We start from the raw sequence: 72089 nt of genomic DNA on the forward strand, positions 1-72089 counted from the left end.
CCTACCAGCAGCATGTTCATTCTACTAGTGTGGTGAGAATGTGAGACCCTGGGCCCCAGTGCCAGTTGGTATGCTGCCGTGGAAGAGCTTTATGTAGAGCTGCAGCAGCTGTCTGCTCTCTCCCTCCTTCTCTGATCTCTGCTGTGCAGTTCACACCTGATCAACGACTGCACTTCACACAGGAATTTTCCATTTTCTATTTTCTGTCACCCTATGGAGCCCATCCCCTCCCCCAACCCCATCAAACAACAGCCACCAGACCAATGGCAAGACAAGTACCCTTCCAAATTGGCGGCTGGTGACAGCAACACCCATACTAGCCACTGACACAATAGCACGCCTGGTATTTCCATCCAGCTTCCATGACTCTGTTGCTGCCTGTCACTGATGAAAGAAAAGCAGCTAAAGGATACTGTTAAAGGTACTATGTTTAGGCATTTGTCATAACTACATTATTGTCAAATTCATTCTGGAAATAAGGATACTTACCTTAAACGAATAGGCACATCTTAAAGGATATTGTTATGTGGTTTGGGCTTATACCCCACAAAGAAGTGGACATTATGATTTTATCTGTTGGCATGAGCATCAGGACATCACAGACTTCAGAGTCTCTGGTTTACCCAGTTTGTGAGGAAAAATAAACAAACCCTTATGAAGGAGACATCTAACCATAAAAGTGTAATCTTCACAATGAAACCACAAAACACTACGCTAGAGTAAATCACAGTTAATCATCATCACTGCCTAAGAAGAACAGCAAGCTGCCCATACCTGAGGCCTTAGAAACTGGCATGCAAAGACTCACAGCCTTGGCCAGCCACTTACAGAGGTATACCAGAGACCTAGAAAAGCAGGAAAATAAACAAGCTGATCTCCACTGAACCATCTAAGGTGTACTCTCAGGGGCAGGGGAACAGCCCCACCAAGGCTGAAGATGAAGCAATACTAGAAGAGCACATGGGAGAAGGACGCATCACATAACAACAATTCTCAGTGGCTAATGGAGCTACGTGCAGACCATATAAGGAGCCGGATCCAGTAGGCATCACAGTGACAGATATCCAAGAAAGCGTCTCCAATATGAAGAGTTGGACAGCACCAGGCCCTGACATGATTCACACCTACTGGCCAAAGAAGCTGACTGCACTCCATGAACGTCTGGCAGCATAAATGCAGGAGACACACCTGGAAAGGCTAACTTTAGGTTGAGCATTCCAGATACCCAAGGATCCCCAGAATAGACTCAGCAATAACCTGCTTCAGTACCCTATAGAAGCTCCTGTCAGGCATTATAATGGCTAAGATAACCAGGCAGATGGCTCCATACATGAGTGGGGTATAGAAAGGAATTGGTGGAAACACCAAAGGGGCAAAAAAAATCAGCTTTTTGTAGAGAGAGCAGTCGGTTGAGACTGCAAGACCAGACTGACTAATTTGTGCACCGCCTTGAAAGACTACAACAAAGCCTATGACTCAGTGCCTTTCACATGGACCCTGGAATGCCTACAACTGTACAAGATCAACAGGACCCTAAGAGCCTTCATCAGGAATTAAATCAAGATGTAGCAAACAACACTAGAGACCAACCTCAAGCCAAATGCACAAGTTACCATCATGTGCTCTACCAAGGAGATGCTCTGTCCCCACAGTTGTTCTGCTGGTCATCTACTGATTGGGAGGTTGGTGGTTCAATCCCTGGCTCCCCCAGTCTGCATTCCAAATATCCTTGGACAAGACACTAACCCCAGGTTATTCTCCAATACATCCACCAGAGTATGAATGTGTGTGAATGTTAGCTAGAAAGCACTTAACAAGCATAGGAGAAAGTGCTTGTGTGAATGGCTGAATGTGGCATGTTGTATAAAGTGCTTTGAGTGCTCCAGGAGAGAATAAAAGCACAGTATTAGAATCAGTCCGTTTATCATTTGCACCTCAGCCATATAATTAACAAGACTGGTTAAATGTAAGATCCATACCAGGGAGGTGACTGCTTCTGAGGAGTTTCTGTCTGAGGCTTCCGTGTATTTCCTTTAAAAAGTAAACGCACCCAGACCAGATAACATCCCAGGTCATGCTCTCAAAGCATGCGTTAAAAAACAGGGAGATGTCTTCAACCTCTCTCTGTGTTTTTTTCTGTCGTCCCCTGATGCTTTAAGAGGACTGCCATCATCCCTGTCCCGAAGAAACCTAATAAAGCTGTCTCGATGACTATCACCCACTAGCACTCACTTCCACTGTTATGAAGTGCTTTGAGCGTATAGTCAGGACTCAAATCACATCTTCACTTCTAGCCTACAGACTAAACAGATTCACAGATGATGCAACAATGCTAGCTCTGCACACTGTCGTTTCCCACCTGAACCATAAGTTCATTGACTAAAGCTCCCCTTTCAGCACCATAATTGTCAGGATCCTGAGTCTCCAGACCCAGCGTTTTTAGTTCTTTGTGATTTTTGTATTTTGTACTCGTGTGATTTATTCTATGGTTTCTAGTTTTGATTCATTGCCCTTCATGTTTCCCCGTGCCCCCTCTGTTCTGTAAGTCTGTGTTTCGTGGTCTGTGTCTTTGCATGTTTTGAGTTTCTTGTGTTTTCTGTCACTCTGTATAGAGATCGACAGACCACGGGACTTTTGCGCATTGCGGGGACGAGTGGCAGCAAAATCAAAACACTGCATCAAGCACTAGTATTTCCAGCACCGGTAATCATTAATTCTGCAGTTTTAATCCCTACTTGGATTTTATTTGCCCCAAAAACAGTTCTGTACAAAACGACGGAGAACATGGCAGCTCCGCACAAAGACAGACGTGACGAGGAGGCAAAACAAAAAGTACGAGGAAAAAATCAAAGGAGTGAACAGGAGTTTAGAGTTTAGTTTGTGATGGTCCAGTTTAGTTTAGTTTGCTTTTGTATGCTTTTTCCCTGCCAGCAAATTAAGCTGAGTTCCTTGTGTTTAAACCTCGTGCCTGCCACACAGCGCTGCCTGACAATAATTTCATTCAGGCTTATCACCAAGCTTTGAAATCAGCTAATCAGTGTCTTCTTATGCAACTGGATCCTGGACTTGCTGACGGACAGACCACAGGTGTCTGTCACGTCATCTACACTGACGCTCCACACTGGTGTCCCTCTGGGATGTGTGCTCAGTTCCCCTATTGTCCACCCTGTTCAGCTACGACTGTGAGGCCACACACAGCTCCAAGACCATTGTTACATTTGCAGACGAACCCAGCATCATTAATTGCATTTTGAATGGAGAGGAGTCTGCTTACAGAGCAGAGGGGAGAGCCCTGGTGTTGGGACAACCTGCTGATCAAAATCACCAAGACCAAGGAGCTCATTGTGGAGTACAGGAGACTGCAGGGTGGAGGGCACACCCCTGCTGACATCGAGGGGACAGAGGTGGAGATGCTTCAGGTTTCTAGAAATTAACATCAGTGAGGATAAGAGCTGGTCACAACACGTGGATGTGATCACAAAAGCAGTGAAACAGTGGCTCTTTTCTCTGAGGATGTTTGGCATGGACTCTCAACTTCTATCGGTGCATCATTGAGATTATTCTGTCTTGCTGTGTCATGACCTGGTAGGACCTCAGCTCTGTGGAGGAAGGTCAAATCAGCACAATGTATCACAAAGTCTACACTGCCAGCCATTCAGAACCTCTACAGACAGCACTGTATGAGGTTGGCCCTCCAGATGCTCTCTGATCCCAGCAATACACTCTTAATGCTTCTGCTTGATGGCAGCAGGTATGAGAGCATCCACACCCACACCAGCAGATTCAGGGACAGTTTCTACCCACAAGCCATAAGGGTACTGAACTGCTGAAATATCTGACAGCTGCTTTTGCTGTATCACTGTACAAGTGTATACAATTACCTCTGCACAACAGCCACTACAGTATTTTGTCATATCCATCCATCCATCCATCCATTCACTTCCGCTTATCCTTTTCAGGGTCGCGGGGGGCGCTGGAGCCTATCCCAGCTAGGGCGAGAGGCGGGGTACACCCTGGACAGGTCGCCAGTCTGTCGCAAGGCTAACACACAGGGACAGACAACCATTCACACTCACATTCACTCGCACATTCACACCTAGTGACAATTTGGGTTATCCAATTAACCTATCCCCACAAGCTGCATGTCTTTGGACGGTGGGAGGAAGCCGGAGTACCCGGAGGGAACCCACGCAAACACGGGGAGAACATGCAAACTCCACACAGAAAGACCCCGGCCTGATATTGGAATTGAACTCAGGACCTTCTTGCTGTGCGGCAACAGTGCTAACCACCGTGCCACCGTGCTGCCCATATTTTGTCATAATCTGTATTTATTTATTCAACGCTTGTTGTTGTTGTTGTTGATGAATCTATTACTTTATGTGCAAATTTTGCTTTTCTTGGTGCAATACTGAGGGGGCTCTGAGCCTAAGAAATACATTGCTGGTAGTGATGTGCCATTATCACCTGAATATGACAAATAAAACTTGAACTACTCCAATTTTTCGTTCAGGCCCTGGTATGTCTCTGTTTCCTTTCTGATGTTGCTGTCTGGGACATCTATCACAACTATGGTCTTCTGATTCTTGCTAAGTAGAAGTACAGGTACTTGTGTTAAAATACTCTGAAAGTTGAAGTACTGATTCAATTTCCTTACTCTAAAAGTTCTGAAAAAGTTCTGAAATGTACTCAAAGTAAGAAAATAAAAAGTAGATACTTTTAGGACCTTTTACCAGCATGTTTGTGCCGACCTAAATGAACCTTTTCTGCCTACATTTAATGAGAATCAGAATACTTTATTGATCCGTAGGGGAAATATTTGAATAAGAAAGAGGAGCATGTGCAAAAAGGGTGTAGCTACTGCAGTAAACAGTGTGTTAAGTGGATGAGCTGTACAGGGAGATGGCCACAGACAGGAATGATTTCCTGTGTCGTTCAGTGGTGCTTTTTGGTAATCTCAGTCTCTCACTAAACGTGCTCCTGTGACTGACCAGTGTGTCATGGAGTGGGTGGGAGGTGTTATCCAACATCGTCTTTATCTTGGACAACATTTAAAGGCCAATTTTGCTTTTGGTTAGTGCTGTTGCCTCACAGCAAGTTCGACTGAGTTCGACTCCACCATCTGTGTTGAGTTTGCAGAGTTTGCCTCTGGATGTCTGGAGCCTGGATCTCCTCTGTGCCTGCTTCATGCCCTGGTGGACAGGGCTGTGGCCCCCCCACACCCTCTAGCAGATCATTACATGAAGGAACCTTTTAAATACAAGCGCGTTCATGCTCACAGGTGTACACACGGGTGCTCACACACACAAACTACACCCTTTTTGGCTCCTACCTCAAAGCACACTGTGTGCTGTTGATCTTACGTGCTGCACAATAATGTTTAATATTTAGTATTTACTGTTATATTCACATAGATCATCGCGATGATGTTGTTTATTATATTGCTCTTTTTTTTGCTTGTTTTCTCTTTTTTCTTTCTCAACAGGTGATCCAGGTGATTGATAGATGTATTTTTTTGTTTTGTTGGTTTTTGGTTTTTGCCCTTTATCACCGTCCCTCTTCCCCGCTCTTTTTCTTTCCCTCTTTCTTTTTCCCAGTCAAGTCTGTCCCATGTTCAGCAAATGAAAATAAAATAAACAATAAAAGCGAAGGTGAATCAAATAGACCAATATGGCAAGGCTGGGATGGTCCATTTGGTAAAGTAATTCCGTTGGGCATCTTTCTTTACCTTTAGACAATAATTCTGATGCAAAAGAACCAAACGGGACAAAAAAAAGAGTTTGCATGTTTTACCCGTGTTTGAGCGGGTTGTCTCCACGTGGATTGTGGAATCCATCAGTCTCCGGCTACAGCTTATGTAGCAAATCATGACTGTAGACAGTCTCACTACCAGTGTTGGTCAAGTTACTTGAAAAAAGTAATCAGTAACTAATTACTGATTACTTCCCCAAAAAGCAATCCCGTTACTTTACTCATTACTTATTTTCAATAGTAATTAATTACTTAGTTACTTTTTAAAAACACGATTTACAACCTGAGTAGGTGATAAAGCGATAGATCTTTCAGCCCAATTCTACTTTTTCTACATAATCCATCATATAAAATGTAATCAAATGGAAAAGTCTCTTTTTAAAACTTGTTTTATTAGTTTTAATCTTTTAACTTTATGCATCAAGCAAACATTAAATTATCTGCAACATTCTCTGACTGGAAGAAATTAGTTTAACATTGAAACCTATTTTCTGCACATTCCAGCACATAAAATGTTTGGTTTTTTTCGTGTTTACACTCAGTCTTTCAAATAGATGCAAGTAAAACACAGCAGAAAATAAATCACATCAAAGACTCAGCGGTCCTGTTGCTCTATTTTCACCTGTAAAGCAGGAGTGGAGCAGGCGGAGGTTTACCCTGGTGCAGGTGTGCCGCAGCGGTCAGTGGAAGGATCTGCGAGTTTCTCTGTGAGTTTCCCATCATGTCGTAGCTACTCGGTGCTTGTTGGAAGTTTAGGGGTTTTTTTCGCTGTAAAAAGAAGTTTTCTTCCCACGCACAGCGGACACTAATGTTTTTGTCACTTTTTATGGAATCAAACTCAAAGTAAGGTCAGTACTTCCACGCTTTAAACGCTGCACGCTCATACTCTCTCTGCACTCGATATGTGATCCATTGTTGATCTGCACACAGCTGTTGTCACGAACGTCGCACTCGCTTACGTCACTGTCATGAGACATTCTCGCAAAAAAATCACGGTTTTAGTAACGCAGTAACGCAGCGTTCCTACGGGAAAGTAACGGTAATCTAATTACCGTTTTTGCAATAGTAATCCCTTACTTTACTCCCTGCTCACTACTGCAGGGGCACGTACTTGTTTTCTTTTACCTCTGGCTTGGTTGCTGGTCTCCTGTCAGTGGCTGTTTCCCCCAGAAGAAAACAAAGGACTTAAATACACGTGGAATGAGGACGAAACAGGAAACACATGGGGAACACAGCTGGGGCTAACAACACAACGAGACAGAGAATGCAAAGCTGAACATAACACATCAGATGAGGAACCTTGAAAGTAAGTGAACCAAAACAGAACATGGTGCAGGAGACAGGAGACTACCAACGTAAAACAGGAAGTAACGGAAACACACAGACCAAACCCAGACAGACCCGACACAGACGACACCGGAAAATAACAGACATGAAATCATAACTGAGGCAACGAGACACAAGAGCACAGGAAAGGCAAAGTAACAAAACCAAAACTGAGTCAAAAGAACTCAGGTTGCCAGTGATGAGTCCAGAAAAATCAAAAGCCCAGCAGCAGGAGTCCAGAACAAACCAGAGGAGCTGGGTCAACCATGAGACAAAACAGAAAGTCCAAAGCAGTTCTGGGGGTCAACCCGGGGATCGAGAGCACCATAGTCCAAAAATGGAGCTGGTCCGGAGGCCGACCGTGTTGAAGACGGTGGCTGAGGAGCAGACGTGGCTGTCACCGACATCCCTCGGGTGCTGGGCCACTGGACGTGGCTTGGTAGGCGCAGGATGAACCTAGGCAGGACGAGCCAAGGCAGGAAGAGACGAGGCAGGACCAGATGAGAGTGTGGAAGCCTGAGGCAACGGCGCAGCCAGCAGTGGCATGGAAGCCACAGGCGGTGCAGGTGGTGGCTGAACGGACCTACCAGAGCCACCAGCAAACATGAGAAGGTGTTGGAAGGGTTCTCCCAAGCCTCCAGAAGGAACAGCCGGTGACTGTACACCAGGTGACTGACTCTTAACTGCTCTCCTCCAGTGAACAGGAACGGGTGCTGGGCCTGTCTGAACATCAGCCATCCCCACCCAAGGAACATATTCAGGTGCAGGGACGAACTGGGTTCTGGCTACCCTTACCCTGGGACCGGCATAGGTGCAGGAGCTAGCTAGACCTCTGCTTCTCCCACCTAAGGAACTGAAAAGGGTGCAGGAGTTGGCAGGGTCACAGTTGCCCTCACCCGGAGAACAGGGACAGGCACTGGCAATGACTGGGCGTCCGCCATCCCCACCAGAGAAGTAGATGTGGGTGCAGAGACAAAAGGAGCCTCCCCCAGCCTGGATACTGAAGCAGGGACCAGCTGGGCCACAGCCACCCTCACCTGAGGAACAGCCCTGGGAGCAGGAAAGGGAGGAGGAGAGAGAAGTCCAGGAGCAGTCACAGGTGCAGGAGTATTAACACAGGTTGTGTCTGAATAAACTGGGAAGGGAACAACTGTGTCCGGGGGTGAAGCAACAAAACTGACAGGCTGTGGAGTGAAACAGATGTCGAAATTCTGTTTGACATGTAAACACAAGAGTCCCTAGGAGAATAGTCACTGGAAAAATCAATACACTCGGGCCTCAGCTGGCTGGGAAACTAGAGAGGCTGACCTGCTAACAGAGTTACTCACAGTGAGTGAGGTGTCAGAGGGTCTGGGGTCCGAATGCTCGAACAGGCCAGGCTGAAAATCCTCCGGTGAGCCGGGCTGAAAATTCTCTGGCGGGCTGTACAGCGAGAACGCCAGCGCGCAGATCAGCAGCATCAAGTCGGGGGAGAGCTGAACAGAAGGAGGTGAAGAGTGTGTGCCCAGCTTAGTGTCTGTAAAGAACTGAGTTAACCGTGGGTTACTCAGAATGACAGCGTGTACCACGCTCAGCCCAACAAGAGTCTTCAGTGGGAACTGCACAGTCCTGGCCACAAGTGTTCGTCAATGGGTCCTGTGCAGTCCTGGTCATCAGGGCCTTCAGAGGGTCCTATGGCAACATAACCTAAACTCGAGGGTCTCGAGCCACCTGAAAATGAGCAGCCAGAATGAGGGTCCCAAGTTACCTGAACTTGTGTATGGATGTCCCAAGCTGGCTGAAAACAAGCTTGTGGGTCCTAAGCACCCCCACAGGTTTTTCCATTCATGCCACTGGCTGCCTCACCATCTTTGGCCCTTTCTTGGCCTCCTTCAAAGCCGTACTCCATAGAAGCTGTACCTCTGTTGCTGGTCTAACCTCCTTGGTCCTATATCCTGCAATACCATGACACAATTCCCTTTTAAGTGGCTATGACCTCCATGTAGACTGCCATCGATCTCTGTCTGTCCTGCTGCTTCACTGCTGGCATTCTATCTGGCCTCCTGGTGGGCTCTGTCTTCACTGCTGCCAGCCTCCTGAGGGTTCCCGTTTTCTCCTCCACTGACAGTGGTTGCTGGACACGCCTCTGGAAAGACCTCATTAAATAAATAAATAAATAAATAAAGTTTTATTTATACAGCACCTTTCTAGACAGAGTCACAAAGTGCTGCACACAAGATAACAAATAATAAAAGGTCAAACAGACAATATAAAACAGGCAAAAATTAATCAAAAGCAGTTTTTAAAAGGTGAGTTTTGAGTTGTTTTTTTACAAACAACTACTGAGTCCACAGTTCTTAAGGTTTGGGGAAGAGAGTTCCACAGTCTCGGGGCCACAGTGGCAAAGGCTCTATCACCCTTAGTTCTCATCTTAGTCTGTTTTATAGCAAGTAAGCCCTGATCAGATGACCTCAGGGACCTGCTAGGGACATAAGGCTGTAGCAGATCGGAGATGTAGGCTGGTGCCAGTCCATGCAAGGCTCTAAACGTCAAGACCAGGATCTTAAAATTGGCTCTAAATTCAACAGGAAGCCAGTGTAGCTGAGATAGCAATGGTGTCACATGTGAATACTTAGAGGATTTTGTCAAAAGCCTAGCTGCAGCGTTTTGCACAACCTGCAGACGATCCAGAGAACCTTTGCTTAGACACATAAACAGTGAGTTACAATAGTCCAAGTGTGAGGAAATACCTCATTATACCTCTTCTACCCTCCTATCCAAGGCATCATAGAGCCTACTTTTTTGAGCCTATTTTTAGCTCAAATAAAGGTTTGTTTTTTGTTTCTTTAGTTCATCTCCGTGTCTGCAGTTGGGTCCTCTATACTGTAACAGAATGACACACTTTTCCCTGACTGTAGCCTCCATGAGGTCTGTCATCAACCTTTGTTAATCTCTCCTCACATCTGGCTTCTACAGGCTGTATTTTACCCTCCATGACAACTTCAGAGCCAACGAGAGCCTATGCAGACTCTGCAGCCCTGTTATCTTTGCTCTTGCAGACAAAATGCATAGGCTCTCTCAGAATGCCATCAGTCACGAGTTCTATACATATATGACTTCAGCAAACAAGGTCTTGTGTTACTTCAGTCAAGAGGTGAGAGAACTGCTAATGCAGGGTAGTAGCAGTGATATGAGGCTCAAGTACCATAACCACAACTTAAGGACATCTGTACTTGTTCTGGGCCACTTCAGAGTTGGCCCCAGAGTGTAAGCTATGGATGAACCTAAATGTAATAAGCCTGTTTTGTCGTGTGTGCTGTGTACTTAAATGCAGGGCTCAACACACTAGAGGAAGTAAACTTAAAACGGCAGCTTTATTTGCTGGAAAAAACTCCACAATGAAAACATGAGAACTAAACCAGAAACATGAAAACTAGGGAACTAAACTCGGAGAGAGAACTAGAAAATACAAAGAGCATGGAAGAAACACACAGCACGGAGAGGGTACGATGCAAAAACTATTGAAGAGAAACACAGGACTTAAATACACAAGCAGGACAACGAGAGGATGGGAACAGTAACACAGCTGGGACAAATCAGACCTAACAAGACAAGAGAAGCAAAATCAGACACACTGCACACAGGACAGAGACTATCAAAATAAAACAGGAAACACGACAGGCACAGAGGCTTGGACTTGACACTGAACAGAGGGAACTTGGAGCACAGAGATAGGAGACACGACTGACTGGGGAACAAGAAAATAAACATGAAGACAGAACTAAACCTACACTAAACATGAGGGGCAAAGGAACAAAACCCAAGAACTAGAAACAAAGAAGAACCAGAGAGCCAGAAATACAGAACCATAAACCAAGATGAATAAAAACACAAAACACTGGGTCACCAACCCAGGACCACAACAGCTTTAAAAATGTTGAAAGTATGAATATTTGAGTGAAACGTAAAAGAGAAAAAGTAAAAAGAATTCAGAAAAATCAAAACTCAATTAAAAAACAGCTACCTGAAAACTTTACTTCGATACAGTAACAAAGTATTTGTACTTCCAGCCTCATGAAACAAATGTCTAGGACTTTCTTTGTTTACATTTTTATTATCTTTCTGTCTATATTGTCAACAATAGAAATATCTATGCATTGTCCTTAAGCTGTACTACTGTAATTCTTTATGACTCGATTGCCCTAAAACTCTCAGTCCCAACAGCCTTTGTCAAGGTTCACAGTGTGGCAGGCTGAGAAAGGAGCCAAATGCAGGACACTGACATGAACGTAGCGAAAATAGCTTTAATGCTGAACTTGACAGACTTAGAGCAAGATACAAAATAAAGGCAAAGCTGGGAATGAGGGACAAGGGAAAAAAAGAGCACACAGCGTGAAGGAAAAGACAGTGAGACGTAACAAAAACAAAGGAAACGGAGGACTTAACAGACATGAGGTAATTAGGGAGATGGTACATAGCTGGGGAAAACAAGGCACAGGTGAACTAGGTCAGACTAAAAACAGAGGAAGCAAAACTAAACATAACAAACACAACACAAGGGGATTTCAAAATAAAACAGGAAGTAACTAGCATGCTGGGCCACAGACCGAGGACCAGAGGCTACAGCTATCAGCCTTCTCTCCTGTTGAGAATCAGTATTAATCAGTAATTAATACTGATTTAAACTTCAATTAATTGTGCCACATATTATGATTTGAAACGGCCTTTTTCAATTATTATAAAATAGTTATTATTATACATTTTTTTAGTTTTACAATAACTGTTTAGGAATTGCAGCAGCTTTTATACATGGTCGCCCAATTTCAAGAAGTTAATCAATTAACTGGCAAACAGTTTCATGCCATAGCTGAACAACATGTGTGAATGACGATAAAACTGTTTGCACAGTTAAGAAAACAACTTCACCAAGTTGGGTTAGGTTAGGCACATACCATAACAGGAACACTGGTGTTTATTGATGATGTAATTGCCGACTGAGGTAGCAGAGTTAACACTAAAGCATAAAGGCTTATACTCGCTGACACTGATCAAGCAATGCTTCACAGTGCAAATGACCAAATGAGTGCAAAACAAAAAAAATGAGTTTGTTTCTATCTGCAAAGAGGTGGGTTATTTTTCTAAGGTCAATTCAGTCACCTGTCAACTCAAAAAGCACGCTTGTCAACTAATGAATGCAAAACTAAATAGAGTTTAGTATCTGGTAGAGTATCTCAAGGGAACATATGATGGTGTCCATAGGTTCCAGACTTCAAGTAGTCATTGACTGCAAAGGATTTTCATCCAAGTATTAAATACCATCATTATCATTAAAATTATGTTAATTTCTCCAGTTAATTTTGTACCTCTAAGGCACTAAAAAACAGCTGTTAATGCAAAAGTTTAATAAGCCCCTTGAGTTAAAGCTGAAAGTCTGCACTCCAATCATATATTTATTGTTTGATTTAAAATTTAGTGTGGTGCAGAGAATTAAACTGTGCAACACATTATTGACGCATTTGTTTATAGCTTGTACATTAAGACATATTTACACTGAAGAAAATGAGTCTTAAGTTATTTTTCATATCTTTTTCACACATTTAGGAATTACATTGCTTTTCTGCAGGTCTGACAGAATTAAAAAGGAGAGAGATCATAATATTTAACGTCAGGGTAACCCCGTCTAAACTATGCTCAGTGAAATGTCTAAAATGCTCAGAAAACTAGCTTAGTAACACCAGTGAGTATCAATAAGCATGTCATTATGCAGGAGGGGATACGGTCAGGTGGTCTTGGAGGGATCTCTCTAAGAGAACAGCACTTAAACACTTCAAAAAAACCCACACAAGTGTGTCTCTTTTTTCTTCTCCTGGATCAAGCCCTAAGCAAGTCCCTACAGGATCTATCAGTGTGGCTGCAATTGTGAGTGTTAACCTCCCATATCAGCTATTAATTGTCTCCATTAAGCCCTAACTTAGTGGCATTACTGCAATCAGAAGCTGGATCTCACTTGCTGATGGCCAAGTGGTCTTATTCAAAGGGTGCTCTGATAACAACGTTTGATCTTGTTTGGTTGAGTGGAAGGTAAACGACTGTGGGGGTCAAAGACGTTTGCAGTAATTCCATTAGCACATTCAGTTGGGTCATGGGTGCATGACCTAATTGGATGATGGTTGTGAACCCTCAAACGGGTATTAGCATAGTATTATGAAATAAACAACAGCTTTCTAATTACTCTGTACTAGAGCTCTTTTTTTAGGTAAACATTAAATGTTTCCACTTAAACAACTAAAAAAATTAAAATGTTCAGGAAGAAATATTATATTACCCAGATTTATTAAGTACTGAAAGACCATTAGCACAAACGAAATCTACTATTTTTCAATCGAATTCTTTTTTTTTTCTTTTTGTACTTAAGAACAGTGGTGCTTTCTAATGCCTGATTTACGCTTCAGTTGGAAATCCATATGTAACCTGCAGGGTAACTGCAAACCCCTCTGAACCCTGCTTCGTACCATACGATGTAAGCTGGTGTGCACCTCCTGAGGAATGTATTTCACATCAGGTCAACATAGCCCACAATTATTGCTATGCCTTCTTCTTGTGTATTTCTGGCTACTTTTTTTGTTGGAGTTTTTAAAATTTAACAGTAAGATAATATTAATCATCACCCCAGCATAAAGAATAATAATTATTGCCTTAACATAACAACTCATGAATATCAGGAGATTCCTGGAGGGAGATTGCTGACATTTTTGAAATGGACATAAGGGAATGTACAAAGTAGTGGAAAAACCTGAGGGACAAATATGTTTGCCTCTGAAAAAAATCTAAAACAACTCACCACAGCAAAAGCAGGGAAAAGGCCCAACATTTGATTTATTTCTATCACTGGCACCGACACATCTGTCCCCAAACACACAGTAATTCACACCTAAGCATGAAACAACTTCTCCATAGTCAATGTACAGAACATGGACCTAAGTTTATGTGACTTCACTGTTTTAAAGGGCGTTTTGCACCCAAACAGAAATGTTAAACAGCAAAACTGTGAAATGGTAAACCAGCACTATGCAGATGATCAGTTAGCTGTTGTACGACTACTCTTTCAAGACTTTTTGATAAGAAAGGAAGGTTGGAGATGAAGATGAAGCACACAATGCTACATAATGTTACGTCTGTGAGATTATTTTTTTTCTAATGCTTTCAATTTTAAACATTTAAAGCCGCCATGTTCACCACCTCACCCCTGTATTTCCTTCTTCCTCAGTGTCTCCAAACGTGCCTTCCCCCTTTGCTCTTCCTTTATTTTCAGCCAACAGTAGCACAGTTTCCACCGGCAACCTGTTGCCCAACAGCACCATAGGTGGTTGGCAAACAGGTTAATATGGTTGTTAACCTGTGCCCCAACCAAACATCGTTCTTTACGACCTGCACATTTGCTCTGACAGAGTTTTTATGCCTGATACTCTTCCTGATGCAAACCTCCCTATTTATCTTAGCTTGGGACCAGCACTAAGAGTACACTGGTTTACTCCTAGTGTGCTCCAACTGCACTAACCCCTCGTGGCTGGGTTAGGTATTTCTCCTTTTATATATGGGGAATTTGTCTTTGGGTTTTGTATTGCAAGCATTCTTTATTTTTGTCATTTGTCAAATATATTTTAACATTTCTGATATTTTAAATCAGCAATTAGCTTATTAGGAAACATTTCACTCTTTGGCCTGATTCTGACTTTTAACCCTTGCACCATAACTATCTGAGTAAGCTGAGGTGCACCTCTCCAGAAATGTAACTACATGTCAGGTCAATGCAGCAAAGACTGACTGGCGCAGAAGGTAATGGCACAGGATTAAAAGGGGCTTCTGGTTAAATCACAAATTACGACATAGAAGTCTAAATCACGCTTTAATGAGACTTCCAGTGAATACCTCTAAATATCTCCAGAGACAAAATAATGAAGCTACAGGGATACTTACAAGTTTTTATTCACCTAGTCCTGATCAAAACGTTCCTGGAGAGATGGAAGGAGGAAGGTCAGCTCCCATGCAAGGCTCTCAGGTTCTGACAGGATACATCAGCATACTGAAGGAGCAGTCAACAGCAGAGCAAAGATAAAGTCTGAGATCTGACAGGGGATATGGTTACATGTCACTTCTGATAGCTCCCAGCATTCCTGAGAAAATGTCTGCCTATACCTTACTTCAGCACTCCAGTCCCCTCTCCCTCCTTCCCGTCTCTCAGGTTGACAGGCTGGGCAGCAGACACAGGGGTCCACAGCAGGGAGTGTGTGTCTGTGTGTGTATGTGTGGGGGGCATTGATGGACAAGCATCACCCTCCTACAGCCTCCCTCCCCCACAGCTCCCTGTATATTTCCAGTCACACTCCAATTAAAACAGAAGCAGCTCCCTGCTCTCGGGGCTGGTTAGGTGCAGACAGAAGGTCAGTCAAAGACAAAAAGAGTTAGACACCCACTCCTCACAATGTTTTTCTTTTACACCAAAGAAGAAGATGTGCAAGCACGACTTCTAATCTCTCATGGCTGTTGGGAAAGAGAGTGTAAGCTTTCATTCTACCTGAAAGCATAGCAGTAAAATGTTCAAGAGGTTTATTGCCTTTTATTATTTGAACAAAGATGAGAAGCAGCACACGGGCCACACTCATTAAGCCACTTATTTGCCTGTTTCTGTAAATCTATTGTTTCGTTTTTTGTGTATTTTTTATATTGGCAGCTGTGGCTCACCACTCCTACTTTGTGAAATATTTGCGTGATTATCAACTGATAATATCAAAAAGTTTTTTCTCTTGTGGTGCTTCTTTAAAAGGGAAAACATTGTGCAAATGTTTGAGGTCTAATGGCCAGCCGATTCTCTGGCTGTCAAAAGAAGTTTCGTTGTGTAATTTAGTTTAATTTCATTTTTGTAGCACATTTTCACATCTGTGTCAGTGAATACACACATGTAATAGTAGCATTTACACACATAGGGGAGAGAGGGGAGTGAAGGAGAAGTTCCTGGTGCATCATGGGAAGTCGCCCAGCATCCTGAAGGCCTGAGCATCATTCTCCATTTGCAGTGTGAGGACAGACCATCGGGAACTGCAGACAGTCCGTCTACTATGACTATGGGCTACTCTTGCTTGTTCTTTTGTTGGTCTTCTCGGCCAACTGTCGAGAAGAGCAACGTTATAACACACAAAGAGTGGAAATAAAAATGAGTGTGAAAAACAATGAAGCTGCTATCTGCACTTTTCATCTTTATTTCTTTACCTTTGATGTTTCTTTTATGCTTCTCCTCTTCCTTGTGAACTCCACTGTCCCTCCCTTCTCTGTGCTAGCCCACTTGTCGACCATTCATCCATGTCGAGCGCTGCTTGCTACCAGGTAAAGCAGACAGCTGCTTAGGGCCGCAGTGGGGGGCTGGGAGGTTCGACAAACTTTGAACTACAGCAGTGGCAGTGTGATCTGTATAATCTGGGAATCTCTGATCTGAATAAAAACCAACACGATTGTACATTCCTGTCTTTAACCCAGCTTTGTAGACAGCAGAGATGGAAGTAACGCGTTACTGTAATCCGATTAGTTTTTTCAAGTAATGTCAAAGCAAAGTCCTCTGCTTTTGTTCAATGCACACAGTAATACTTTGTGTGTGGGTACAAGTTGGGGTTCGGTATCTTGCCCAAGACTAAAATCACTGGGGAGTGGTAGATGGACTGGTTCTTGCATTGCACTTTACGACTCTGAGCACTCAAAGCACTTTAAACTTGCCTCATTCAAACAAGCACCTTTTTCTTATGCTGTTTTACATGCATTCATTGCAGGCTGGGACCAAACCACCAAACTTCCAGATAGTAGGTGACCTGCTCTACCACCTGAGCTACCTATTGGTCATCTCAGGTGGCTGAGTCGACCACCGACCTTCTAACTGGTCCATCTCTACCTCCTGGATCACTGTGTTGGTTTCAGTTTTCAGCCTGCTGACTGCTGCTAGACACTAGCAGACAAATATTTGCAAGCATTTTTATCCTAAAACAAAGCGACAGTGTTATATGCGTGTGTTGGCTGCTGCCCCCAAGTGGCTAAAATTCTCATTAGAAATCTGAATGTATTTCCAGTTCCAATAAATACCTTTTATGGTGCTTAACATTACATGCCATAGCAGCGGCTTTTGAGTGTAGAAAACCCCAACACCTGTAAGAACAAAGCCAAAGTGAATGAAGCTGCTCTACGATTAGATCTAACAGCTACACTTTCAAAAGTAATGCATTTCATGTCCTGATAGTCGTTTTAGCCCTCACTCTCAAAAAAATTGCAGAATAGAAGAAAAATGCTGGACCCTCACACATGCTCTCTTTTAAAGACATTCCAGAAGCTACCAATAATTGATGTCCTGCAGGGTACTGTATCCATCAGACTAACCCACCCACTGCAAATTCTGACCATCTCAATGCTCAAGTGCACCTGAACCGTGAAAGGAGGGTAAAAATTAAGTCTATTTTGGGGCATTAAAAAAAGCCTGCGGCTTATCTCCTGGCTGGAGCATTGCCCTCCCCTATCTGACACACAAGGAGGCAGGGAAGCTGTCTTGAATGGGAAACAACATGACACTTTACAAAGGCATGTTAGAAACAATTAGCCCTGAGTGCCAGGGTTTTGATTTGACCGTCTAATTGCCGGTTCAGTATGTGAGGTGAGGCTGGGAAGGATGGGGAGCTGTGAGAGCCCTGGGGGAGAGCCAGTGTCACACAATAGCTGCCTTTATTTCACATCCAGCTTCTGCAAAGTGGGTATGCTCAAAAGATTTAATCCCACATTCAGTCCTGACAAGAGAAGTCATTCATATTGAAAAGGTGGGTACAACACTGTTTCAGGTGCCTCCAGTCTACCTCTTATCCCTACCCACCCTCAAAAGTCTGAGAACATGAAAAAAATCAGTATTATAGTAGGTTTTTTCATCTTTGACTTTTTTCTTCTTCAGGTGAACAAGGTAGAGATCCTGATCCTCAACAGACTCGCCTCTGAATCCTTCACTGCAGCTCTTCTCAACGCACTTGCTTTTTCACAGAGGCCAGATTGTCCAGGATACTCTTCCTGACTGTAGTATTTGTGAGTGATGACTAACACAAATAACAGTAGGCCGTGCATGTGAAAGGATGGAACTAAGCTATAGAATTACAGTGGTTTGAGCCTCATACTTTCACCTCCTAACATGGCTGAGATTTCACCCCTCCACCCCTCTTTTCCCTCTGTTTCAAGAAGTCCATCCTCACATACCACATCCCCTCCCAAACCCCCACTCTTAAATATCACCTGCTTTCTGCTCTTTAATCACCTCAATAGGCATTCCTTCATGCAGTTTACAGCAGTCTGTCATGCACAGGTAAGAAGCGAAAAAATTCTCAAAGCAAGAGTGAAGCAATCCATGCAAGCTACAACGACAACAAAGTCCTTGGAGCGCTGCACAAGAAGAAAACACACGAGGAACACGCCTGTAAAAACCACGAATATCTAAATGTGACAAAGAATTCCTACACACACAAACACAAATTCAGGGTTCATACAATTTGTGCCCAATGTTTAATAATAATAACCAGTTAGTTGAACTGGGATTAGAGGATTGTTCTGTAATTTTAGCAGCAGTTACTGTAGTTGAGAACAGATCGCAGTAGGAATATCTAAGAGAGCATCATTTTGCTTCTATCACAGCACACACTTTAACGGGTAGACCAGGATTTCTGTGGGGTTTGGTCATTTAATGTGCAATGTTAAGATTGTATTCATTGCTTTTTCACAAAATGTTGTGACACTGTAAAAACAAACAAATGTAAGAAAGTAACGGATTTAAAGAAACAGAAAGCAAGCACTATGTTTACATTTATATCGAAAAGGGTCTGAGACATGTCTTCTCATCTCATCTGAGAACAACACGGATCTTCACTGTTTTCAAAAGGTGATAAGCAGCAATACAGCAGCAATGGAATATGTGCTGCAGGTAACTTGGCTTTATCTTGGTGAATGTTTTTTTGTCCATACTGTGTGCCTTGAGGTCCTGGAAATCACAACCATTTATCATATTATTTGATATGAGCTGATTTAAAAAAAAATTTTTATCAGTTAAATGAAGATAATTGTGTCCTATTTTTATTTTCATTTTTACTTCTGACATTTTGCCAATCGAGGTTATGCATTTCGATGTACAAGAATGTTTTGAACTCATGATAGACTGGCTTGTCTCGAAGGACATTCTCACTAAGCCTAGTTTGTAGAGTGTTTTCCAACAAGCCATATAAACCCAAAGGTGTGTTCACACTGATTAGAGAAGACCCTAAATTTCTCCATCACCTAGGTTGACATAGAAGGTCACTTCAGGCAGACACCAAGTCATAGGGGCAATAGATCCTGGGACCAACAAATGCACAAGTTGTAAAACTTAACAAGGTGTGAATGCCCTTTGTGTGCCCTGGCCCTGCAGTATGCAGGACAGCCTACGATAGTTCTCAGGACCTTTGATACACTGCAAAAGATGTTGAGTCTGAAGCTATGTAGTCTTTAGAGCTCAGCTGAATTACTTTTGACAAGATGCACAGAAAGCGTGTTCGCCTATCTAACATAGTAATACCATAGATGCAGTCCATTTTCATCTTTAGAGTCACTTCCATCGAGCCGAGCTTCTGAAATGTATTCAATTTAAGCTTGGACGGTAAATGATCAGTTGTCAGGAACTGTCAGTGGCTTGCATTAAATGATCAATTCACAGGAATTAAACACTAGTTAAATATATTCTGAAGTGTTCTGTTAGGTTACAGGAGGGATTTGGGAAAGCTGCTAATGTAGATAATGAAAGGAAGTTAATTAAAGCTATTAAAAGCAACTCTTCATTGATAGATACTGTCAGTGTTGTCATAGTTACAGTGCTGTGAAAACATATTTCACAATAACAGGAGTAAATACAAAATGCAGATTTTACCAGACCTGTTGAATCAAGAAAGCATTTAAAGAAAACTTGTCTGAGTGAAGTACGCTAAATGATGAATAAGCAACACTTCATGCTACGATCTGAAGAAATTCACGACTAGATGAGAAACTAAGTCAGTGACATCTGGCATGATGCTGTTTCTAAGACTCCAGTGAACCATGATGAAAGACATTATCCACAAATGGAGAAAACCTACTTCAAATGTGTGTCAATAACTCCTCCAGGAGGCCACAAAAGAACAAAATTTAAAGAACTGCAGGCCACACTTACCTCAGTTAAGGTCAGTGTTCAACAGTAAGAAAAAGAGTGGGCAAAAGTAGCATCCATGGGAGGGTTCCAAGGTGAAAACCGCTGCGGACCAAAAAAAAAAGAAAACCCACAAAGGAGGCAATTACTTTTCCACATCGGAGGACGGAGGTATAAGTAAGTATGACAAATATGCAAAAAAACATAAATCGGGAAGGGGAAAAATACTTCTTATTGGCACTGTAGACAATAAGAGTAGTCTCTGTATCAGAGAAACAAAGAAGTCAAAGGTCATCATCTGTTTGTCTAGCTTCACTTCTGTTTATTTAGTCATTTATTTAAGTTACTGTTCACAGTGTGGATGAACCAAACTGCTCATGTGGAACTTGTCAGCCTATTTCATGTGTCCTGTTTGCCTCAGGACCAAAGCAACAGAACGTATACAAACTTTGATGACTTTTAATTTACACACAGATGATGCAAACTGAACATAATGTAACATCACAGTTCTAGTGGGGTGATAAGAAAAACAGAAGAATTGCTCTTTGTAATAAATGTTTTTAAATTACATATAGATGTTAATAATTGCTGTATGTGTCGTGATGTCTGTGCAAAGATTTGATCTGGTTGACTCGCCCATTACAGAGGACATAGGGTACATATTTGTTTATGTATGCTTAAATATACTTTTAGTTACTATAGTGAACAAAAATAGTCTTTTCATTTATGTCACTAAATGGTTTAACACAGTTTAAATGACACAAAAGCTGTAATTAAATTTTCTCTGAGACAGCTAAAATGTCCCTCGTAAGAACCGGCGACTTCATTCTTGAGAAGTTTGATGGATGTTTGCAATCACCACCTCTCACCTGCAGCAGTAGCGCAACAGCTGCAGCTGTAGTTACAAGTAAGAGCTGCAGGTGAGCACTACTGAAACAAAAACCATATGATTAGCACAGGTCAGGAAATATACAATTAAACCACCAATAACAACAAAAGATAACAGAGGAAGAAGCTTGCAGCAAAATTAAGGCTTGTTTTTGTGTGTGTGTGTGTGTGTGTGTGTGTGGGGGGGGGGGGGTTATTCCTGAATACTAGAAGAATTTCTTCTTCCGCTGCTCTTGCATGTGGCAGTCATGTGTGCAGCCTTGAAGCAGTACGTTTTTTACAGTGTAGCAGCTCTGTTGGGGGAGGAGTGGGTGTTTGGAAAGGAAACATCAGGTGGCTGGTTGGACGCCGTGCCTGGACACTTCTGATTTATCTGTGCATTTCAGAATTATGTTGCTGACCTCTTCACCTCATGGCCATTTGTGTCACCCCTTGAAGTTCTGTTCATGTAATCATCCCCACCACTACCACACACACCCCTACCAACCACAGAGACAAAACAAACTGCCGTGTCATCTACAGTTCAGTACAGACACATTTGGTAGATGTGACAGTCCAGCTTTAATTTACTTAAATCTACTTCTTGAGCAGCTGAGGAAAGGCTCCTTAAAGATGTCTTAAATTAATTCTGAAAAACATTTTACAATTATAAATGATGCCAAGGTGTTGCCAAGATATTTTCCCGGGAATGTTGACATATTATCAAGTGTATTGTATGTTGTGTGATGGTATTTTAAATGTTTATTGTTGTTGTTACTGTCAGTGAAACTAAATGTTGTCAGGTGACTCATGAAAAGGTCACCAACTATCAATAAACGCACTATTGCATATCATGCAACTACAACTCGTACTTAAGTATACATGTATGGTTTTTCTCATATTACCATGAGCCCTTGAAACTGATTAACTAACGGAAGAGTTGTAATATTCTGGAATCTGTATCTAAAGAAATTCCTGCACATAAGTCGAATCACACTAAATGCTATAAGAAGTCTCATCAAAGGTGCCTTTCAGGTATTAGACTGTGCCTCCCTCTGGTGGATGTCAAGAGTTAAGTTCTCCCTATTTATCTTCCAATGGGCCTGATCAAATCAGTTACACTTTTACATTACCTGACATTTAAGCCCATCATGATCTTGGGTCTTTGATGAAACGTTTTTGCGCTGCTTTTCCACAGAATGAACCTTTTGGGATTTCCTTACCTGCATAACTGAGCATGCATCAAGACTGTTTGAGCTTAGTTTTTCCCTCAGTTTAACTTTTCTCATGCTTTTGTGTCAATTCCTCTGTTTATGTCATTCTTTCCCCATTTAGTTATTGCTTTTCTATTTCATGAAGCTGTTGCAGAATGAGGAACCATCAACCTGACCTGTATATATGATGGTCTTATCAACAACATCCAGTGGTACCGACAATACCAGAGATCCAGACCTGCGTTCCTGCTCTACATCATGGAGGGAGGATCAGTTCATCAAACTGTGTCGGGTTTCTCGGCTCACATTGACCAAACTAAGAAAGGTGTAGATCTGGAGAGCTCTGGATTTAATGACTCTGCTGTGTACTGCTGTGCTGTCAAGCCCACAGTGACAGGGAACACCAGAACTGTATAAAAACCTTTGGAGCAAAGACAACACAATACTCCACAACATCCACCAGAGGGAGCTACACACCTTTGTTAGGATACAAACTAGAGTCATAACACACAGCTCTGATGAAAAAAAAAGAAATCAAAAGATTAGATTCTTTAAGTTTCAAAGAGATTTAGTTTATATATTTTATATTATACAGTAAATGTATACGAGTGACCGGCAATAGTTCAGTCAAATTATCCTTGAAACTAGCTACTCTTTTGTAGTTGCTGGCTCTCTGAAGTTTCTCCAAGGGACGGGAATTTCACATCCCAGTTCATGCATCCATAAGTGTCTTGGATAGCTGCTCCCTGTTCTGTGTTTTTCACATTTATTTATTATAGTTTAAGCCTGAAGACTCGTGCTGACAGATTTCCACCAGCTCCTTTGTTTTGGCCACATTTAGCTGTAGGTGGTTCACCTCAAACCACCTCACAAAGCAACCAATCCACACTTCCAATAATGGCTGTGTCATCAGAGAATTTCTGAAGGAGACAAATTTCTGTGATGTAAACTGAAAACAGGCTGCAGTTGCACATGGGCAGGTGACATAAGTTGACCTGCTGTCACCCGGATCTGGAGCTGTACTGTAAACAAACACTGAATATACTTAACAAACTAAAATAATTAAGTACATCAGTTCCATGGCTGGAAACTCTCGATATCCGAGCAGAGTATGGATCAGTAGGTTAAAGTTAGCTAATAATCTCTGGTGATTTAAGCTACGCTGCCTAATGTTTCTGACGACATATAGAGAACAAATAAAATAAGCACACACTATAAGTCACAGCAACATTATCAGAATAGTTTGAACATGTGCTTTATTCAAGTTAAAGTGTGTTTGAAACTGCATCACATCTCTGCATCTGTTCTCTGCTGCAGCAACAAAGTCTAATTATTAATGAGAAACCAGCCTGTGTGTGTGAGACCGTAACCTGAGGACATCAACAACACTGGACATAACACCTGTTTTCATTCTATCAACAGAAAAGTTACAGAAATATTAAATTTGAAGACAAATTCAGAAAATAATACTAAAATGCGCTATATGTAAAATTTGGGGGTGCTCGAGCGCCCGGGATAAGGCTGTAAACTCCCCTATGAAGCATTTGTCTTGTGCTTCCCATGAATGAAGCTCATATTCTATACACAGTGTTTCAACCACGTCTGAGTGCCCGTGTGGGCACAAGTTAGAGGAAGCGGGACTCCGTAACATGCGCGTAACACGCCAGGAGCTCACGCGAAAGCCATGGTTATTTAATGCGCCTTTACGCGGAACTATTGGCGGCAAACATAAGCAGCAGCGTTCAGCATGGGTCTCCGGTGCTCCCAAACCGTACCGGCGGTTGTGCTAATCGTCGTGGCAGTTGTGGGGATTCTGTTGCTGGTCCTTCCAGCTAAAGAGATGGCGCTGCCTCCAGAAAACATGGTAAATATTATTGTAGACGCATATATTCATAGAGGCGCAGAACACCGTTTCAAATCTAGGTCAGGATTTTGGTAATGTGTGCATCAGAAATGCACATTAGAAGTTAAATTTGGGTACACAGCTAAGCCAGATTTTAATATTAGTTTGAAAAATGTCAGATTTTCATTTTAGAAGGCTCTGCGCAAAGGTGTGACTGAAAGTACAAGAAATCTAAACATGCACAGTTCATCCCATACTACGTTTTCTGCCATCATCATGTATCAGTCCAAGTAAGGAAATACAGAAGATCTTTATTTTAATACTTTATGTAAATTATACCACGGAGTTTACACTATGTGTAGAAAAAAATAGGATCCTAAAAGCCTGTCTCTGCTTTTGATACCTTTCAAAAATTTACTTTAGCTTGTATATGTTGTCAACTGTAGTTCTTAGAGCAACAGCTTTGTATGATAGGCCAAACTAGGCCAAAAGGTATTGAAACTGCTAGATGTTTGTGGGATGTGTGTTGGTATACTGACAGGGAGCGAGTCTTTGCACAGTGAAAAATGAGCTCATTTAAAACTGCTCAGTGCTTGTCTACATCTGAGCTAAATGCTCGTAATTTCACATCCAGCTCTGAATGCATTTCCTGACAATGGTTTGCAAGAGGAAGTGACACAGAATACCCTGAACGAGTCAAGACAAAGAGTGTGACATAAAATAAGTAGTTTGTTTTATTTGATAGTTATTCTGTGCTAATTGCTTGTGGGCTTTTCATTTTGTTCATCTCACAGACAATTTGAAATCTTTTAAAGGGCACCACAGAATAGGTATTTAGAAATAAGTCTCATGAAACAAGTCTGCTTTGATTTGGTCACTTCAAAGAGTACACATACATGAGAAGAAACCTAAGATGTATCGTTAAAAAAGAAGCAGTAAATCTGCACAAAAATAGCGACTGTTGCAAACTTGCTATGTTATAGGTTTTAACCACATCCTGTCAAGACCTCACTTAAAGTTCAGTAAGTGGAAAATAATACCACCTTCGCACATTGGAGTGGTTGCAACTATCAAAATGAGTAGGTTAGTGTACAAAAAAGTTGCAATTTGCAGCAGTATCAACTCAATATCATGCAAAGCATGCAACAGACACACCGGTCCACTGTGTAAATAAGAAATGGACTGGGTCTTACAGTGCTTTTCTACTCTGAGCTTTCAAAACACTTAACACAACTTGCCTCATTTACCCATTCACACAAGCACCTGCTCCACCTCATGAGCTACCACAATTCATGCTTTGCCTCTCCAAAGTGTGAAATGGCTATGCTTGCAGACGTTGAGAATACAGACCATACACGCATTAGGCCACTAATTCTTAAGCTACTGCACAACTGAAAAATTAGACACCTCAAGGAGAATTGCTCTTCATGAGACAACAATGTATCGTTTCAATTAGAAATGACCACAATTTTAAATGACATGTAATAAGTCATATTTATGCTGTTATATATCTACAAATAATGCTAATAAAAAATTACACACTAAAGATAAAGAAATATTTAAGAAAAGGTCAACAAAAAATCCATCCATCCATCCGACGGGCAATTTAGTGTTTCCAATTGACCCAACTCTATAAACAAAACAAAAAACAACAACAACAAAATGTTTGTAAAAAAAAAAAAACAAAGATAGAAATAAACTGTCTTGATGCTCGATCAATCATCCAGGTAAGTAAATGCCAAAGGTTGATTCTGTTCATCTAGGTGAAGCATCTTCAATGGGAGAAACGTTTTGTTACTCATCCCAGTGACATTGAAAACGCTACGTTTTTAAATAATAATTAAAAATATATTTAATTGTACTAATCGAGTGTAACATTAAAATGTTACATTGTTTTGTGCTTGTACTGTAATTGTTTTGTTCCTTTTTTCCTTTTCTGTTTATATTTTTCCTTGTATTTCCGTTTTTTTCCCTTAATTTATTATTTCTGAAAAAAACATTTCTTGACTGTGTAATCCACTCACTGCACCACGGTTATTGACCAATAACAAACCAAAGTTGGGCGATATGAGAGGAGACACTTGTCTTCAGGGAAGAGTGTCTGTAGTTCAATACAAATTTATTCTGGGTGATCATGTTTATTGTTTGATCAAATATTTTATCCTAATGAGATTCGTCTATTCCCAGGACACAAGGGCTTACTGAGTGATTTCATGAGGATATAAATAATGTGAATTATGCTGTTACCTTCACAGTCACCAGATCTCAACCTCGCTTAACACACATTAAGATTTAGGACGTATGCATTATGCAGTTTTCTGTGCAATATGTTCTATCCCATCAGAAGCTGTTATTGACAAACGTCATGGTCTAAAACTTTAGAGCATTATATATATATTTATGATATATGTATAATTGTGATATATCTGTGGTTCATGTGTATATTGGAAGAGCAGATGGATGATTGTTAAGTCATTAGAGGGTCACAGAGATAGCTTACAAATACCTGATGAAGTTGGGAGGCTTACCTCTGCCTGTGGTCACCTACTATACTGTATATCTGTCTCTTTTAGTATGGAATCGTTCTGGATGCAGGCTCATCCCACACCTCCATGTATATCTACAAATGGCCGGCTGACAAGCAAAACAATACCGGCATCGTTACCCAGCACGATGAGTGTAATGTAAAAGGTGAGTTCATTTGCATTGTTCAAGACAAAGTTGATCAAAAGAGAACTCAATCATTACTTTATCTCGTGGTTTGAGTGGTAAATGTGGGCAACAGCATATACTCAGAATCAGAAGCGGTTTTTGATACGGGCGGTTGCCCGGGGCAGCATCGTGGTGGGGAGCGGCATCACGGGCATCGGCAAAAAATAAAAATAAAAATAGTTGCTCGTACTCATGCTGCCCCGGCGTCATGCCAGCGCATACTGGGAATGGTACAGGCACCGATCGGTTTTCTATCGCCCATTTGCTGGGAGTAAGGGCGCCCTCCGTTTGCGAGGTGCGCCTGCTGCTTGCTGCACAGGGAGGAGAGGGCGGGGCGGCGGGGGATTCTCTGGCTGGCTGGAGCAGCGTCTAATAACCAACTCGCAAAATAAAACAAAATAAAAACAAACCAAAAAACACAAAACACCAGACATCATGATACAGACTTATAATTTGCACCGACGTTTTTCTCAAATCTATACGCGAAAAGTGAGCGCGAGAGCCCTCGGTGCGCATGCTCACTGCTGAAGTCAAAGTAAACTTTATTGTCATCTCCGCAACATGCAGTCCAGCATATAGAGACGAGACGACGAGGCTCCAGTTACAGCAGTGCAAGTAAACAAACAATAAATATAAGAAGAGTAAGAAAATAAATATACACTTTAGGACCAGGAGTAAAGGGATCAATAACAATTTATAATTTACAGTTTGATGATTTAAAGTCTCACACACAACCCGTTGAAAGGGGAGGGGGCCGGCTGCTTCCAAATAGAGCACATGCTAGCACTAGAGGGAGTGTTCGCCCAGGGCGCCAAACAGGCTAGGACCGCCACTGCTCAGAATGAAATCTAACTTTTAGTTTCTAAAAGTATAATGTCAGCAGAGCCTTCAGCTATCAGGCCTCTCTCATACGTACGGTTACATTGTAACCTTGGTTCACTGAGTGAGAAACTATCTCTCCGTAACTCCGTTACACATTCCATATGTATGGGGTAACTCTTAAAGACACCCCGCAAGGAGACAGCGCAGCCGAAAACCCAGAAAGTGTACCAAAAGAACAATTTTCAAATGTACATATATACATGCCACCCCAGTCAAGGCCACGCCAGACGCAAAGGCCGAGCCAGGGGCCAGAGGCTTCAGTCTGCCAGATGCAAGACTTACCTGAGCGAGTCCTGCAAGACGCAAGGATCGCAACTGAGCAGCCACTCATGGTCAGCCCTCAAGTTGCTAGGCTAACCAAGGACCTAGGCTACTGCTGATGGGCACCCAGCACCCAAAAGACAGGCTGGCTGCCACGTTCAAGCGATAAAACTGCATAAAGGTGGTAGCTGAGGACCATGCTGCTGCCGCACATGACCTAAGAGGTGGCCACCCCATGGGCCAAGTGGGCCCACACAACCGAGGGAAGGGGAGCTTCCACCCCCTTCCCATCCGGGAATCACCTGCAACACTCACTGTGGACCGATAGTGCCTGGAGTTCACTAACTCTTTTGGCAGATTTTATGGAGGGAGGTTTTTAAGTGATAGCCAATTGATCTCAGTGTTCTCCAGAGGCTCAAAGGGAGGGCACTCAAAACTCAATCACCAGTTTCACATCTGCACACCTGTTTTATACTTAAGCTGTGGGGCATGGCCGGGTTAGCCAGAGTGTCGCCACAACATAGAGGGGGTCATACCCTTACATATGGAATATGTAACGGATCACAAATATTTCTCAAATTATTGCTAAGAAATACCAAAACTATTTATAGAAATGTTGCTGGTGTTAAGTGGAAAATGTTTGCAAGCCTCCAGAACTGACCATTTAACCCCAGAAGGTTCCACTGGTGAGGACACTCTCACTTTCACTTCCACAATTTCACCCTATAGAAAAATATCCAGTGCCGTTAAGAATATTCAAATTGTATGTGTTGTGTAAGACTTAAGTGGTCCACTTCCTCGCCAGACATTCTTTGCTAACTTAGTAAGTACCAGCTGTTCCCCTTTTATTGGCCTTGTTATCAATGTTTCCTTAGAAACACCAGTGGATGACTCCAAGACAAGAAAGTGCAGCCTTAGATCAGGTTCTTAAACAATTAGAGTTACTTTTTCTTCTTGTCCAGGTGGTGGGATATCAAGCTATGCCGACAACCCTAGTGGAGCAGCAAAGAGTCTCGAGAAGTGCTTGGAACAAGCTTTGACGCATATCCCCAAATTCAGACACCATCAAACTCCACTCTGTTTGGGAGCGACTGCAGGCATGAGGCTGCTGAGGTTAGTAGTAGTGGTTAATAATTCACCACAAACTCCATCAGTGATTAATATCTGTATTGAAATGAATTCAGAAAGTCTTTTAACCAAGCTTCATTTAACCAATGTATTGATAGCATCACCAATGCCTCAAAGTCGCAGCGTGTAATGAAGGAAGTGGAAAACAAACTCCAGTCCTACCCTTTCAAATTCAAAGAGTCAATAATTCTGAGCGGGCAGGCAGAAGGGGTATTTGGCTGGGTCACTGTTAACTACTTACTGGAAAACTTTGTCAAGGTAAGTGTTGTCTCTTTGATGAATTTCTGCTTTTTCTGTTAACATGCAAGGCAGCTGGATAGCAGAGTGCACTGCCTCACAACCTCATGAAACATGAAAGGTTTTGTTTTTTTAGGATATGACTAGAACTGAAAGGGTCAGTGTCTTTAAACATAAACTTAAATAGTAGCTTCTGATTAAAATATTAATTTATAATCACATAGATGTTTTTATTGTTACTGTTATTATTTGTTTTGGACATAGCCCATATCTGTACATACACTGAACAAAAATATAAACGCAACACTTTTGATTTTTCTCCCATTTTCCATGAGCTGAACTTAAAGATCTGAAACGTTTTCTACATACACAAATGACCCATGACTGTCAAATATTGTTCACAAATCTGTCTAAATCTGTGTTAGTGAGAACTTCTCCATCCCACCTCACAGGTGTGGCATGTCAAGGTGCTGATTAGATAGCATGAATAAATAAATGTTGGAGACTGTGTGGAGAAACAGAAGCTGATTACCCACATATATTTTGGAAGTGCATAAAAATCAAAAAGTATTGGGAAGACCTTAAAATGACCATGGATAATATTCTGGGTTATGCACTCCCAAACACCAGTCAAGTGATGTACCTTGGAAACATAAAGGAACTGGTATAAAAGGAGGACATGTATCTAGTAAAAATAATCCTAGCCGCAACAAAGAAAGCAATCACAAAGAACTGGTTACACCCAGACCCTCCCACTCAACAAGATTGGATTAGGTTTGTAGAAGGTATCTCAGAAATTACTTTCAATATTAGACTGATGGGGTGTAAGTATGACAGACAATGGAGGAAGTGGAAAACATTTTTAAGTGGCACCACAAACACGACATAAAAAGAGATTTGCATGTGATAGAAGGTGGAAAAAGAAATGTAAACTCCAGACTGTTTGTAATTTTCTTTACTGTATAACTAAAGCTAATAAAAATTAAAGTTGCAAAAAAGAAATACAAAGCCATTACAAGCCATTCTTAAAGAAGGGTAACGGGGAAAAAAGATGAGGTGTGTCACATTGCACAAGATCTGCAATGAAAAATAGGGGCAACAGGTCTGATGGAGTACGCAATCAAAATTGAAATTTCTAGAAAGGGACTAATAACAGCGATCACCTAAAGAAGAGTTTTTATATTGTCCTTTTGTCCTTTTATTGTTTTATTGTCTATTGTCCTATTCCTGAAGACTACTTACAGAAATTACAAAAAAGCTCTCCTAAGAGATTTCAGGCTGATGATTAAAGACAGTCATCCTGAGTATTCATGATCAAGCCTGTTAGAATTGCTTGTTTTAACCTGAATATGTTTCAGTAAATCGCTTCACCTATTTTCCAAGTTAGATATTTATTAGTTAAACTGACTTATTAACTAATAATTTTACTTGTACTTAGCTGAGTATCTTGTTTGTGGTTGTTAACTTACTTACAGTGAGTATTATTAACAACATAATGAAAACTGAGTTCAGGATCTAGTTAACATTTTTAATTAAGCACTGTGTTAGAAATGTGATGGACTGACTGGTGTACATGAAGATGCCAAGTGCTGGAAGCGTCCCAGTTGAAAATTACATGGAGGTATTTTATGATGCATGAGTTGCATGTTTAGGTGGGGGTGTGGCCTCTTTTCCATTTACAAGTGAAGCCAAACAGCTATTTTAGATCTAAATTTCTCTTACAGTTTTAGAGCATTCGAGTGCTTTGGTCATTTTTCCCTAAACGTTTTCATTGAATGTTATTGGTTGATTCTAAGAGATTCTAATTCCACTGTGGTGTCCTTTGTTATTACCCAGTATGGTTTTGTAGGTCACTGGATGAATCCAGGCAGAGACACAATTGGAGCTTTGGATTTAGGAGGAGCATCTACTCAGATTACTTTTGAGACCTCTGAAAAGGTGGAGAATAAAAGTAACACAATGGAGTTGAAGCTTTTTGGAAAAACCTACAGACTATACACCCAGAGCTTCCTGTGTTACGGCCAAGACCAGTATTTAAGGAAACTGCTGGCTCATCTCATTAAGGTACTGTTCAACAAGTTAAAAGACTCTAACTGTTAATGGCGACCAAATCCCTGTTTGTTATAATGATTCTGTATCTTCTCAACAACTGAGAAGTTCCGATAGCAAGACCATATAAAACAGCATGTGTAAACATTTTATTGTCTTGCTGCAGTCCTGCTAAGCTATAAGGATGTTTGAAACACATCTCCATTAAGCTTACTAAATGGATTAAGTTCACATTTGTCACATTTTGGGATCATATTGTTACATTCTTGCTAAGAGAGAGATGAAAGCTTGCCATACAGATTGGACAGGAGAACTGCTAGCTCGTTAACCAAATTAAATAACCAGTCTTTACCAGTTTTAGGAAAATCAGAGTTGTTGCTACAAGGAACCTTAGAACAATGCAGTGTCTGTGTTATGGATGGCTTTTATTGCTTCAACAGTGAAATGGTCTTTGTAAAGAAAAATATAAAAAAATGTTTTCTAATAAAATTTTAATCTTCTAACTTTAAGGATAACTATCCAAACAGCACAGTGTTCCACCCCTGCTATCCAAAGCAGTTCAACGAATCTGTCATCCTGGGGAAGGACGTCTTTGATTCTCCGTGTACTGTGGACTCCAAGCCAGACAAGATTGACCTGGAAATGAATGTAAACGTTGTGGGCACAGGGGACTACCAAAACTGCTTAAAGAATGTAAAGAAGATATTCTCCTTTGAGAATTGCAAATACTCCAAGTGCTCCTTTAATGGAGTCTTTCAGCCCAGCTTGAGAGGAAGATTCATGGTGAGAGGCTTTTAGATGTTGTCTAAAATATCCTATATTGAGGCAAAAAAGCATAGAAGCATAACGTAGACTCAATTTTGGGTATCATTTTTAATTCTTTGTTCTTGGATTGCTCATTGTAGTGATTACAGTGAGTTTTTTTAGTTCTTACGTTCTAATTCTACTGTAATTATTAGCATTCGTAATTCATAGAAAAGCTCTAGGTCAGCTGGGTTTTTGTGTGCATGTTTTCTGAGTGATCAGTTAAAACCCATGTATGGTAGGTTAATCGAGATATCTTAACCTGCTGTTAGTATGAATGTGATACTGAATAGCTTCCTCCCTGCTCTCTGACGGAGTGGCAACCTATCCAGCATGTACCCTGCCTCTTTTCTTTTTTCATCTAGGATAAGCTCAATGATCCCCTGGAACCCTCCATCCAAACACCTTCACAAAGCACTGTTAAAACATTCAACAGGTTTATTTACAGATTGTTAAAGTAAAATTGCTATCTTTGAATCGGAGGTTAAGAGACAGAGATAATACACGCTGTTCAATGGTGAACACACTGTCAACAGAAAACATGCCCACAGACAGACACAGACAGAAAAGAAGGAGAGAGTCAGTGGTAGTGTGGTAGTAATTGCATCAAACAGCTATGCAACCAGACCCTGGAATGTTCATTAGCGAACAGCCACCAACTTTAAAGATATGGAACGAGTGAATTGCTTCCTATGTGGACACAGTTTGGACAGGTGTTTGAACAGTTTTCCAGATGTTCTACACCGAAATCGTCACGTGTATGGGAGCTCTCTGGTAGATATTTTGAATCCCTTATGCACACTTTCTGCAATTTTTGCCTAAGAGACTTACTCGCACATAAACAGTTATACAGACAAGCATACAAGACTTAAAGAGCTGGAAAGTTTCAAGAAAACATTTGGATAAAATCACAGGAATCCGGCATTCACTTTATTACATATCAGTCACTCTGTCTCTGCTATTGACTATGTTGCCTCTATTCCATGTGCAATATTTTGGTCTTCCCCTTTTTCTGTGCAATATTTTGTTCTCTGTGCAATATCCTGGCAGATGTGCAATTACCATCCCCATCCTAAATGACCAGTGACCTCCCTTCCACCCTTATCTATATATTATATTGCTGCCCTTGTACACACACCCACAATGCTTCTGTGACTCATACACCGTGTATATATATAGAGTGAGAATATTATATACTAGTTAGATATATATTCTTATTTGTATATTGCTTTCTTTACTTTTTTAAAAATAGACTTTTGCACTTTGTGGTCTTGCTACCTAATTTCGATGTGCAAGAAACTGTACAATGACAATAAAAAAAGTTCAGATACAACACCTCTTTTACCAGTGACATGTGGGCCCACTGGTGGACGATGAAGGTACTGCAGGTGATAACAGAAGATAAATCTGAAATTACTCACAAGCATATACAATTAAATATTTAAATAAACGTATTTATCTATATGAAATTAATTAAACTGGTAATATGAGGTGATTAGTTTGCAATATGGCTTATTACTCTGACCTAAATATGTGGCTCTTGTTTTGAAGTTTGTGCCCTGGTGGTTGGCTCGGTCCCACGTTGGCCTTAATACTGATTTATGCATATGACTGGATAGCATTAACAATTAATAGCCAACAGCCTGTATTCCTTATGTTTTTTAATGCATTTTATTCAAGAAAATACATCACTTTCTCCTGGATTAGGGGGAAGACTTGAGATTTAGTGTGCCTAAGAGATTTTTGTGGGGTTTTTTAAGTGGGCCGCAGCAATCTTGACTTTGGGAATGGCCAGGTTTTTAATCTTGACAAAGCAGTAGAAACCAGTGTTCTAGTCAGTATTTCCTCAGTTCCAGGTCAATAATAGTGCAGTATGCTCTTCACTGAATGAGCACTAATTTTTGCTTTCTGATATCCTTTCTTCTTTACACACACACACACACACACACACACACACACACACACACACACACACACACACACACACACACACACACACACATATACATCGATTGATTGATGATTGAAAATACTCCTAAACACTAAAGATGGATGCATTACAGGCATTTGTATCAGGACCTAATGGATTGTACTGACGCTTCCTTTGTGGTTACAGGTCACATTTTTAATTCTGTCTTCAAAAACAGAAATTCAGTCAAAGCAGCAGGGGGATACTTAACCTTCATCCATTGCACTATTCTTTCTTCTCCACAGGCATTCTCTGCTTTCTACTTCACTCACAAATACATCTCTACCCTCACCAACATGGATATGACGTCTCCTAATCAAACCGCAAAGGCTGTCCGGCGCGTCTGCAGCATGAGCATCTCTGAGGTACTGTCCATAAAGACTTTGAGACGTGTTGATTTGTAAATCCAGCAAACAAGCCACCAATTCTTCACCATGTTACTTGAAGGTTCTAAAGTCACTGTCGACATATATCTACATATATTATCTATTATATATCTATCAATATCTCTGTTTCTACACTCGTTTTTTATGAGTGCTTGATGTTTGTTGTATATTTCCGGCTTTGACAACTCAATTTCTCTCTGGGATTGATAAAATCTCTCTGATTATGAGCTTTAAATAACATAATACAAAACCTCACACATTGTATTTTCACTTATAGATGACGACTAGGACAAAGCAGGATGAGAAATACATGAAGAATGTCTGCGCCGTCTCCAATTTCGTCCAGGTGCTCTTAACACAGGGCTACCATTTTAACGAGGTTTCCCTTCCTTCTATTTCTTTTGAAAAAAAGGTGAGAGGTGAAACGAAATGATTTGCTGGAATTTAGAAACTGATAGAATCCACAATATGATGTGATATCACTGCACCTCTTCTTGTGTTTCTGTAGGCCGGAGGAGCATCTGTAGGCTGGGCTTTGGGTTACATGCTAAACCTGACCAATCTAGTTCCAGCCGAAAATCCTGTAGTGATGAAGGCCCTGCCCATAGGGCCCTGGAAAGGCATCCTCTTCCTCTCCATCATCCTCATCTTCTTTGCACTGGGATACCTTCTCTTTGTCTACAGAAAAGCAAAAGCTAATGAAGGAATGGTTTGAGAGCAAGGGTAGCCAAGTTGAAGTAAATTTCTCTCAGGCAAAAAGCCTTCAGTAAACACCTTTTTAATTTTGGCTTTTTATATTATGTAGCGAAAATCATTCTTAAAGTAAAGCTCGCCCTATACAAGTTTTGCTTTAGATTCACAAATTTCAGTAAATGTTCAGCTTACTCATGTCAGTGTGCACAAAATCCAAAATAAATGGGATCCTTTTTTAAATATTCCAGACTCAGTGTGCAATACAATACCACTTGTGATTAACTTGTCATTATTTAGCACTTTTCTAGTTTGAATGAGCACTGAAAGTAGCTTTTGCTACAAGCTATAGTACATAAACCCATTCACACACACATTCAGGCAGTCTATGAACGCATTTTCTATCACACACTACCTCTGAACAAATCAGGGACAACTTAAGGTTCAATATAGAACTGTGGCATACATACTCTAAGACACCACTAACAGCTAATGTGTCGTTCAAAATAGCCATGTGCCTAACAGAAGGCTTTTGAAGTAGTGATGGGATTTCCGGTTCTTTTGGCTCCCAACCGGCTCTTCAGGTTGTTTTGTTGCTTTAATTAACTTATTATTAACAATAATATACAATTATGCACAAAAGGAATTAATTACTAATGTAAAAAAACGTGGTTTTATTTATATATGTTTATATATAAATATATGCGGTGGCCCCTACAGACAAAGCACGAACAAACTCAAAAACACATTCCTAGAGTTAACTGAACTTCCAAAACAGCTACCTAGATCACTTAAATTACACAATTGAAAGCATGTGTGTATTGTTTGTGTATTTATACACAGGCATTCATATATATTCAAATAATTTAAAAAAAAAGTTCATTTACCTGTTACTACCACACACCAAATCTGGTCGTTGGTACTTGCTGGCTTGTGTAGCCACGAGGTAACAAAAGCTCAACACTGCGCCCAGCATCCTGGAGCACTTCTGTTGTGTTTTGTACCTGCGTCGGAGTTTGTACGTGTTTTGAAGTTTGTACATGCTTTGTCTGTAGGGGCCACCGTAAATATACTTTTATTTATTCACGCCACATAAAATGTAATAAATAAATCATATAATACAAAAAACGGCTATTTACATTTCAACTTTTAAGTATTTAAATTTTCAGCTTTTTCCTTTTAAACAATTTTAAAGTGAAACAACACAAAACACTGCAAACCACAACACAATTAAATATAAATTCAAATATGAAAACAAAAAGATGCACATTCTCTCTCATATGGGCCTGCATGAATAAACTTTCTGAATCCAATAAGGAGCCGGCTCGCGTCGTTCACTTCAAAGAGCCGGCTCTAAGATCTGTTTAGTTTGCGACCGACACATCACTATTTTGAAGACTGATGTGTTATGTTTAAATTTTAAAAAAGTTGTTAGTTGTTTTGATGGAGTAAAACTTTTCAAATATGCTCAAACTTTTTTGTATGAGTCTGCAAATATGCTTTTTGATCTCTTTAGTTAAGCATTTAAAAATGACTTTATATGAGACTTTAAATAAAACTTTAAACGTATTTTCCCGAGGTAATTATACTTCTACCACGATCTTTGCCACAATAGAATCCTCCCATGTTTGTGAGTACGGCCAATTTACGGTGGAGCAAAGGGAGTTTGAAATAGAGCAGACAGCTTCAGCTGAGTTCACCGCGAACAAAAACAGCATGAAAGGCACAGACAGTAAATGCAGCGGACACTTTTAACACTCGGTTTTACATCAGCTCTCTGTACGTTCGCGATTCTCCGCAGCTTGCAATCGAACCCTTGATGCTCGCCCTTTTACCGCAGAGCACGCTGGAACGTTTCATCGCGGATGTTTCTGGCGGAGTGTTTACAAAGTTGCAACACAGGAAGCTCTCACTGAAAAGGCGAATGTGTTGTTTTCTGCAGAAGGAATTTACTTTTGTTGACTAAACTCCCGCCAGAAGACATCGATTTGACTCAGATAATTTAATTGATGCTTAAACTGAAAGCACGATGTTCGCGGGGCTGCCTGAGCTTGGTATATCCAACGGAGAGGATCTTAAAGAAACTCTCACTAACTGCACAGAGCCGCTGAAAGCCATCGATCAGTTTCAGGTAACACCCAACAGCTTAATGCTTCGAGTGATAGAGTGTACATTTCGACTAACGGTAAATAAGCGTTCCCGGATTGATAAACAAACGATAACGTATGTTCTTAACCATCCAAAGCTAGTCACCGTTCTTCGTTGTTTCCTACCAAGCTATTTTCATCACTGTTGTAGCGATAAACAACAATAAAACAACACAGATTGCAGAAAGAGAAAGTGGGAGAAATGGTCAATGAAAATTGCTCTCTACTTCAAGTTCATATTTTTGAGCTAATATCCTGCATTAAAAAAAAAATCAAAATGCAGGATTTTCATCGCCTTCTCGCCCTTTATTCGGATCTCTCCCGCCAGATCTGTAAAAGCAGGAGAGAGGATTGGAGATGGCAGACAATCTCACAATGCACAGAACGTATGCCGTTCTGTTGTGTTTGTTTGTGGTGTGTTTGGAGTGTTTTTACCTCCATGAGGTGAGAGTAGGTGATATAAGTCGACGACAACTTAGAGCTTTAGAGAGTTTGAACAGCTATTTATTGTCTTAAATAGGTAATACAGTTTGAGCACAAACCATAGACTGTGCTATTTGGCCTTTCGGTTTTATATCGGTGCTCAGGAGATAACCCAGACTGGGCCCCATGGAGATGCAGCAAAAAACAGATTCCTGCCCCTGTCGTGATTTGTGCATTTTTAATTTTTATTTATTTATTTATTTATTTATTTGCATAGAAGAGGTTGAGAAGATTTAGTCCCATTTTTAAAAAAAAAGATATTTAAAAAGATTTGTACTCAAGTCAATCTTCCCTAAGTATTAGGGATGTCACAGACACTCTTTATGGCAACAGTAGGAAGGAAAAACTTGTTTTTAACAGGAAGGAACATTGTATAGTGGGATTAAGAGTAATGGCTCTACCATATCTAAACCTGCATTCTTTTACATAGACACCTTGGGGCAATACCTTTGGTTGTAGACATTTATGGGAAAGCAACCATTAAACTTCTTTGATTTGTGTCCTCAATAGACACTTTACTGGGTGATTCATGGGCTCAGTATCTAGTTTCAGTTTTATTTAATACAGCCTGATATTCATGTCCCATAACCGACTAAGATATGAGCATGCAGTGTCTCTCCATGGCACTGAACAGCGTGGTTCAGAACGTCGGATTGATAACTAGCAGGTGATGTGGCTAACTCCATCTTTTGCACATTTCTGCCCCTGCTGATTTGTAAATTCCAGCTATGTCGCTTGTCCTTAAAATTGCACAGATGTAATAGTCTTGTGCAGTCAAAAAGATGAGCACTATCCACGCAGTGTCCACGAGAGTATATAATCACTGTCTTATAAGGCCCGTTGCATGTGTAGTTTGTTTCATAGAAGAGTCTCTGTAGGTTCTCAGTCACCCAGGTCATGGTAATCTAGGAGCTTGGAAATAAAAGTTTCTTGAAGATCACCTTTCATCCAAGAAGCTTCTTCAGTTCAGGGAACTATTTCAGAAAACTGAAGAAGCTTCTTGGATGAGAGAAACATGAACAAAACATCTTCAAGAAACTTAAAGAAGTCCAGTGACTGTGAAACTCACTGAACCAGTGATTGCCTGCAGTTTAAAGCTGCAGATCTCACTGATGTCCAGGTCATGAAGAGACTGGCTGTAGTAAAATAAGAAATACATTTTAATAAATGATTGTAAAAGTAGAAAAGTTAAAGTTTATCATCTTGTCCACATCTGCGGTGAATCTTTGAAATAAGATGCGCCAACATTTTTCCCTCCTGGGTCTCTTTTTTTTGTCCTCAGTTTTTTTTAGGAGTAAACACATTTGTCCCTCAAGTTTTTCCACTTCTTTGTACATCCCCTCATGTTCCTTCCAATAGCTTCACTAGTCTTTGCTGACATCTGTAAGTCCTTGTAATGATGCTTTGTTTATTATTTCCTATATTGAGATGATCATAGTTATTCTTTCACTGATAAATTAAAACACTGCAGCCAAAAAGTAGCTAGAAATTTGAAGGGAGAATGAACAGTGCTGAATCAACCGATCACAGTAACTGAAGTAAGTGTGATTTTTAGGGCGGAGCATGTCAAGTTACAACATAGGTAATACCGTAGGTTTTCAGAGGTGTTACAATGTAAATTAAAATCTAACATGATTAAAATAGAAATATCCTGTGTTTGTGTTTTTGTCAGTTTGATCAGATTTGCCAACTCATAAGAGAGACTACGTTTGCATTAAACGTAGTCTCTCTTATCAGAGCTTTAACAATCTTGAACATTTTCAGCTTGGGAACATGCTGAGGCAGTTTTATTATTTTCCCAGATACCAACCATTATGACAGAGCTACAGAAAATCAGCGATTTAATCAAATTCAGATTCACTTGCAACAAATTCAGTAACTGTTTATTTGAGCTTTTCAAACACCAATCCTCAGCATTCACTGGTAATACTGAGTGTTTGTGGCTTTGTCGGGTGTTTGTTTGTTTGTTTTTTTGCATTTTTTCATGCTAAGCTCAAAATATTTAGGTTTTTGACTGGTCATCAGGGAAAAAAGGATATTTCCAAAGGCGATGTGAAAAACAAAACAGCCATCACCAAACTTACTTTGGTCAGTGATAACAATTAAATTTTGTTTAACAAAAACATGACATATTGATTGAAATTTTTTTATAAGGGATTTCCCTAAACGTTATAATTCAGATGACTAACAAATGTATGGGGGAATATGAGAATAATTCTTTTTCTGGACAACTTACAATAAGTTGCTGTTTTCTACAGACATATGTTCCTATTATGCATATAGGCTATGCCCATGTCGTGTAGCCATTATAGCACAGTTAAAGTTGATTTGTTATTCAGCTCTCAGTTCGGTTTCAAATCAAAATATTCAAAATGAAAACATGGTGTATTTCTTCTCCTGACGTGCTTAATTCTTTTTTCTGTTTACATTTTTAGGCAAAGAGTCAATAAACCTACTAAGTTTATTCATTTATGCAATTTACATTTCATATTTAACTTACATTTAATACTTTGTGGACCATTTAAAGCCCGTATTATATGAACCATATCATGGAGTATAAAATGTGGTTGGCCATGTTTTACAGGTGTGTGCCCTTATGGGTAAGCTGACTTTGAATAGAGTAGCTGCACGGCTAGAACTAATTCCTGATGAGTCCTTGACATGTTACATTATTGCAGATGGAAAATGGAATCTTGCTGCCAACGCTCCAGTCTGCTCTTCCTTTTCTCGATCTCCATGGCACGCCTCGGCTTGAGTTCCACCAGTCTGTCTTTGATGAGCTTAGAGAAAAGCTGATGGAGCGAGTTGCCGTCATAGCCGAGGGGAAGGAGGAGGACAGGTCTGTGATTGGTTGTGTTTTGGTTTTTTTAATTTATTTGTATGCTTGCTGAGGGAACCAGTGTTTTTATGACTTTTTTTTTTTTTTGCTCTTTTCTTCTATCTATAGATACAGGAAGCTTGAAGAGCTGCTCGAGAAGAGCTTCCCACTTGTTAAAATGCCATCTATTCAGCCGGTGGTGATGCAGGTCCTGAAGCATCTACCTAAGGCAAGTATTTCAACCATTATCCGTTATAGGAATTGATCCTTAATTGAAAGGATTAATAATTTCATCCGTAATTAATCCTGCATTGAAAATACAAAGCAAATGTGGCTAAGGGATTTATTTTAGTTTAAACTATCACCTGGGAGTTGGATTGGGCTCGGATCACTTTCACACCATAAACAAAGCACTCTGGAGTTCATTTGGAACCATACTCAGACCACATCCTCCAAAGAGCCTCGGTGGGAGGGAGGTGGGGGGAGTTTGATTTAAAGAGATTAAATACCGCAGGTGTGAGAATAACCTAAGACATGCTGCATTTGTTTCTTGGCCAACTCTCTTTAATTCCCACAGAACAATCACTGTGAGTGTCTACTATTGCCAGACACTGGTACAGGATAGAAATAATCAGCCATCGTGCAAACTGGAGAAGTTAACTAACTTCAGTCTCCAGCATTAGCTGATGCTCGTAGTAAGGGAGGGGAATGTTGTAAGCAGTACATGAGAAAATATAGTTTTGACAAGAAGCCAAGGATCCGTTTTAGGCGGACCTCTTTTTAACCTTTATTGCTTGCTTCTTCCTGCAGGTGCCAGAGAAGAAACTAAAGATGGTGATGGCTGACAAAGAGCTCTACAAGGTGTGTGCAGTAGAGGTAAAAAGGCAGATCTGGCAGGACAACCAGGCTCTGTTTGGGGATGAAGTCTCACCTCTCCTAAAACAGTACATTGTGGAGAAGGAAGCAGCTCTGTTCAGCAGCGACCTCTCCATCCTGCACAATTTCTTCAGCCCTTCTCCAAAAACACGACGCCAAGGCGAGGTGAGTTGCAGAGCACAATAACACTGGCTTCAGATTTATTTCAGACTAAACAATGTAACACAATTTTAATTTCCTTAAGCTCCTTTAGCAGCCATTACAATCTGGACATTTCTTGGACAGATTCCACCCATTCTCCATTTATAATAAGAGGGTAGTGGACATGTCTGTGCCTCCTGAAGTTATGAGTTCTTTTGTTTTAAGGACATTCAACTTCAGGGTATTTTCGGAGCACTAGCGGAGCAAGTTTTCTATCTCCGCCCTCTGCGCTGTCTGATCTCCATCGGCATACTTGACGATGATGTTGGTTGGGTGGGTTGGTGTGCAGTCATAGGTGTACAGGGCGTACAGTAGGGGCTGAGAATGCAGTCCTGAGAAAACATAGTGGTGGTCCCAGCCAATGGTGGGCTTCTTTTGCACCATTCACAGACAGTAAAAGCCACTGTAGTGTTGTTTAGGTCGACAGGCTTCTATAGCTCTCGTCTCAGGCCATGTGCATTGTCTGTTTGGCCGTCCTTAGATCTGATTAGTGTCCCAGTCCCCACAGCTGTGAATCAGATTCATTTATTTAAAAGAAAAGAAGTTTGGTGCAACTTCTTTACTTGCACGGGTGTCATCCAATAAGCAAGCTCCAGTCAACCTTCTGTTACTTTCGCTTTGCATATGGCTCATGTTGACATATTGTGTGCAAGCTGTCATGGACCAAATTAGTTGAGAGACATACAGAGGACTTGCCTGTCCTGTTGTCCTGTTATGTTGTATGTGCTTTTCATAATGTGTCTTGCACAACATGCAGCTAGCTGGCACCTTGCCACGGTGTTATCAATCTGTAGAAGTCAAATGCTAGTTATGTTTGCATTGTACCATTGTAACATGAGTTACAGATGACTAAAGTCAATATGTTAGAATAAGTCAGGATTATGGATCGTGCTGTACCTGGTTGTAACTATTGGGTGCTAGCATCGTCACTCTGAAATTATTTTGTTAACAATTCTTAGCAGTTCTGACAGTGGAATTAGAAGAAAGGCATAGGCACTGAAAAGCAATGAAAGAGAAAATAACGTCACCAAAGATGCATAGGAAACTCTTAAATGTTCAATAGTGATGTGTCGGTCACGAACGAAATGGCTCTTGGAGCCGGATCTCTGAAGTGAACGACGTGAGCCGGCTCCTTATTGGGAGCTGTGGTTTTTTCTTCTTTCTCTCTCTCTCTCTCTCTCGCACTTTTTCCCGCTTCACTCCGCACATCAGCCTTGTGCTTTGCACTGGGCAGAGGGGGGAGGGGCGGTAGTTACACTCACAGTAGCACAGGAACAGAGCAGGAGGAGAGAGAGAGAAAGAGAGCCAGGGACAACAAGGTCACATTAGAAAGGTATAGTAATCATCCACAACTATTTTCAGTTGCAGATGATAAAGGATTCAGTAAGTTTATTCATGCATTTAAATAGTTAAAAGTTGAAATGTAACTAGTTGGTTTTTGTATTATATGATTTATTTATTACATTTCATGTGGTGTGAATAAATACAAGTATATTTACGGTGGCCCCTACAGACAAAGCACGTACAAACTCCAGAACACATACAAATTCTGAAGCACGTGAAACCTCCAAAATGCGCACAAACTCCAAAACACAACAGAAGTGCTCCAGGATGCTAGGGGGCAGTGTTGAGCTTTTGTTACCTCGTGGCTACACAAGCCAGCAAGTACCAACGACTGCATTTGGTGTGTGGTAGTAACAGGTAAATTAACTCTTCTTCTTTTTTTAATTATTTGAATATATATGAGTGTTTGTGTATAAATACACAAACAATACACATATGCTTTCAATTGTGTAATTTAAGTGATCTAGGTAGCTCTGCTAGCGTTAATTGAACTTCCAAAACAATGTGCTCTGGAGTTTGTACGTGTTTTTTCTCTAGGGGCCACCGTATATATTTATATATAAACATATATAATAGGGGTGCAACGATATTCGTATCGATATTGAACCGTTCGATACAGTGCTTTCGGTTCGGTACGCATATGTATCGAACAATACAAAATTTGTAATTTATTTTATCAACTTTCCTTCTGACGATGCTGTCTGTGTTGAGCGCTCAGTGAATCTGCGTTCGACTACTCCGCCTAGGGTCGACAGTGCAGCCTAGGCGGAGTAGTCGAACGCAGATCCACTGAGCGCTCAACACAGACAGCATCATCAGAAGGAAGAGCGCAGGGCAAGCTAGCGAGACAGAAGTTAAGCTCTCCTTGCAAGATGGACCTCCCCCACCCTCATTCAGATCTGGCGTTTGGAATTATTTTGGTTTTCATGTGACGTATGACCCTGAAGGTAAGCGCGTCATGGACTAAAGTAAAACAGTATGTTGGATGTGCCATGCAATGCTCAATTACATGGGTGGGAACTAGTGTGTTAGCGCAGTTAGCTCGTTAACGTGTTGGCCGTCTAGCCCCATGCACGGGGCGATCGGCGGTAGCTCGTTAACGGAGATTTGCCGTGTTGTGGCGTTAAGGTCATTTCAACGAGATTAACCTGAAAGCACTAGTGGGAACACAACGAATATGACTGCACATTTACGCCGACATCATCCTAGTGCAAAGACAAGTGGAAGCAGAAAAAAAACAAGCAAGCATGCTACTAACTTTAGCCGAGTCATTTAGACAGCTGTTTAATATGCTGCTGAGAATATAGCCCAGAAGAAGCGGATAGTATAGCTTTTATTTTGGAAAGAGACATTTCTCTGTAATAAACTCTCTTTTCCAAAGATGAGTGATTCCTCAATCAGATACAGGGCTTGCAATATCGCTAGCCCGACGTCCCGGGGCTAGCGATTTTTTCAGTCGGGCTACCAAAATCTATCTCTTCCCTGCCCGTCGGGCTATTGTAGGAAAAATATATGTCAATGCTTTTGCATTCTTTCGGAAATGTAGCTGGGTAATTATGTCATTGGCATCGGTGAGCCACTGTCAATATGTGACATATTGAAGTCGCGTTTGAATTTGCGCTTGTTTTTTTGCTTTCACTTTGCAATCGCGCGAACTGTGTATAGAGAGCGACAGCACTGATGCGCATTCGCTGTCAAAATAAAAAACGCGCACAAGGGTTAGGGTTAAATTTAAAAACTGTACTTTTGAGTTAAAATATATATTTATAATTTTAATAAATGACAAATTAAAAAGGCATAAACATTTTTTTTGTATCGAAAAAATATCGAACCGTGACACCAAAGTATCGAACCGAACCGAACCGTGAATTTTGTGTATCGTTGCACCCCTATTATATAAATAAAACCAAATTTTTTTACATTAGTAATTCCTTTTGTGCATAATTTTATATTGTTGTTGATAATAAATTAAAGCAACAAAACAACCCGAAGAGCCGGTCCTCTAAAAAGAGCCGGAAATCCCATCATTAATGTTTGAAACAGCAGGTCTAAATAGTTGATGAAAGTGCTGTATTTAGGGGAGAGTAAAAATAACTTGGCATTCTTAGTCAAAGGTCTGGGGTTCTCAGGAGCATGTAAATTATATACAGCTCCTGTTTTGGAATTCCCTTTGCTGACTATTCCTGTTGTCTATGTACTGTAGGTGGTTCTAAAGCTGACTCAGATGATCGGGAAGAATGTGAAACTGTATGACATGGTGCTGCAGTTTTTACGAACTCTCTTTCTGCGAACCCGGAATGTCCACTACTGCACCCTGAGAGCAGAACTGCTCATGTCTCTTCATGACCTGGACATCAGTGAGATCTGCTCGGTGGATCCCTGCCATAAGGTGAGGGCACAGATACTGGTGGTAAATAAAGTCCCTAATCACATCTCCAGTGTATTTTACTTTGTGTGTTGAATGGGTTCTTCTCGTTTGTTTTGTGCACTTTGACAGTTCACTTGGTGTTTAGATGCCTGTATCCGTGAGAAGTTTGTGGATGGTAAGCGAGCCAGAGAGTTACAGGGTTTCCTGGATGGAGTGAAGAAAGGACAAGAGCAAGTCCTTGGGTAACAGACGAGGAGCTGGTTTATGAAAATAGTTGCTGATCATTGGTAGATGCACAAAATAATGTTTTGATCATTGTGCATTGCAGGGACCTGTCTATGATCCTGTGTGACCCGTTTGCCTGCAACACCCTAGTCTTGAGTATCATGAGGAACCTGCAAGAGCTGCTGAGTCAGGATGCTTTACCACGAGTGAGTATACTGTGCATGAGAAACAGAAGAAGTGATACACAATTGTGCTGACAATTTGTGGTATTATACTGACTGACAACTTTGGGGTGATACAGCAAAAACACGCAATGTGGCAAAGAAAAGGAAGGGAGGCACATTTAGAAGTTTAGACGATGAAACAGTGCCACTCTAAGTGCAAGTTTTAGTTGTGCAACACAGAAAGTTGAAATAAACCCAAAACACAATAATTCCCTGCAGTTATTCTGCAGTGTCATATTATGTTTAAGGTTGTGAGGTTATTTCAGTAAAAGAAGAAAATACAACAGTGTAAAAATGGTTGATTTTAAGCAAGCAGTCAGAGCGGTGCATTTAATTCATGCAGCCACTGACAGAAACAGACAACCATTCACACTCACATTTGGATTCACCAGTTATCCTTGGGGGCAGGAAGCTGGAATACCAGGAGAGAACATGCAAACTCATAAAGGCCAAAGCAGGATTTGAACACTGGACCTTCTTACTGTGAGGCAACTGTGCTAATCACGACAACACCATTACTGCCCCAGTACATGTTATGTTTTTAAAATCAGTTTCAGTTAGTGAGCTAATGTTATGTTGAATGTGGGCTTGTTTTAAACTAGTCGAAATAAGAAACAAAATTCATGCACTAATTTAGGTTAAACATAATATTTCAATGCTGTTCAGCAGTGCATCTCTCATTTTAAATGTTGTCTAATGCTAATTACTAGTTGTCTGTACCCACATACATATACTGTGATGGGGCAGCATTTTTGATAACAGTCTCATGTCGTATGTTTTTGCTCACAGGATAGTCCTGACCTGATGCTGCTGCTGAGGATGCTCTCACTGGGTCAAGGAGCCTGGGACATGATTGACAGTCAGGTCTTCAAAGAGCCTCGTTTGGTGCGTAAATGCCGACAACACAGGTTTATCTGAATCTGTGCATCAAGTTTTTGCTTTCACTGATTAGAAAACAGGGGACCTGCTGTGTACGTAAATATTGTTACTCACAGTATTGTAGTGTCTCTGGAAAAATCTGTATTTTTATTTAAACCAGCTATAAATCAAACTGAAGCAAATTCCTTTAGTTTGATTTCTATTTGATTTGAATTTCTTTCGGTTAATAAAAAAAAAAAAGTAAAATGTATTCATACCATATAGGCCTTTGAAAGGCAAGAAACCAGTCACAGTGGGCTTTACAGAGGTTTCAATAACCAGCTTGTCTAAGGACAAAATGAACATGTATGAACTTGTAAAACAACACAGAACATGAAATATGAGCCAAACGCCAAACAGATGAGTTTTAAACTGTTTTTTAACACAGAGGCTGTGGTACGAAGAGAGGGCGGTAAGCTATTCAGTAGTTTGGGATGCACAGTCCCCCATAGATTTCAGACAGGTGTGCGGGACAACAAGAAGAATTTTATTTGTAGACATGAGAATAGGAGTGGAGTGGATCAAGGATGTAGGAGGGAGCCTCGCCTTGTAAGGGTATAGAAGTAAGAACCAAGATGTGAAACAGAAATCTCAATGTTACAGGAAGCCAGTGCAGAACCTTTGAGAACATTTTTGGACAGATTGGAGGGAATTAATAGATGCTTAAGACAGGCCAAACGGACTGATCTAAAATAAACTCATGGTTCTGCGCATTGGCTTTTACAGTGGATGAGAAGCACTTACAGTTGTGGTCAAAAGTTTACATACACTTGTAAAGCATATAATATAATGGCTCTACCGAGTGTCCCGTTATTTCTAAAACTCTGATTTTTCTCTAATAGAGTGATTGGAACAAATACTTCTTTGTCACAAAAAACATTCATGAAGTTTGGTTCTTTAATGACTTTATTATGGGTTAACAGAAAAAAGTGATCACATCTGCTGGGTCAGAAATATACATACAGCAGTGCTAATATTTGGTTACATGTCCCTTAGCCATTTTCACTTCAATTAGGCGCTTTTGGTAGCCATCCACAAGCTTCTGGCAAGCTTCTGGTTGAATCTTTGACCACTCCTCTTGACAGAATTGTTGCAGTTCAGTTAAATTTGATGGCTTTCTGACATGGACTTGTTTCTTCAGCATTGTCCACATGTTTTCAATGGGGTTTAAGTCAGGACTTTGGGAAGGCCATTCTAAAACCTTTATTCTAGCCTGATTTAGCCATTCCTTTACCACTTTTGATGTGTGTTTGGGATCATTGTCCTGTTGGAACACCCAACTGCGCCCAAGACCCAACCTGTGTGCTGATGACTTTAGGTTATGTTGAAGAATGTGAAGGTAATCCTCCTTCTTCATTATCCCATTTACTCTCTGTAAAGCACCAGTTCCATTGGCAGCAAAACAGCCCCACAGCATAATACTCCCACCACCATGCTTGATTGTAGGCATGGTGTTCTTGGGGTTAAAGGCCTCACCTTTTCTCCTCCAAACATATTGCTGGGCATTGTGGCCAAAAAGCCCGATTTTTGTTTCGTCTGACCACAGAATTTTCCTCCAGAAGGTCTTATCTTTGTCCATGTGATCAGCAGCAAACTTCAGTCGAGCCTTAAGGTGCCGCTTTTGGAGCAAGGGCTTCCTTCTTGCACGGCAGCCTCTCAGTCCATGGAGATGCAAAACACGTTTAACTGTGGACAATGACACCTGTGTTCCAGCAGCTTCAAATTCTTGGCAGATCTGCTTTTTGGTGATTCTTGGTTGACTCTTTACCCTCCTGACCAATTTTCTCTCAGCAGCAGGTGATAGCTTGCATTCTCTTCCTGATCTTGGCAGTGATGAAACAGTGCCATGCACTTTATACTTACAAACAATTGTTTGCACTGTTGCTCTTGGGACATGCAGCTGCTTTGAAATGGCCCCAAGTGACTTTCCTGACTTGTTCAAGTCAATAATTCGCTTTTTCAGATCCATGCTGAGCTCCTTTGACTTTCCCATTGTAGCATTTGTGGGCGTTTGTATCCAATGAGCCCTATTTAACCTGTCTAAGAGAAGTCACCAGCTGTAGTCACTCATAATCACTCACAAGAAGTTAAGAGGCCATGCTATGAAGCTCAGTTCACTGACAACTTTCTAAGTCACCAAAATTGCTAATTCATGTTGCTGTATGTATAATTTTGACCCAGCAGATGTGATCACTTTTTTCTGTTAACCCATAATAAAGTCATTAAAGAACCAAACTTCATGAATGTTTTTTGTGACAAAGAAGTATCTGTTCCAATCACTCTATCAGAGAAAAATCAGAGTTTTAGAAATAACGGGACACTCAGTAGATCCATTATGTTATATTCTTTACAAGTGTATGTAAACTTTTGACCACAACTGTATTTGGCCAGCAGTACTCAGAAATGATCATTAGAATTATAAAATAATTTGCTGTCTAACCTTTGATTGCATTATGAAAATGTATTAAATTGAGTAATTTATCCAATTCATGGTATTTAATGTCAACTGTCGACAGATAATAAGAAATGGTTTTTAAAATACTGATAATCTTACAATAATAGTCGTATGTAATATATATTTCAATACTTGTTTTCTCAACAAGTACTGAAAGCTATGACAACAAATTCTCTTTTAGTCTACAATAAACTAGCTGCCTCAATCCCATAGAAGTGTAGGGGCGAAGACAGTTTAGACGCATGTCTCCATCGCAGTGCTGATGTGGTCACTACACCTGTAACTCATATTTTCAATTCCAAAATTTTAGAAGGTCATGGCCCTAGTGACTCAATAATTACTTCCCTCATGCCGTCCTTGCATTGTGTTATAGGCAGAGCTACACAGCTCATGAACTTGAATATCTCAATAAACCTTGATTTCTTGACACAGAACTAAATACACTTACCACAAAAAGTAAGATCATTCGTGTTTAGTCAGTTATTTCTTTCTTGTAAGAATGCTTCTTCGCCCTAAATCTTATGCTGTTGGAAAGCCTATTTATGTCCCATTACATTGTGCCACATTTGTAAGGCCAATCCATTAATAGGTTGAGCAGCAAAGTTGACTGTGGGTTGCACCTAAAATGTGGCAAATCTTCTCTACCAGTGCCATACAGCTAATTCTTCTATTGACTCTTGTCTTGAGCTTCTGGTACCCCAGGTGCTGATAGTCAGATGCCTGGTTTGTACCTGTGAGCATGGACCCTGCATGCCAATCTGGTTATGCCCTGTGCCATATGGCAACTTCAAGCTGGTGTTCCCCAAAACCAATTTGCAGCATTATTTGAAGTGAACCCTAGTACCATCTCCAAATTGAAGGCCCAGCTCCAGTGTAACGTGAGATGTCAGAAATAGGCTGCAAAGTGGGTGTCCGAGGAGACAACGCAACGACTGTATCCTTACCCTCTCAGCACTTAGGAACCATAGACAGTCTTCTACAGATATGCTGAGATTATCCCTCTACCCAGACTATCCAGAACAGACTGCACACATCCAATCGCCATTCACTGCCTTTCACTGTCAGGTCCATTTGTACTGGTGATGGTAATATATGCTGGGAACTTGTGGAGGAACATTATGTTCAGCAGTGAGTCCAGATTCTGCCTATGGCACTTGTGATGGCACTTGTGATGGCACGGGGCAGCATCTCTGTCACTGGAAATTTAGCTTGTCATCACTGGAGGCAATCTCAAAGACTACATCCACTATTTGGGAGTGGAGAGAATGAAGTGGCCTGCATGCAGGTTCAACCCCATTGAATATTTCTGGGATCAGCTTGGGTCTGCTGTTCTTGTCAGAGTGACCAATGCAGCCACTTTGGCTGACTTAGGTGTCTCAATTCATCAGAGATGGGAGCCCTACCCCGTAATAAAAACATTTTAGAAGCACCAAGAGCACTCTAATGCAACCTGAGTTTATATTTGGCATTTTCTGCACCCTGTTTGTACTGTAACAGCAACAGGGAAAGCTGCTTCTCCACCTCCTCTTTACCTCTGCACGTGCCTCGTTCCTTCCTCGTTTTGCTTTTAAAAAGTGATGATGCGCATTGTTGAAGTCTTTTATATTGTCCGGTTACAGTAATCCAAATCAGCAAATGATAAATCTCCATTGTAATAATTTCAAACATTACTTTGAAAGATATCACTGCAAGTATCAGGAAAGCAGTCCAGCAGAAGTCACCGTGACATTATTGGTATTTTTATGTCACCCTCAGGATTTGGAAGTGGTTACTCGCTTTTTGCCTGCAATGATGTCAGTGGTTGTGGATGATCACACCTTTACTGTGGAACAGAAGCTCCCAAGTGAAGAAAAGAGCTCGCTGTCATACCCCACCACCCTGCCTGAATCCTTCAACAGGTAAAAACACAGCAGCAAAAGAGGAGAGGCAGATGTTATATTGCATCAAACGCAGGTTGTCATCAGTACTTTCATCTCATAGCTTCCTTTCTCGGGAGGTAAGAAGCACTGTTACCACGGTAACCCTCACATCTGACTCTAATGTAGGTCACTTCTAAATTTAACTATAAAATGTCAATTCTTCACATGTTTGTACAAAACAAATCACCAAACACAAGTGAGAAATCATAAACCACAAGTCTTTAGTACTGCTCCTTTATTTTTCTTCTCAGAGACAGTAGTTTTAAATGATAAACTATAGAGATGTTGATGTAACATGATGTATAAGAGATCAGTTGCATTGACTTCATTACTTGAAACCTTGGGCATGTTTGTCTTTATGACAATGACTTCTATGCTTCTAGCAACTTCTCCTTGGGTCAGTTTATTATCCCAGCAGGCCAGGCATCAGTAGCATCCGATGATTGGCAGGGCATACGTGTTGGTTCCACAGATCTCGTGCTTCCTCTGCAGCTGTTTGGTAGTTGCATCTTTCCCAGTGGCCTCTTTGTGGTTAAAATTTGCCTGTCAGATTTCAAGGTATTTATAACGATCCTCAGTGTCTGCAGCGTTGCCTTCTATCAGAGCAGTCCCTACAGCTCCGTCTATCTAAGTGTTGTGGATCAGTGAATTGATGTCTTACTTATTTCTGGCATAACGTTGGAGTCAACCATCTGTAGAGGAGGTGGCCTGTCTGTAGCCTGTCATATTTAAGGACCTGAGTGAGGAGCTATGCAGCACAGCAGTGGGGACAGAGCATCTCTTTGGCAAATCCTGCACTTGATGGAGGCTTTGGCTTGAAGTTGGCCTTTAGTCTCATTTTCCATATGCCTGCTGAATTACTGTTGAAGGCTCTTGGGGTTTTGTTAATCTTTGCAGTTGTAGGCATTCCTGGGTTGAATCATAGGCTTTCCTACACAAGTACACGGGTTGGTCATTCTGGTCTGCTCTGTCTACCAGTAGCTGGCCTGTTCACTTTGCCCTAATGATGCAAGGGCATCCAGACTATCGATGACACACATAGAATAATATACTACCGACACTTTATTCACTTTTAGTCACTTACAGTTATTTATTCACTTTCAGTCACTTTGATTTTTAAACTGTATATTCTGTGTATTTATTATCTCACTCTTATTGTCCTTATCTTCAACGTTATGCTGCTCTGTTGTATGTTAATTGCCCCTTGGGGATAAATAACGTCTTTCTGATTCTGATTCTGTCCTGGGTGGAATTTGAAATGGGATGTAGTGAATTAGTGGGTGGATCCGTTTGTGGAGGCAATTCATTAAGTCGGTTCACTAAGCTGAACAAATGGTGACAGTGGTTGTCTCCAGGACCACACACAGAGGTGTAGCAGGTTATTGTTTCCCTACCCCCTCAGATACCTGCAGGAGAACAGAGTGGCCTGTGAAATGGGTCTCTACTATGTCCTCCACATCGCCAAACTGAGGAACAAGAATGCCTTACAACGGTTGCTGCCTGCACTTGGTGAGTGTCTGAATTATAACTATAACAACAATTTCATCCTGTAACTTGAGTCAAAATGCAGTATCACTGCCTTTTTTTCACGTGACTGAGTCTTATACCTGATCTCTCAGTTACGTTGCTTGTTTTTTGGTTTTGTTAATAAATCACAATATTAACAAAGATGTGCACGATTAGTCGACTACTCTACAATATTTTCAGCAGTCTGCAACAGACGCACCAGTCATGTAATATGATCGTTAATATTTTGATTGCTGTCCAGTGCCAGTACATAGTTGTTATGTAGCCCTCTGCCCCCAGATGGAGCTGCACCCCTCCTAACGTGGTTTGCTCCAGAAAATGAAAACAGAGTTGTATCTAGGCTTTGTCAGAATAAACTGGCTGTCAACACTCAACATGAGCAATACACATATTTAGCACAGGCATGGGGACGTTCATTTTCATGTAAAGAAAGCTTTTGCTAACGTTAGCCACACCAGTATGACATTGTTTACCTGAATATGCTACAGTCCGTAGCTCATCACAGCAGAAAATTTCACTCAGTGTTGTTGAATGCAGAGGCTTTCAAAAGTTCATTAAATATAATGAGCCTGAATACACGGTGCCTGGCAGACTGTAGCACAACCAAAACTGACAGAGGAAATGAAGCTAAGTATGCAACAGCAGGCTGTTCAAATTCCACGACAAATGAGTCGTGTGTCAAAAATCTGTCCTTTTATTACTGAAGGAAATTAGCAATGCTTTTAATTTGTGGATTAGAGGAAAACTTGGCAGCATATCTGCGAGGTGCTGTTAGCAAGTTGGGACTGGAAGACGAGGTCGTTACGTATCCAGACAACAGAAGCAATAAGGTAGTGGCAAACAACATCATGTTGGAGTAGGAAGCAGTTTCTTGTTTTGATGATGAAACTTGATGAAAACTGCCGGTTCTGATCTAAACAGGACAGTCACAAAGCTGATGGACGCACATGCTGTGTGTCCCTACCTTAGAGCTGTCAGATGACAATTAAGGGCGTGGTCCCTGTGCTCCCTCAAAAGTGCCACCACTGGTCTGTGTTGAACTTTTACCATGAGTTTGCTGAACAATACCCTCCTAACATAATTAAAACACACGAGGAAGAAATGAATAATTTTCAATTATAAAATAGTTCCCAACCCCAAAGTCAGCCATGTATTAGTCGTTTCCCATGACTACATCAACTTGCAAGTCGCTGTCTATGTTCCCACTACATCTGCTGTTGTCAAAGAGTTTTTCTGCTGCTGGACTTATTGCCAGTGAACTGAAATCACGTGTTTCACCCCTATGTTAATTTCGCTGAACAGAAATGTTTCTTCAGTAGAGTAAGGACACTTTCGATGTTTAGGCTTTTCTAGTTTAGTCAACTAAGAAATTAGTCACCAGGAACATATATTCAGAAACTTCACATTCAGTGTGTTAATGACTGACCATCCCACTTTATAGGAACAGTTTGAGTCTTACAAGTGTTTCCTTTTTTGTCCCCCCGTAGTGGAGACCTACAATGATATGGCTTTTGGTGATATCTTCCTTCACCTGCTGACTGGACACCTCACACTTCTCTCTGATGAGTTTGGATCAGAAGAGTTTTGTTCAGTTGTCTTTGATGGATTCCTCCTTACATCTTTCTCCAGGTAGGTTGACTCAGTGTTACAGTATAAGACTACATCCCCATTCTCATCCCACACCACCAAAGTTGACTAAAAATACACAAAGCTCTTATTACCACCCAGCTTCTGACAATAGCAGAAAGCTTAGTGGTTCAGTAGTTTCAGATCCCCAACTGCTGACCGTCCCCTTTCAACGCCACCAGCCTAAATTCGCTGAGCAGTTAGGAAGGTTAATGGATGACAATATTAACAATAAAGATTTAATTTCTGTAGCATCTTATAAACACGTTTTACAGAAGTTTAAAAGTGATTTTAAAGATGTAAGCAGGTGCTGAAAGGGGCCATCCCAAAACTGCCAGTCCATGTCCTTAAGCATGAAAACATGGAAAGATCGTTTATTCTGTGTGTATCAGGACATAATTTAACTGTGGAACATAATACTGCATGTAAACGTGAGTTCCTGTTAGCATAATACAGGAAGCTAACAAGGCAATCACACAAGTCACCTTCAAGTGTGGCATAAACTGTGCTGCATAGGTCTCACCCCCTACAGTCCCTTTTACGTAGGTCACAGCACAGTGAACAGCTCTCCAGTTGGTCATTCAGTGTTAGAGAATAGAGGATTGTCATTGGCTAAAGACTCATGATTGACACGTCTTTGCCCAAAGAGCAAACACCCTTCTCTCATCACATGATTTGTTGTTGTTGTTGTTTTAACCAAGATTGTCTCGACTGTCTGAATTCGTTACAGTAAAGAAAATGTCCACAGACACACCCTGAGGATGTTACTGCATCTACACCACAAAGTGTTACCATCATGTATGGAAACTTTAATGAAAACGCTGGACCCTCCAAAACAGGTAGGTTTCAGGTGGAGAGCTCCATTTAAACCCTCGTGTTGAACCACTTTTTGGCACAAGGGAGCAAAACGATCGCATGAGTGCTGCTGTTTGGAAGAATAAAGTAGTCGTGGCAAAACAATCACATGACCACTTCACAATGACAAAGCAACAAGGTGATATATACCAGTTTTTAAATTGTGCTGATAGTCCACGTAAAACCAGAGTCATGATAAACAAGATATACGCAGAATAGTTTCGTCACGTTTAATATCTAAGGACAGCGCAGCGAGACCTCTCTGCTTATGACCTTATGTCAGACCTGCAGGTATCAGGCTGTGATGTTCTCTTAAAGTGGACAGAAATTATTTTTTGGAGTGGCACAAATAATTTGTGTGGCGTCTTATTTAATGCAGAACAGCTGATTGTTCTGTAAATAGGTTGAAATGTTTATTTAAAAAAGGGTAAAAGTTTGCAAATAACTTTGTTGTTTGCAAAACTTGTGCGTAGGATTTTAAAATTTGCAATTTTATTTGCATTTAAAGTTCTGAAATATGATCATTAAACATGTTTGTGGTTGTTACAGTAAAAAATCTAACTTTTTTCTACTCAGAGTTTATGTTTTTTGTCTGATTTCAGATCAGTTGTGTTAATACAGTATATCAAAATGAAAACATAACTGTAAATTCAGACACGTGAGGTTGTGTGAGGATGACACCAAACAAGGCAAATAAACAGTTTTTAAAGGTGAAATGTGGAGGAAACATCAAAAGTGGTCAAAAACAGCCTCTGGACCCCAGAGGGTTAAATATTTTTCTAAAGTAATGCAATAGTTACTTTTCCTAGTAATTAATTTTAACTCCGTCACTAACTCAGGTACTTTTTTGAATAAGTAATTAGTAACTATAATTAATTACCCTTTCAAAGTAACTTGCACAACACTGGTCATTATCACCAGAGGTTTCGGGAAGAACTATTGTGAGACATTACCCCACCCTGTCATGCGAACACTTAAAGTCACCTGACAAAAGGTGTGAGTGGGGGTTGAAGGGCCTGGGATGGACTCTCAAGAGTACATTTGCTACATTGCAGGTGGCAGGCAGCTGGTGTTGGAGCCACTCCCTCTGTTCAATGATGGTTGATCACATCATTCATTTTTTACTCCGCCTTCAAAATATGCATCTTAACTGGCCCGAATACCTGTGTGTAAGGATGAACTTGAATATTTAGATGACAGTTATATCTAATTCAAAAATGTGACTTATCAATAATTGCTGGTAGCTGACCAGTGATTAAGCATTTAGAACATTGTAGAACTTCCTCGACCACAGTGGCGTGTACTTCCTCCCCCTCGTTGTCATTTCTCGTAATAGTCTTTCTGTTTTTGAAATTTGCACTTCGCACTGTGCCGCTGCACACAGACACACAGCTCCTCTACTCACTAAGAGCAGAATTAATTAACATTCATAACCCTAAACAACACTTGGAGGGATTTCAGAGGTAGAAAAAAGTTTCATTTTCAACAGCACTGTAGTGTTGAACAGTTATTAGGTTGACAGGTTATAAATGTTAACCTGGTCGGCACACAAACTGACATTAGATGTTTAACTCTTAGCAGTTATCCACCACATTGGCATCTGTTGTCTTTAATGTAGCATCTAGCAGCCTGTGCTTGGATAGAAGATAAATAATCATTCCAGGCTGAAAGGATCATAGATGGGATATTGAGCCCTGACCGAGCAGATTACAGGCAGAGGTGAACTGGGCGAGTCAGTGCTGTCTGTGCAGAGCAGCCAGATAAACTGAGAAGAAGGTTCAGAGTCTGGAGAACTAATCTGAGTACATAAAGATTGATGTCTGGAGCAGAGCAGTCTAATCAGATGTCAGGCCTGAGGAGCAGAGCTGCAGACTGAGATGCAGCAGTACGAGCAGGGGATCAGAGAGGCTGACAGATGAGATTCACGATTCTTTGCTGTCATATTCAGAATGAAATTAAGGGCATAGAGTGTGGACAGGATGATGCACTTTAACTCATTTTTAAAATGCGGACAGTGATCATTGTAGTCTTACACGCACACACACGTGTGAACGCGAGTTGAATGTCAGTATACTGTATGTGCTGACACGTGTGCTGTGTGTTCACAGTGCAGTGAGCCACTGAAGGAGCTCTACACCCAGCTGACAGAGAAGATGGAGGCGCAGAAAAAGAGCCCGCCTCCAACAGATGAAACTCCATCCCTGGACTTGGGGCTGCACCCAGTGACTGTTCCCACTACGGCCTCCACACCAACCACACCTCTCTGAAGATCTTAATCGCTGATAGACTTTACATGCAGGCTGCAGCTGATTCATGAAAGGCTGGAAATTTTACAGTTGTAGGATTTTTTTCTTTTTCATCAAGGTTTCATTGCTGTAGACGTGTCTTCCAGCTCTGACAGTGTACTGCTGTTTTTTTTGCATTATTGTTCAGATATACAATATTTTCATGTGTATCTGGGCTGTGTGTGTTTATGAAGTGTGTCAGTAGTGCAAGAACCCTGTAAATAAAGAACTGTTTGCAAATATAGTTTGATTTACTATGAGCCAGGCAAAATGCACCACCTGGATAGTAACACAATCACTCGATGAGACACACTCGACTGCAACAGGAAATAAGAGACTGATGTGTGTAAACCCCATTGGTTAACTTACCAACAGCCAAACATAGAGTTCGACATGCTGAAGACTTGTTTGACTCTGGTAAGCTCTCACACAAGCATGAACATGTCAGTTAGATGTCCCTGCGCGTTTATTACACTTTGAGAAAACAAAGCAGAAAAACAGGGATTACAGTGAGAATTACAAGTACGGATCTGCTCCGAGGCCACTGGAAGCTGCATGAGTGAGTGGGACACACACACACACAGTGAAACAAAAATGATCAGTGATGCCTCTGACATTATTGCACGAGTCTTGTTTTCTTCATCCGTGGGTCTTTTTTACTCAAATATGATAAATTATCCTCACCACACACACATGCATACACAGTGATGTTCTCGCTCTCAGGTATCCCTCTGCACACAGACCAGCTGAAAAAAAGGATTTTTTAAAATCCAAATGGCAGTTTTGATGAAGTATTTCTTTTCAGTTGTACACGCAACAAGAACAACATCTGAAGTTTGGGAATTGTTGCCTTGGCTTCAGTAAATCTCATTAACATAGTTAAAACGTAAATGAGATGACTTTTCACGCAAAAGATGTAAAAGTAATTTAATGTCGAAATACTCATTGCACTCTGATTGTCACGTTTTGACATATGGATATGTTGACTCAGCAAAGGTAATATTAATGGCAAATGTTTTGCCTCATTACTTGCAAGTTTAATGAAGCCTTACTAAGCTTTTGTGCTTTTTTGTGTTGTACCCAGAGGTTTCAACACAGCTGTTACATAAACTGCTTGAGGTCCTAATTAGTGCTGTGAGCAAAATGGTGCCAAACCATATTTTAAAAAGTAACTTTATTCTAAAGAAAATAAGAGTACAAGTACTTTTTTTCCCTCATCAATCTGAACTTATTTTGTGAAACAGTTTTTGCTGTTTCTTTAGAAGTAATGTTATTTCTGACTCAAATCCTATTTTAAGATCATCCAAATACTTTAGTAGGCATTGTAATCCTACTGCAGCGTATTTAAATCTTTTAGCCTACTTCACTTTGTCAGACAGAGAATGTTATGTGATTTATTGGCTGGTGAAACTCAGCTTTACAAACAGTGTGCTTAATTACAGTTAACAAGGAAGGCAATTACTTTTTCACACCAGGTAGGTTTGGACAGCTTTTATAATTTAAAACCTGCATTTTGTCTGCATTTTACTTGTGTTGATATTAAAATGTTCTCAATGATGATGATGATGAGGAGGAAATATACAGGAAACTAAGAAAAATCGAAGGGAGTCTGTTTACTGTCCACATGGGTCACACTTATTGCTTATCTGGGTATTGCATAGGAGCTGAGAGATCAGAGTCACAGTATCTGTAAATACACATTATACTACAAGTGTTTCCAGGATTGTTTTTAAGGGCTTGTACATCACAAACATGAGACATGAGGGCACAGGAAATAAGAATATTTGTTTAAATACACTGAGGACAGTTTTGAGGCATGAAGAAGGTTCGGCCCTGTGCTCTCATATCAGTGTATGTCATTAAAATAAGCTGCACAAGAGTTTAAACATTGTTTAGTATTGAATAACCATTTTGCAAAGAGAAAACATTTAAGCATCAAAATACACTTTAGGAGTGAAAGTACTCATCATTGATGGAGATTATTTTAATCATTTGTATGCTGCTTGGTACTTTTATCTACAAGTACAAAATGCAACATTTGCAAACAGCATGAAATAGCCTAATAAAGTATACTGCAAGTGCAGAGTACATTCAAATATCAAAGTATATGTACGAAGTTACATTGCTACCCATGATGTCAGTGGCACTTGGCACTGTGAGATTACAGTACTGCAGTGCAGGGGCACTGGGAGAGACCGATCAATGCATTACAGTCAAAGCACAAAACAAATACCCTACAAAAGTCAGTGAAGTGTAACACACTCAGACACAAACTGGTTCACCCGAAAGACAAAACGCCAAAACACAAACTTAACAATGTGGTGTTTGCTGTACAGTGCAGCGAGGAATGCTCAGACCTCTACATCGGAGAGACCAAACAGCCACTTCACAAGCGCATGGCACAACACAGAAGAGCCACCTCCACAGGACAAGACTCAGCACTCCATCTGCATCTAAAGGTCAAAGGTCACTCTTTCAAGGATGCCAATGTTCACATTTTGGACAGAGAGGACAGATGGTTTGAAAGAGGAGTGAAAGAAGCATCTATGTCCACTGTGAGCGACCATCTTTGAACAGAGGCGGGGTTTACGACACCAACTCTCTGCCATCTATAATCCAGTTCTGAGATCCCTTCCCAGACGCCTTAACGCCCACTCACATCCTGGGCCATCTGACCTCAGGAATTTGCATGATAAGGTGGGGCCAGGTTTCACAATGAACACACCCGAAACTCTGGCTGATTGGGACCCACACCCAGTTTCACACCTTGGCTCAGGCGATTAGAGGATCATCAGGGGGTCCTTTTGTCCCTCTGTGGGGGGAAACTCCCACTAGGTTTATATCTGGGACTCTCCACCATTTGACCTTAGAACTGAAGAAGCTTCTCGGATGAGAGGTGAAACGTCTTGAAGCAACTTAAAGAAGTCCAGACGCTTTTCTTTGCAAGCTCCTTTGACAAGGCTCATCTTACATTTGCCAAAAATATCTTGCTGATCTCCAAGATTTGGGGAAAATATCATGTAGACTGATGAGGCAAAAGTTATAAAAAGAACCGTCAGCAGTTCATCCATGCACGGTGCTGACACTGTCATAGTCTGGAGCTGCTTCACTGTTTCAGGATGACTTGCCATCATTTATGGAACCATGAAATTTGCTCTCAATCCGAAAATCCTGAAGGAAAATGTCCAGCTATCAGTTCACGTCCTTAAACTCAGGGCGCACTCGAGTTATTCAGCAGGGCAGTGATTCAAAACACACCAGCAAGTGCACTCCTGAATCACTCAAAAAGGACGAAGAAGAAGGGTTTAGAGTAGCCTAGTCCTAAAAGGCCAGACTAAATTGCCATTGACATCATTCAAACTGTTTGTTCGTGCTCCAGTGTGACCAAATTAAAATAATTTATGTTTAAAAAATAGATCATCATTTCAAAACTGCATTTTCATTTATGTGGGTTAGCTTTCTGTAATATTACTTTTTTTTTCATTTCAATATTTAAGTGTGAAAAGTATACAAAAAACTGAAAGTTTGCAAGGGGACAAATCCTTTTGTCACTGTAATGTATAACATGGTAAATTGTAAATGGCTTGTATTTGTATAGCGCTTTACTTAGTCCCTAAGGACCCCAAAGCGCTTTAAATATTCTTATATTATAACATTATAACACAAATAACACAGAATAATCGGAAGCAGTCCAAACAAATATCAGACTTCTGAAAGCTGCAAATAAATGCATCAGTTTAAGAAAAGACTGCAGAACACATTCTGTATAAAGCAGTGTTCATGTCTGTCTGCCCTCAGACAGAGCACACAGTGTTATTCTGTCTGTACTGTCCAGGATTCTACATTTTACCACGATGTTGACAATATTTCCCCAGCTGGAAATATGCACCGTTTTTGTTCCCCTCATTGTTTTTCCATTAGGTTACCTGGCAATTCCCTACTGACTCTCACATCCTCTACACACTATCATGTGTCCCTGACATGTGTTACTAATAAAAGCAGGTCCGTTGTCAACAGAAGATGCAAAGCATACTTTTTCACACTAAGACTAGAAATTGGAACAAGTTTCTCCATGTGTTTACAGCTGACGCAGTTCAGAGTAGACTACTTCTCTCCAACATTATTTTAATATAAATGAATCCATCGGACAGAAAGATGATTTTGGCCCCTCACAGCATTTTAAAATGTTACTAGCTATGCTGGATTATGTCTTGAGTACTGGACCAAATAGTGGCATAACAGGACAAAACAGGAACTCTTTGAATTCACAAGTAATATCTGCTAATACACACACACTGCATCTCCTTCTTTGTGTAGTTTGTCATCTGCAAAAGGACATGTCTCTTCTTTCATAGTGAAAGAGCAAATGTTTTTCAGGCCACACGGGTTTCATTAAGTCACCATTGAAGCTCCTGCTCACTAAACATAGCATGTATATAAAAAAATCTAGCTTTCAGGTCTGAAACGCGACGCCAAACATGATGGCTTCTTTGGTTACAGTGTTGCCTGAGACCTTAGTGCACTTTTCTGATAAATTTAAGGTTGTTTTATGTCACGTAAAACACCATGAAATTAATTTAGTACATTTTGGTCCTTTTAGAATCAGAAAGAGGGCTAAGATGACACACTGTCGGGTGGCCCTGTGTTATGGCTGAAAATTTAGCACCATATGTGTCTGCAGTATTTCTTGGTTTCATTCTCTGCATATCAGTGTGGTGGCAGTAAAAATGTCCAGCTCCATGCTCAATGCAACTTTCCAGCATTCATCCATTACACAGGTCAGCAGGCAATAATCATCACAGGTACTTCTCTGTTAGTTATTTTCACAATGATTTCAAACCTGTACTTAGTTTTTCTCCAGGACATCTAGTTCTTCTGATGAACTTTTTTATACATTTTGTGTTTGTTGACCATTATTTTTGGACCAGAAGTCAAAGCGTACAGCACAAAAGGAAATGAAGACTTATTGGTAAAAGCGGTCTGCTGTTTGCATGGGTATGTAAGGACGATGGTTTTCGACTATGCATGTAAGCAACCAAGCTTTAAGCTTGAAAAGCATTCAAGTGGCTCTGTGAAAACTTAATCAGCTGCATACTGGGAAGTAAACAGAAAATGTGCTGCTGCATGTCACTGAAAACCCATTTCCTACATTCACATTTGAAAAGTCTGTGAATGGTGAGTAACAAAGGAGAGCGTTTCCAACATGATATTCAGCTAACAGAGGGTTGCTACCGGGGTTTCTGGAATGAAACTATGCTGAATGCTTTACTGTGACAATCCAGATCTAATATGGTACAAAATAAAATCATGCTCCATGCCTTTCTTGACATGACTGGAAAATAATAAAGGCACATGTAGAATCTGCACCAAAAAAATGTAGGAAAGTGTGTTTAGGTCACTTGCAAAAACTTTTTATGTTGCTTTGTGTTATGTGCTGTGCTTTGAAAAGCACCAACAAGGCACTGCATTCTGTTGCTTTTCAGAGCTTACAAGACATATGCCTGTATTTTATTTAGCAGACTTCAGTCACTTGGCTACAGCGTCAAATGTACATGGAAGAAGCAAGTAGTAAGGCTAAATCAGAATCAGAATCAGAATACTTTATTAATCCCGAGGGAAATTGAAGCCATCAGGAGTTGCTACAAATTGCAGTTCCTCTAACGAACACTTGAAGCTAATTCCAAAAGAATGTTAATGTCAATAGAATCTTACATAGTAACTTTACTGCATTAAATGGTGTGTGTCCAGCTTGGTGCAGAAAATAGATTCAAACCCTAGAGATAGTTTTCCCCTTCCTTGCTACTATATGGTGGATGAAAGTATATTTTAACATTCATCCACACATCCACGTCCACATCTGGCTGCTTGACTGACAGCATCCCAACAGGCAGCCGTAGCAAATCAATGTGTACTAGGCCTCACTTTCTCTACCAGAAGAGAAAAAAAAGAGTCAAAATTTTGATATTAAAGTTGAAAATCTATTTTGAGAAAAAAAAAAGTGTGTAAAAAATGAAAAATGTGTAAAAATGTGGAGATTACAGTTGTTGTTTCAAGACAAACTGCTACAGTTGCTACACTTTCTGAGCTGTTGAAATCCTTCTTCAGAATCAGTTTTAGCAACAAGAAAGTATTTAAACATATTGTGGTGATGAGTATAGGAGTATATAAATGGTTACATCCTCGTGCAGTAAAGTGGATTTATGATGTATCACAAGACAGATCCGAGACGACAATCTACACAATCAACACAAGGCTTTTGTAGAGAACAGTGGAGGCAGTTTGTCTTGGTTAAATTCTCAAAATCCTTTTTTTAAGAGTCACAAAACAGACAGAAACACAAGACAATAAATATACTTTGTATATGAAGCACCCCTCATAAAATCAGCAATAAGAAATTCATCCTCTGTGTGTGGAAACGGAGGTCTCGGGCTCATGTGGTCTGATGAAACTGCAGATTGCAAAAAAGTAAAAGAGTTCACAATTCACATTAGTTTCTGTTACAACTGCTTTTTCATTGCATGTGAAAAGCTGCATACTGCAGAGGCATAAGCGTTACTGTGCACTCCTGACACTTTTTCTTTGGTCGAGTTTCTAAATGTGTTTTAATGAAGAACTCTATTAGAACGTAAACAGAAGAAAGATTTGATTAACTATTTATCAGTTATATGGCAGCAGTCTTATCGTTGTATAGATCCATTCACTGAAAAATCTAAAGAGAGCTGAAACAGAAAAAAAGGCTGCTTTGACTGACGGGCATCCCAACAGGCAGCTGGCAGTTTCACGTCATCTACACAAGGCACATTTAAGGAAATTGTTACTTTGAGTCCTGACATAGCTGGCAGGAAAAAAAAGCTGTTGTCAGTAGTTGTCACTGTAGAGCTCCGCCCCTAACAACTCTACATGCTGACACTCCTCAAGAGAGGCAGTCATTGTGTTACTGGATACAAATTACTGAGGATAACTTCAGCTCTGGTAAGATCTTTAAAACAATTGCAATTACAAGAAAGTACAAGACTTACATATTTTACTTTGCTTTTGCTTTAAAGCATGTGGTTCATTCATATATATGCGTCACATATGTATGATTGTAGCCAATGAAATCTTTCACATTTTCATGTAAGCTTAGAAATAACAAGAAACTGTGAGAAATTACACAAGTACAGTTCTAACTGTAAAAGTAAAAGAACATTAATATTTCAGACTGTGGACTAATGAGCAAGAAGATGTACTTTAGTGCTCCTCTGAACCAAAGGTCAAATTTCCTTGAGTTAAGGAGATGAAACTGATTTTATCAACTCATTGTTCCAAAAAACACTCTTAAATGTAAACAGTTATCGTGGACAGTATGGCATCTAAAAGTGTCAGAAGAGCTGTTAGTTTGATCTTAGACACAAGGTTGGTAAGAGTTAAGCACGTGAAGCTGTAAAACTCTTTGTGGAAACTGAATCAGTTGCATCAAATGCAGGAACAGGCAGGCCAAAGGTGAGCTCACTATTGGAAGATCAGTTCAGTGAGAGATAGAAAAGATACAGATACAGGATTTGATTCCACAAAAAAGCACAGGTCCTATCAACAGGTGGTGTTCTTAGAGGAAAGTCTTCAAAACACTGTTCAGAAAGATAAAGCAGGACAAATGGCTCATGCAGACAAAGACATCCAAACATTTTACAAGAAGAAGCAGCAGCTCAAGATTCAAAACTGCATATAGGTTAATAGAATTCTTCCAAAAATTCTTGGATCCAGATCTCTAAAATCTCTGAAATCACAGGCATCATGAATTCTACTAACAGACATGATTTTTACATTACCTCTACCAGGGAGGTTAAAGTCTGAAGACAGAAGAAGACAAACATAACTGCATGTCACCTGACCTTAGCTCCACTGAACACTGACGCTGTTAGGAAAGCTGCCACATCACGCTGGGATGATGTCTGAGTCACCAGAATCTGGAATCCATGCAGCTCTTCACTCATTACTACAGCACATAGGATAGTGCAATTCAAAATGTTCAGACAGGATCATAGAAAGCCTGACAGTAAGAAAGTACCAAGCAGTTAATAAGCCTATTTAAGCCTGATGCATACAGGAGACATTTATTTATTTGTGAATAACAAATAAGAAAAAACGCAGACTGTTGTACTCAGACAGGCAGTTTCAAAGCTGAGCCTGAAGTCATATCAGCATGGGCAACAAGGGAAACTGCTTCAATCTCAAACTGTGCTGAGATTGAAGCAGATTGAAGAGAATGTGGCCGGATTTCTTAAAAGTTGTTCATTATTCATTCAGCATTATGAATAAATAATGAAAAAGAGTGCAAGGGCAATAATATAGAAAAGATTCAGTAAGAATAAACAGATCAAAGGAAAAAAGAATGACTAAAGTGAGATTAACATGAGGCACTGAAACTGAATCTGTTGAGTACTTTACTCTTACTTTTCTGAAGTGGATTGTTTGAATGGTTTCAAGGTGAACCATGCTGCTGTGCAGTTTTACCACAGTAAAATGTCAGGAAGCCTTGTTTTGGGGAAGCAAGATGATGGACACGGATGTGTAGGTGTGTTTATAAAGGAAAAACAAACACACACTTCTCAGTTGCAGAACAGCATCAACAAAATGAAAGGATTTCTCTCCACGAGCTTTCTCTTTTTGGGAGGAATTGGCTAAACATACTGCCAATTCAGAGTTCAAACAAAGGCTTTGGGAGCCTGAAGTGACTGTCACTCACAGTCCTCAATAAACAGGAGCAGATGGCATTAAATGGTTAAAATAATAATCCAGAAGCAGGACAATAATACTAATATATTTGCATGCTGATTGGTCAGTTAAGGATTCCTAACAGCACACAACACTTCAATGGCATTTGATTACCCAGTTTATCTCAACTCTATTAAACAGATGGTAAAAATTGCCAGTAAAATGTTACCCCGTGTAATTTAAGGCCTCATTTATTTTCAGCAATCTCTTGATCAATCCCAAGGAGGGTTAGGGTTGCTTGCGTGAAAGGGTGAATGAGGCAAGTTGTGTAAAGTGCTCTGAGTGCTGGGTTAGAGTAGAAAAGAGGCACCGGTTCATTTACATTCAAATCAAATCAGCCAAATCCTCAACAAAATCTCAACTAATAAGCTTTTAAAAAAACAAGCAAACAAAAATCACCTAGAGAAGTGTGGTGGTTATGTAAGCCCCAATAAACCCCAAGCAAACACACAAGGTTACAAAAACTGAGATGTGCACAACTGGCCAAAACCATACCAAAATGTGACTTGCACCAGTATGTGTGTCATTTTGGGGCAAGAACAGTGAGTACAAAGGGCCCATTTATATTCACTGCTGCAACCTTGTGTCACAGTCACTTGTATTTAAAACCGCCATTGAGGTACAGGAGCCGCTGCAGTATTATCCTGAACAACAGGTGTCGACACTCAGACAATATTGTCACACAAACGCTGATGTAAAAGAGGAAGAAGTCAAAACCAGAAGCCAAGAATTTGTCATGTGTTTGTTTTTCACAAGGTCCAGAATTTTCAAACTGTTCCAACGTCTCCCTCTGTATGTCTGTATGTCTCTGCGCGGGAACATTAAACCGACACAACCATACACTTGCGTCTTGCCTTGGTCGCCACAGCTGAACAGCTTACAAAAAGATACACATGGTGTGACACCCACGACACAGGCAACGCAGTGAGCATAACTACCCATTACTCTCTTTGGAGCCAGCCTCAAGCGGTCAAACTACAGCTTTTGCCACATGACTGTGTTGTGATGATTGCTTTGTTTTCTCACAGGTGTAAGGAACTCAAAGATGCCTGGTGAAGTTCTCTCTCAGCTTGGGAATAACAGCAATGCTTCTGACCTTTGCCTGGCGGAGAGTCAGCATGTGTCCATCACCATCCTGCTCTGCCTGGTCTTCTTCATTGGCTTCCTCCTGAACACCTTCAGCCTGTGGGTGTTCTGCTGCCGGTTGCCCTGCTGGACGTCTGGAACCACGCTGCAGTTCCACCTGGCCCTCAGCGATGCCATCGCCACACCAGTCACTCCCATGATGGCAGTTTACTTTGCTATGGGTAACAACTGGCCATTCGGTCAGTTCCTGTGTCAACTCAAGATTGCCCTGCTGAGTTCACATTTCTATGGCAGTACCATTTTCCTCACTCTCATCAGCATTCATCGGTATGTGGCTGTTGTTCACTTCAACAGGAGCTCTTGTATAAAACGGAAGGAGTTTGTCAGGAAGCTCTGCGCTGGAGTTTGGTCTCTGCTACTGATCCAGGCTCTGATCTTTGCTTTTACTCTTCCTACCACCACAGAAGGGAAAAACAAACAATGTCTCTCCATTCATCAGACCAAACTGACAGAATCCTACTTTGTCATTAACTTTATCCTGTTTATCTTCGGGTTTTTACTCCCTTTCTTTGTGTCTGCTGCATGCTATAGCCGTCTAGCAAACACCTTAACTCGCTTAAACATTAGCACAGCTAAAGGTCTGAAAGTGAAGGTGAAATCTCAGAGGATGATAGGTGTGTGTCTGGTTATATTCGCTTTGTGCTTCCTGCCTCTGAATGTGGTACGGACTGTAGGAGTCATATTAAAAAAATACTACCCGCAACAATGCCATCTTCTCCTTCAGTTTGAGACAGCATATTACGCAACCTGGATTTTTGCGGGAGTAAACAGCTGCCTGGATCCACTGTTGTACTACTTCGGTTCGCAAAACTTTCGAGATACCTTCCAGTCTTTCAGGAAGGGGCAGGTAGACATTCAGAACAGAAGTGATTCAGAAATGACTGGAAATTTCTAACATGTGGATATGACATGGATATGACTGGTATCTGAGTCCCAAGATCCAGTGTTGGCGGAAGACTATGTTTGAAATTCCCATTTAGAAACAACACAGATGTTATATAGTTAGCTGGTTTACAGTGAAGATCTCTCTACGTACCCAAAATATTAACAGATATCACACAGTACCCATCTTTTATCTATTATTTCACAACTATCTTATACACAAAACTATTTTCTGTATTTTTTCCTTTTCTATATATATTACTAAATGGTGGTGGTAGTAATCACCATATTTATGAACTGCACTGGGGACCAGCGAGTGGGTGGGATTGTTAATAAACTTACAAACCATACAGCAGACATTCATGATTGCATCCCACCAAACCATGACAGTCTGTATTATAAGGGATTCTGGAATGATCTCATGTATTCTAACATTTTCAGTATCACCTGTGCGTTTCCTGTTGTCACATGCCAAACTGCCAGCAAGAAAACCATGTCATGTGTTGCCACACCACACTCCAAGTTTCACATCCAGACTCCAGCCTGTGGTTAGACAATAAAAGCACCTAGGTTAAGGTAAAGGAAAGACCATGGTGTGAAACTAAATGTTGGCTCTGAAGTCACTGTGTTCTCTGTGTATTAAAGTAACTGTCTTATAATAAAAAACAACTCCATATCTTGGTTGTGCAAGTTTTATATTATAGAAGACACAGAAATAATGTCTTTAAAATGGGTTTTCTTTATTTTAACCCTCAAAAAAGTTCAAAGAGACAGAATTCAAAAATATAATTAGTGGGCCCATAAAAGAGGTCAACTAAATATAACTCTAATCAAAACACAACTTCCAGAAACTGAAACAAAGTTGACACAATTTAACTCACAAACTGGCCTAATCGCAAAGACACAGGAGGGTAGATTTTATAGTGGTCGGCATTCAAAGCCCCCAGCCCTCGGCCACGCCTTTTGCCCAGACAGGAAACAGCCACCGCCCCAAACCAGGTAACTCAAAGAAAGAAAAACATAATTAATATAACAAAAAACATCTTTAGAAAAACCACACAATGCCATTATGTGCACGCTTCATTAAATTAGTGTCAGGTTTAAGTAAAAACATTAATGAATTATATTAGTGAAGCAACTGCAAATCAAACTAATAAAGTGAATGAATGGACTTGTTTTATCTATGTGTGGCTGACGCCATCACACAATCACTCACACTGTAACCCATACAGCAATGCTTTTATTGTGCTAAGAATTTGATATAATAATTCCCAGTGCACCACTAATTTCCCATGCCCATTGATTCTTTGACTAAAATGCTCCAAAAACTAACAGACTTTGCCTTTGCAGATCTTAAGATCTTTGCAAATTTAAATTAGTCCTTCCCCAATTTAGAAAAAGGTCAGTTTCCTCTCCTTCCATAGCACAGATGTGATACACAGAAGCAGTTTCAATATTAGTAACACAGTAACTGTGGGTTTGTGAAATATTGCCTTAGCTCAAGTCCCAAGAGTCCAAGACTCTGTAACACTGTTCAAGTGACATTAACAGGCACTGCTGCACAGACCACTGTTGTGTCAGGTGGCCTCAACAAAAAAGATATTGAGTGTGCCAGCAGAAGTCAAATAACCACAAACTAAATGCTGGTGTGTTTCGAACTGACAAAAATATGGAGAATTGGAAAATGCAATGGCCATTTAATGACCCAGCACTCCAAACCACAAACTCCATATTATATTCTAACTTGGGGTGCATTCATCGGAGTGTGAATGTTGATTAGTTTGCACTTGTGTTTAGAAGTGCTTGTGAGACTGGGGGTGAATGAGGCATGTTGTATAGAGCGCTTTGTGAGTAGAAAAGAATCTATACCATATAAGAATCATTCCATTTACCATAACTTACTTCGATTATCCTCTTAATACATTCTTGTAGTGACGCAATAATCAGTGCCCAACACATGCACTGTCCTGAATAATAATGTTCAACTTCAAGAAAACTATTTTTTATTGTGACAAACACAGAAAGCATTACAGAGGAACAGACTTACATACTTCGCACATAATAATTTGCCAAAAATAAAAACATCTGTAAGGCAGAATGAGCCTATTGTTATGTGAAAGTTAGTGACTCATTTAGCTTCTTAGTGGTCGAAAGTGAGAGGCTGGCAGAACCGCTTCCTTTTCAGTGTTACTTTACACAGCTAATCGACACTTGCACTTTAATAACAAATTACATGGATGCATCAATAGTAATAAGTCATTTAAAGGCGGCAACTAGCATTTACAGACAGGTATTCCTAGAATAATCATTGCGTTCCATTAAGAAATACTTCTATCACCTAAAGCCTGTTTACGAGCTGAGCTCAGGAACCTGTAACTTAGAGGAGCCACAAATATAATGGGTCATTAGTGCAAACTACTTTTTGCAATCTGATTGGATCCTGTGGTGTCTAGGTTACTTAATCTGATTGGATCCTTTTATAAATTATTTGTCAAGCACATCAAAGTAACAGCGACCAATATTATTTCTGCATAGCTGATCTAGTTGCAAGTCCATTCAGACATGGGCTGTGTGACATTGCTGGCTTTAGGAAGGCTATCCTAGCTGCTATATGGTCAAAGGCAGGTTCCAAATTAAGTTAGACGTTCAAATTTCCAGTGAGAATGACCCCAAACTCCAAGTTAATGATCAAAGATGGCAGAAGTGCAGATGTGTCCTTGGGGATCAGGACAAGTCTTCATGCTGGAGACTGTTTCCTGGATATCTGTGATGGTTACTGGATCCTGTTCAGGGAGGTTCCTGCGGTCTGCTCTTAGCTCCACTAGCCTCTAAGCACTGTGGTTATGTCTTGAATCTTTCTCCCATATTCAGCACACACACAAATATATACTGTTACTGTTCTTATTGTGTTGAAGTGTATACACACTTGTGCTGCAGGGACATTTATTTTTAAAGAACAGAATTCCCACCATGTGCCACATGTCCAATACACTTATAGTGAAGTTAAAGCACGTGAACAAAGGGGCAAAACATACCTGTTAGCAGAAGTATGAAGGTGCGCAGGAAAATCTGATGTACATGGTAAACTGCACCGACGATAATTAGGGAGGAACAAACACATCAGCCTTCTGCCATTTTGGATGAACGCTCACGCCCCCGAGAGAACGCCAACTTTATTAACAGCCACACACATGTAAATCACACCTCAAACATAAATAAACCCTCTGGCTGTTTCCATAATTGAGAGCATTTTCTTTCTTCATGTCAACACCCCCACTTGCTCTCATATTATGACTCTCTTAAGTAACAAAAACACATATAGGGTTTCTCAGCCGGTGCTGTATATATGTCTGTATACCTGGTTAATGTCCAAACATAAACTTTTCAAACTTGAACAACTTAACTTTTGTTGCAGGTTTTGTCATTACATCTGCTACCATCTCTTCTGTTGAACAATAATCCAGAGTTACTTTTCCTTCACTCGCAGTTGACCTTACAAAGTGGTACTTTATGTTAACATGTTTACATCTCTGTCTCGTTACAGGATTCTTAGCCAATCTTCATAAACCTTTGGCGGTGCATATTCTTGTCCATCGATACCTCGTAACAGTTACATTAGGTACAAACACTCCTGTAGGTAGGGTTGCAGCTACAGCCATGTACTCAGCTTCACAGGTAGATGATGCAACAGTAGGTTGACTTTTGGTTTTCCATGAAAT

General features: G+C 40.6%; 3 protein-coding genes across 3 annotated transcripts; all 3 read left to right on the forward strand.

The window, feature by feature from the left end:
* The first annotated feature begins 24103 nt into the window (after positions 1-24103).
* Positions 24104-35342, forward strand: LOC146620675 (ectonucleoside triphosphate diphosphohydrolase 2-like). The gene is made up of 9 exons (XM_085367782.1): positions 24104-24220; positions 26773-26890; positions 29017-29167; positions 29281-29440; positions 31256-31483; positions 31979-32251; positions 34487-34606; positions 34905-35039; positions 35136-35342. The coding sequence occupies exons 1-9, from the start codon at positions 24104-24106 to the stop codon at positions 35340-35342; spliced, it is 1509 nt and encodes a 502-aa protein (XP_085223908.1).
* Positions 35343-37219: 1877 nt separating this feature from the next.
* Positions 37220-57679, forward strand: nelfb (negative elongation factor complex member B). The gene is made up of 13 exons (XM_085367784.1): positions 37220-37448; positions 40626-40786; positions 40895-40994; positions 41576-41806; positions 45390-45575; positions 45684-45796; positions 45883-45985; positions 46793-46888; positions 51132-51274; positions 52698-52804; positions 54310-54451; positions 55179-55287; positions 57412-57679. Exons 1-13 carry the CDS (start codon positions 37347-37349, stop codon positions 57568-57570), a joined length of 1752 nt encoding a protein of 583 aa, XP_085223910.1. The 5' UTR covers positions 37220-37346; the 3' UTR covers positions 57571-57679.
* Positions 57680-67387: 9708 nt separating this feature from the next.
* On the forward strand, positions 67388-68383 carry LOC146620677 (P2Y purinoceptor 2). The gene has a single exon (XM_085368390.1). The coding sequence runs from the start codon at positions 67388-67390 to the stop codon at positions 68381-68383; it is 996 nt and encodes a 331-aa protein (XP_085224516.1).
* The last annotated feature ends 3706 nt before the right edge of the window (positions 68384-72089 follow it).

Source organism: Diplotaxodon limnothrissa, linkage group LG12 (assembly GCF_057381915.1).
Source record: "Diplotaxodon limnothrissa isolate DT_005_m linkage group LG12, D_limnothrissa_male_GT1.1, whole genome shotgun sequence".
In the NCBI taxonomy this organism is placed as follows: Eukaryota; Metazoa; Chordata; class Actinopteri; order Cichliformes; family Cichlidae; genus Diplotaxodon; species Diplotaxodon limnothrissa.

Coding starts and splice junctions, on each gene's coding strand:
- LOC146620677 (XM_085368390.1), top strand. CDS start 67,388: ATGCCTGGTGAAGTTCTCTCTCAGCTTGGGAATAACAGCAATGCTTCT.
- nelfb (XM_085367784.1), top strand. CDS start 37,347: ATGTTCGCGGGGCTGCCTGAGCTTGGTATATCCAACGGAGAGGATCTT. Junction 37,449..40,625: donor AAGCCATCGATCAGTTTCAG/GTAACACCCAAC, acceptor ACATTATTGCAG/ATGGAAAATGGAATCTTGCT. Junction 51,275..52,697: donor CTGCCTGAATCCTTCAACAG/GTAAAAACACAG, acceptor CTACCCCCTCAG/ATACCTGCAGGAGAACAGAG.
- LOC146620675 (XM_085367782.1), top strand. CDS start 24,104: ATGGGTCTCCGGTGCTCCCAAACCGTACCGGCGGTTGTGCTAATCGTC. Junction 26,891..29,016: donor CGATGAGTGTAATGTAAAAG/GTGAGTTCATTT, acceptor CTTCTTGTCCAG/GTGGTGGGATATCAAGCTAT. Junction 32,252..34,486: donor GCTTGAGAGGAAGATTCATG/GTGAGAGGCTTT, acceptor TCTTCTCCACAG/GCATTCTCTGCTTTCTACTT.